Consider the following 72,089-nt stretch of genomic DNA (forward strand, 5'->3'; position numbering starts at 1 on the left):
GGATCAGGCCCAAAATGGGCTGCAAAATCGCTGCCCACGATTTCTCTTTAATGAACCACGTGCTCCATCAGCGCGGACGCATACATGGCATGTGCGCGCCCCTATACGTTAGGCAACTGTGAAAAATTTTATATCATTTCAAAACCACAGATGTTAGCTTTCCAACGCAACTGGAACCGCCTCATTTGGACCTCTGTAGCTCAAGTTATGGTCGATTGAGTGCCAGGAGGTCAGGCTTGACAGCTTTATGGTTCTTTCATTTCTTCATGAGTTATCCCACTTTGCATGCTTTTCTCCTCACTTCTTCCATTCAATACTTGCTTTATGAACCTGAAATCACTCAACAAACATATCAAGGCATCGAATGGAATTAAAGTGAGTTAAATTTAGCTATTTTAAGGCTTAAAAAGCATGTTTTCACACTTAAGCACAAATCTAGGGAGAATTACAAACCATGTTATTTCATTGAATAAATATGAGAAAAGTTGATAAAATCTCCCAAATTAAGCACAAGATAAACCACAAAATCGGGGTTTATCAATCCCACGAGAATTAACGGATTAAGGAAGTAATAGTCAATCGATTAATCTAGTCAGAAAATCAAAATTAGGTTTTTGAAAATCTTGAAGATAAATAGCAATGTAACAAAAGCAAACAGTGAGTATTAAAAGGTAACATGATTAAAAAATTTAAGGTTTTAGAGATGTTGAGACGTCGTAATCAATAATTTTCACTTTCCACCTTGATTATACAAAGATACATCCATGGTAAAACATTAGTAATTAAATCCCAATCTCTTGGTAATTCAATTTCTCTTTAACCTAATAATCGTTAATTCTTTGGTCAATTACTTAAAAAAAGAGTTAAGCATGTTCACTAATTCATAAGCCACACAATTCATAAGAATCTCTCCTAGTTGATTTGATGTGACTTATCAAGTCTAGCTTCAAAACTTAAGAGTTGTGAGAATTGATTTTTGATGAGCGGATAATTTATACGCTTTTTGGCATTGTTTTTAGGTAGTTTTTAGTAAGTTCAAGCTACTTTTAGGGATGTTTTCCTTAGTTTTTATGTTAAATTCACATTTCTGGACTTTACTATGAGTTTGTGTGTTTTTCTGTGATTTCAGGTAAATTCTGACTGAAATTGAGGGATTTGAGCAAAACTCTGAAAAAGGCTGACAAAAGGACTGCTGATGCTGTTGGATTCTGACCTCCCTGCACTCGAAATGGATTTTCTGGAGCTACAGAACTCTAAATGGCGCGCTCTCAACGGCGTTGGAAAGTAGACATCCAGGGCTTTCCAGCAATATATAATAGTCCATACTTTAATCAAAGAATGATGACGTAACTTGGCGTTAAACGCCAAGTTCATGCTGCTGTCTGGAGTAAAACGCCAGAAAAACGTCATGATTCGGAGTTAAACGCCCAAAACACGTCATAACCTGAAGTTTGACGCCAAGAAATGCCTCTACACGTAGATTGACAAAGCTCAGCCCAAACACACACCAAGTGGGCCCCGGAAGTGGATTTATGCATCAATTACTTACTCATGTAAACCCTAGTAGCTAGTCTAGTATATATAGGACATTTATCTATTGTATTAGACATCTTTGGTCTCAGACTTGTTTTATTCTTCATCTTAGGAGATCATTGATCACGTTTTAGGGGGCTGGCCATTCGGCCATGCCTGGACCTCTTGCTTATGTATTTTTAACGGTGGAGTTTCTGCACACCATAGATTAAGGGTGTGGAGCTCTGCTGTACCTCAGAGATTAATGAAGTTCTATTTTCTTTTATTCAATTCCTCTTTTATTCTTATTCCAAGATATTCATTCGTACCCAAGAACATGATGAATGTGATGAGTTAATAACCCTCATTATTATTCTCATTTATGAACGCGCGTGATTGACAACCACTTCCGTTCTACATGCAAAGAAGCTTGAATGTGTATCTCTTAGATTCCCCAACAGAATCTTCGTGGTATAAGCTAGATGGATGGCGGCATTTATCTGGATCCGGAAAGTCCAACCTTGTCTGTGGTGTTCCGAGTAGGATCCTGGGAATCCGGAAAGTCTCACCTTGTCTGTGGTATTCCGAGTAGGATTCCGTTCATGAATGACTGTGACGTGCTTCAAACTTTAACCTGCTGGGCGTTAGTGACAAACGCAAAAGAGGGATTCTATTCCAGTAGGAGCGGGAACCAACCGGTGATTGGCCGTGCTGTGACAGAGTGCGTGCGTAGCTTTCACTGCGAGGATGGGATGTAGCTATCAACCATGGGTGATGCCTCCAGACTGGTTAGCTGTGCGAGTGACAGCCGTACAGGTTATTTCCCCGAGAGGAATAAAAGTAGCCACAGCTGATAGTGAACCCCTATACAAAGCTTGCCATGGAAAGGAGTAAGAAGGATTGGGTAGAAGCAGTGGGAAAGCAGGCGTCCGAGAGCTCTACAGCATCTCCATTCCGCTTATCTGAAATTCCTACCAATGAATCTACATAAGTATTCTATCCTTTTTATTATTCCTTTTATGTTTAACAATCCAATTATCACTATTACCTTTTTAATCAGCCTAACTGAGATTTGCAAGGTGACCATAGCTTGCTTCATACCAACAATCTCTGTGGATTCGACCCTTACTCACGTAAGGTATTACTTGGATGACCCAGTACACTTGCTGGTTAGTTGAACGGAGTTGTGAATTCCAATAAAGAAAACCTCACACAGGTGCTGCCCCTTAGAAGCCTTCATCTCAAAATAAACAGTGTCCTAAGGGTATATTCATACTAAAGCTCAAAAGCTAGATTCCATACAAACTTAAGGATGTTGAATCACAATTTCGTCCACCAATTTTCAAGCTTAATTTAGTTAATCAACTCTTCCAAGAAGTTAAAAGAATTCAAGTCAGAGAGAAATTTTTTCCAACACATTTAATCCCTTTTTGATGAAGAACAAAAACCTTTTCTTAAGATGATATCAATGCATAAATCAAAATTAGAAAAAGCTAATGTATTAATCTATGGAATTAACTGAGCTCCTAATATTAACTAAGGAGAATTAGTTGCTCACGTTCTTAAGAGAAACCCTAGAATTATGAAAAGTAAAAGTGCCGAAGGGCCAAGGAGAGAAGATCAAAACGTCTGATTTCTCCCCTTAAATACTAACCCTAAAAGGAATTCAAATTCAAACTAAAATAGAATCAAATTTCAAATAAAATCAAATTAACTAATAATGTTTTCCACTAGCCGAGCATTCAATCTTTTCTTTTTGCAATCGTCAATTAATGTTGTGATTAGTGGGCTTTAGGATGAGCTTTGAGTAAATCAGATAATTGTTGAAAGATTGGAGGACATAGTGGGTAAATTGAGCCCCTGGAGAGTGATTAGAGTTTCACGTGGCATGTGAAGGATTCACGTCGCACTTTTTAAGACCCCGGATTTTCGAAAATTAAATAATAAGTTATTTTTTGATTTACTCTATTTAATCAAGATTATATTTTCGGAGATTTTTACATATAAATCGAGTAATTTCTTAATTATAATTTGAAGTTCTACTAATTGAGAAATAATGAAAATTTTATATACTATGTTTTGAATATTTAGTTTCAACCCTTATTTTATAAATAAAGAAAAATTAATTTAATTATTTCCAATTTTTATTTAATTAGTAGTTATTTGAATATAATTTGTATATTGATGAACAAATAGTGCTTTCTTTGAAGATAATTTTATTGTATTAAAAATTAGTTTTTAATGCTACTTTATACCCTAATTATATTATTAATTGTCCCAAAAAGAAACCCTAAATTTTTCAATCCTTCCACCGCCACACCGCTCCCCCTTTCTTCTAAATCACTAACACACAGCAAATAGAAATAAAAAAAAATTAAAAAGGAACAGAGAGAGGAAAAACAGAGAAGGAAGGAAATGGAGTTCTTGAGAGAATTAGAGAAACAGAGGAAGAGAGATCGAGGGAGAACGGGATGCAGCAGGAAGAGGAGAAGCGGAGATGGTGGCGGTGGGTATCCTTGACACCGTCACCGTCATTATCGCACGAGAGAAGGAGGGCCCGCATCCGAGAGAGAAAAGGAGATGCTGTCCGCGATGCCGCTTCCATCACGACTGATCCGCCGCCGCTACAGCTAGGGTTCGTTGCCGCCACTTCTGCCACCACCGACGAGCCCGAAGAGAGAGAGAGAGAGAGAGAGAGAGAGAGCGAGAGAGAGAGAGAGAGATAGGAGTTCGCAGAGAAGAGAGATGCGACTGGGAAGACAGGAGCTAGTATCGCTGCTACTGTTGCTGGAGACGGAGGTTCCCCTGGAGCTGCATGCTGCTGTTGCCATTGGAAACCATTGCTGAAGCCACGATGCCTTGGTGGGTGCTACTGCCATGATGAAATTTAATTAACCAAATGAGGTTCTATATATCTAGAATTTGTTTGTCCTAAAACTTGAGAATGTTAAGTGTATTTTCACTAAAATCTGGAAGTGTCAGATTAGAATTGGATTTATCATGAATTTATCAAAAACAGAGCTGCTTGCTGTATTTTTTCCTGAATTCTCTTTAGCGCGACAACAGATTTCATTAAGTTGGCTATCAGATTCAATTCTAATTCAAACGTGGTAAAAATTGATTTAGACCCAAATGATATGTCCAAATTTGGCAGAATGTAACAGCTTAATTAAATAAAGGTGTGTAGGTTATCCTTTAAACACATTTAAAGCTAAGCGGTGATGCAGAGGTACGCCTAGTTTCACGGTGATGCGGAGGTACTTTTAAGCTTCTTGGTGATGCAGAGGTATGCTTAGCTGTAAGGTGAAGTGGAGGCATAATGGAAAGAAAAGAAAGTGAGAATTAAAGAATGGACAGGGTACTTAAATGAAAAAAAAAAGGGAAGTGAAGAATGAAATAAATAATTGAGAATTGTATGTTAAATGGGCCTTGCGCCAAACTGCTAATACAAAAGTGCCCGCCTAACTGATAGCCTGAGATTGCTAATGCGGGAATGTTTGCCTAACTGATAACACTGTTTCTTAATGTGATGCACATTAAAATGCTATTATGATGATGCCTAACTGGCACGGGTAACCGTGATGCCAATGTGTCTAACTGACATAGTAAAGGAACAATATTTGGGGTCCACTCTGAGTAACGTCGGGTTGCGGGTTGACAATCGACGCATGAACTCACGGTCTACACTAGGAACAGGCATGCATCATCTTGTTTGCGCATTTACATTTGATTGTGTTTGTTTTATTTTGTTTATTTGTGATTGTGGTGTTGTTTTGGTGACTTACTTGTGTGCTTGATTTGATACGTTACTTGTGTTGTGGTCTTTATAATGTACTGAGGATTGATGTTTGTATATTGGATTTAGGTATATTGTTTGTGATGCTAGCTTATTTAGATATTGCAGTAACTTGAAGAATGTTGTTTACATATAAAGAGTTGTTAATGAGACTGAGATTTTGGCTAAGTAATGTAATTTAAAGAAAGGGAGTTAACACTGTTTCTAAGTAAAATTGTTTTTGCGATATGGATTAACTATTTGTATTTACTCTGTTTATTATGGTGTTCACGTTCTCTACTGAGAACGTATGGCTTTGTTCTCACTCCAAAGTTTTTCAAAAATCTTTTCAGAGGTACAGACAGGACGACTAATTGGAAAGCTACAGATGAATAGAAGACTTGTTTGGCTAGTTGTTTCTGGGTTTATTCCCCTCGCCCTTGATGTTTCTAGAGTGTTATATTTTCACAGAGGGGTAGGTTTGCAATTAAATCTTGCATGAACAATTATTATGCATTAATAGTAATTATGTGAATATATGTTTATTTGACATAGTTTAGCTTGAAATATATAACAAAACAAAAAGAAATTTCATTTTTCTTAAAAACTATCAACAAGTTAACGTGTAGAGGCTCAATATTAAATAATAAATCATGAAATTCAAGGAGTAAAGTTAGGTAATGTCCGGACCTTTAGTGCGATCTTGAGGTGCTAAAAGTTAGAGTGTTACACACGTGGAGATCAAACTGAATTTGTTTCACTCACTGGATAGATCATGTTGGATGTGGAAAGTCTCACGTGGTATGTGGCTTATTTTTTCCTTCAATTTTGACCTCTGTTTGCTCACAAGCATTGCACGTAGAAAAACACACGTCCCATGCGAACCAGGTGTTGTGCGTATGCATGCCTCATGCGTACGCATGACGCCTTAAAATCCTCTTCTTGTGCATACGCATTGTCCCATGTGAAAGTCTTCACGTCCCACGTCTATGCTTCTATGTCTGATGGTCGGGCAAATGACAGTTAAGAAAATTTTTTCTCACTAAGAGAAATCTCTTCGTTGCAAGTATAGTTCCAAACCAACAATTGACCTACATCAGAGTATAATTTTGTTTGTCACAAGTGCAAACCAATAAAAATACTGAGAGTATTATATCTCGGGTCGTCTCTCAAAGGAATTGTAGTGAGGTATAAATGCTATCGGTTATGAGGTTCAAGGAAGAAGACAAGAATTTAAATGACAATAAAATAAATCAAACAACTAAAGGTAACAATCACTAAAGAGGCATTCATGGCAAGGATTGAGAATCAAAGTTTTCTATCCTAGTCATTATTCATAACACAATAATTACCGAGAGCTAAGCCTTTTACGTTATCTCCACATTGAAAGAAGATCAATTAGGCCTAGCTAATCCCAATCCATAAGTAGCATCAACGGAAACAAGATTAACTAACAACTCTAGATCACCAACATAAGTTGGGTATTAATGACTCAAGATTACGAAACTTCTCTTTCCAATCCAAGAATGCTGGAATTCTACTCTAAAACTAAGTCATGCTTTTTATCAAACACTTGGTGTGCATAAAAAGAAAAACATACTAAATTGCAATAATGAAATCTAAAACTACCAAATACAAGAAAATAACAATAACAACTCAATTAAACACCAATAAACATAAAAACATCAAATTGCATTTAATGAAATTAAAAGTGACAAGGATTCATGAAACTAAAAGTGACACAAAATGAGAAATTAACAAGATAGACTGAGAAAATTAAGGCAATAGAATAAGGAAAGATAAAAGAAACTAAATCAAAGCAAGAATTAAAACCTAAATCTAAGAGGAAATTAAACAAAAAACCCTAAATTTTAGAGAGAAGAGGGAGCTTCTCTCTCTAGAAAACTACCTTAAGACATGTTTCTAACCTAACCTAATTGCTCCCTCCTTGTTTTTTCTTGAATTTAGCCTCAAATACTTCAGAAATGACTTGGATTTGGGTCTGAGTGAGCTCAGAAATCCACAGCCACGATTTCTTAAATGCATGCAACTACTTTGTCAAAATAAATTAATTTCCAAGAATACATATATGAATATAAGGTCTAAAGCAATCACAACTAAGTCAAATCCAACAATCAATTAGAGTTATTGAAAAGAATTTATAACTTGCAAGATAAGGAATAATAATAGGTGGAAACATATAATTGAGCAATCGAACCCCTCACTGGATGTGCATACGCTCTAATCACTTAAGTGTTTAAGGTTGATCCACTCAATTCTTTTCTAATCATGCTTTCTAAGATATTTTTTATCTAACAATCAATAATTATTCAATGCATGCATGCAATTATCATGAGGACTTATCCAAAGGTTGTAATGGGGCTAGGGTCAAAGTAAGGATGTATATGGTCAAGTAGACTAAAATTTGAATTTTTTTTACTAGCTTAAACTCTTACCTAACACATATAACAACGTATACAATTTAAATACAAATCTAACTACCCATAATTCTCACTTTTTCCACATACTCATGTATTCTCTTTTTAATCACATTTCATATACTATTCTTATTACTTTACTTTGGGGTTACCAGTTATCCCCTTTTTATTCTTTTCTTTCTTTATCTTTTTCTTTTTTTAATTTTTAATTTTTTTAATTTTTATATATTATTTTTTTTCATTTTTTTCAATAGCGTAATATATACAAAAAGATTAATGCATATGGTTCAACATTCAATGCATGAGTATGTACCTAACTTCCAAGATTTTTAATGAAAACTCAAAAATACACTTTCATCTCAACCAATGTTCCCAAACTTCCCACACTTAAATGATACACACTCTCACTAGCTGGTGCACGGAATTAAACTTCACACAACTGAACCAGCAAGTGCACTGGGTCGTCCAAGTAATACTTCAGTAAGTCAGGGTCGATCCCACGAGGATTGTGATTTGAATCAAACTGTAGTTATCTTGTAGATCTTACTTAGGTGGATAGAAAAGTAGTTTGTTATTTTAAAGTGCATAAAAGTAAAATAAAGATAACGCTACTCAATTGAAGGTGAATGCAATGATAGGAAGATGGTTAAGACCTCAGAGATGCTTTATTCTTCTGGATTAATCCGGTCTTACTGTCTACTCCAACTGTGAATAATTTCTTCTATGGCAGGCTGTATATGATCAACGCCTTTATTGAGAGGTCGTCGATTTTCTTCGAGTGCTGAACCCCAGGGTTAGTGCGGATCTAGTTTGATTGAGGGTGAAGTTCCTACATTTCTTTCCCCTTGATGATCCTACTCAAAACAACACAGACAAGATCGAATCTTCCAGATCAGAGAACGCTGCGTGGTGCACAAATTTGCAATCCGTACAACTAACCAGCAAGTGCACTGGGTCGTCCAAGTAATACCTTACGTGAGTAAGGGTCGATCCCACGGAGATTATTGGTTTGAAGCAAGCTATGTTTATTTTATTAATCTTAGTCAGGATACTAATAGAGTTCTTTAGCCTCGTATAAAGTAAAAAGGGCATAAAATAAATAGTTGTTACTTGTTGTGCAGTAATGGGGAATATGTTGGAGTTTTGGAGATGCTTTGTCCTCTGAATTTCTGCAATGTAATATTCAACTCAATTGTTTGTAAAGCCCGTCTACGGCAAGCTGTATGTAGGGTGTCACCATTGTCAGTGGCTACCTCCCATCCTCTCAGTGAAAACGGTCCAGATGCTCTGTCACAACACGGCTAATCAGCTGTTGGTTCTCGATCATGTTGGAATAGGATCCATTGATCCTTTTGCGTTTGTCATCATGCCCAGCAATCGCGAGTTTGAAGCTCGTCACAGCCATTCAATCCTTGAATCCTACTCGGAATACCACAGACAAGGTTTAGACCTTCCGGATTCTCAAGAGTGGCCGCCATCAATTCTAGCTTATACTGCGGAGATTCTGATTAAGGAATCTAAGAGAAGCTCATTCAGTCTGATGTAGAACGGAAGTGTTTGTCAGGCACACGTTGATGGATTGAGGGAGGTGATGAGTGTCACGGATCATCACCTCCTTCATAATTAAGCGCGAATAAACATCTTAGATCAGACACACACATGTTTTGAGTGAAATAGAAACAATTGCATTAATTCATCGAGATGTTGCAGAGCTCCTCACCCCCAACAATGGAGTTTAGAGACTCATGCCGTCAAAGTGTATAAAATTCAGATCTGAAAATGTCATGAGATGCAAAATAAGTCCCTAAAAGTTGTTTAAATAGTAAACTAGTAACCTAGGTTTACAGAAAATGAGAAAACTAAGATAATTGGTGCAGAAATCCACTTCTGGGGCCCACTTGGTGTGTGCTGGGGCTGAGACTAAAGCTATCCACGAGCTGAGGCTTTTCTTGGAGTTGAACTCCAAGTTATAACGTGTTTTGGGCGTTCAACTCCGGATCATGACGTGTTTCTGGCGTTTAACTCCAGACAGCAGCATGTACTTGGCGTTCAACGCCAAGTTACGTCGTCTATCTTCACGCAAAATATGGACTATTATATATTTCTGGAAAGCCCTGGATGTCTACTTTCCAACGCCGTTGAGAGCGCGCCAATTGGACTTCTGTAGCTCCAAAAAATCTATTTCGAGTGCAGGGAGATCAGAATCCAACAGCATCAGCAGTCCTTTTTCAGCCTAAATCAGATTTTTGCTCAGCTCCCTCAATTTCAGCCAGAAATTACCTGAAATCACAGAAAAATCACACAACTCATAGTAAAGTCCAGAAATATGATTTTTCCTTAAAAACTAATAAAATTCTATTAAAAACTAATTAAAACATACTAAAATCTACATGAAATTACCCCCAAAAAGCGTATAAAATATCCGCTCATCACAACACCAAACTTAAACTGTTGCTTGTCCTCAAGCAACTAGATAAATAAAATAGGATGAAAAGAAATTAAGAAACAATAATATCTCAGAGTTTCAAGTGAAGCTCAGATTCTAATTAGATGAGCGGGACTAGTAGCTTTTTGCTTCTGAACAGTTTTGGCATCTCACTTTATCCTTTGAAATTCAGAATGGTTGGCATCCATAGGAACTCAGAATTCAGATAGTATTATTGATTCTCCTAGTTTAGTATGTTGATTCTTGAACATAGCTACTTTATGAGTCTTGGCCGTGGCCCTAAGCACTTTGTTTTCCAGTATTACCACCAGATACATAAATGCCACAGACACATAATTGGGTGAACCTTTTCAGATTGTGACTCAGCTTTGCTAGAGTCCCCAGTTAGAGGTGTCCAGAGTTCTTAAGCACACTCTTTTGCTTTAGATCACGACTTTAACCACTCAGTCTCAAGCTTTTCACTTGGACCTGCATGCCACAAGCACATGGTTAGGGACAGCTTGATTTAGCCGCTTAGGCCTGGATTTATTTCCTTGGGCCCTCCTATCCATTGATGCTCAAAGTCTTGGATCCTTTTTTACCCTTGCCTTTTGGTTTTAAGGGCTATTGGCTTTTTCTGCTTTCTTTTTCTTTCTCTCTCTTTTTTTTCGCAAGATTTTTTTTTTCACTGCTTTTTCTTGCTTCAAGAATCCATTTCATGATTTTTCAGATCATCAATAACATTTCTCTTGTTCATCATTCTTTCAGGAGCCAACAATTTTAACATTCATAAAATTCAATATAAAAAATATGCACTGTTCAAGCATTCATTCAGAAGACAAAAAGTATTGCCACCACATATAAATAATTAGAATTTTCCTTATTAAGAACTCAAAAAAATTAAATTGCCTCTTTATTCTAAAAAATCTACTATTTTATTCATGTTTGATGATGATGAGAAAAATAAATTATAACTTAATTCAAAATAAAATCAAAATAGATATGCTAATTACTACTACTCCTATATAACTTCTAAGGTAAAATCCTATAATAATACTATCACAGAGTTAAAGCTAGAATTAGAACTTAACAACCTGTATTTTGGGAAGTGGATGTTCCTCTAGTCTGTGGGGTGCCTTCAAGAATTAATTTCTGACGCTTTAGCTCCCTTAAGTTCACATCCTTGCTCTTCCTGTTCCCTTATGTGCCATGATCTTAATGAGTTTTAGCTCAGTGATCATGGCAGATCACACCAAACTTAGAGGTTTGCTTGTCCTCAAGCAAAAGAAAGGAAAGGAGAGGAATAGAAGGAGAGGCAGTTTCGAAAAAAAGATCAGATGAGTTGAAAAAGATTTGAAAAAGATTTGGATTGGAAAAAGATTTGTGTTTATGAATTAAGATACATTTGACATCTTTGAAAAAGGGATTTTAGAAATTAGTGTTTTTAGAAATTAGGATTAAAATTTTTGGAATTGAAGGATGATATTTTAAAACATGTTTATGCAAGAAATTATGAATTGAAACACAAAAATTAGAAAATTTGTGAAGAAAAATGAATTTTACCTCCTCCCCACCATTCTGGCGTTAAACGCCCAAATGCTGCATGTTTTGGGCGTTTAACGCCCAATTGCTGCTTCTCCTGGGCGTTCAACGCCCAGCTGTTGCTTCTTTCTGGCGTTGAACGCCAAGAAGTCCTTTGTCACTGGGCGTTTTTCTAAACGCCCAGGACGCTATCAATCTGGCATTAAACGCCCAGAAGGTGCTTCTTTCTGGCGTTCAACGCCCAGAAGATGCTCCTTTCTGGAGTTTAACACCCAGATGGCTACCCTTACTGGCGTTGAACGCCCAGTGGGTGCTTCTTTTGGGCGTTCAACGCCCAAAACATTTCTTACTGGCTTTTTTCATGCCAGTGAGCTTCCAAATTTCCCTATAACTCTGTGAATTCAATCAATTGCTATTTTACCTTTGGAATATACTCTGACATATATATGTAAAAATCAATTAATTAGCAGAAACAAATAAAATTAAATTTTGTAAATGGCTGGGTTGCCTCCCAGTAAGCGCTTCTTTAATGTCGTTAGCTGGACTATTACTGAGCTTTTAATCAAGTCTCAGTTTTGAGCATTCTTGCTCAAAATTTCTTTCAAGATAATGTTTAACTCTCTGTCCATTAACAATGAACTTTTTGTTAGATTCATTATCTTGAAGCTCTACGTATCCATATGGTGATACACTTGTAATCACATATGGACCTCTCCACCGGGATTTTAATTTCCCAGGGAATAATTTGAGCCTAGAATTAAATAGCAGAACTTTCTGCCCCGGCTCAAAGACTCTGGATGACAATTTCTTATCATGCCATCTTTTCGCTTTCTCTTTGTAAATTTTTGCATTTTCGAAGGCATTGAGTCTAAATTCCTCTAGCTCATTTAGCTGGAGCAATCGTTTTTCTCCAGCTAACTTGGCATCAAGGTTTAGGAATTTGGTTGCCCAATAGGCCTTGTGTTCCAGTTCCACTGGCAAGTGACATGCCTTTCCATACACAAGCTGGTATGGAGAGGTCCCTATAGGGGTCTTGAATGCTGTTCTGTATGCCTACAGAGCATCATCCAAGCTTCTTGCCCAATCCCTTCTACAGTTAATTACAGTCCGTTCCAGGATTCTTTTGAGTTCTCTATTTGAGACTTCAGCTTGCCCATTAGTCTGTGGGTGATATGGAGTAGCTACCCTGTGGCTAACTCCATAACGAACCAAAGCAGAGTAAAGCTGTTTATTACAGAAATGAGTGCCCCCATCACTGATTAATACTCTAGGGGTACCAAATCTGCTGAAGATGTGTTTCTGGAGGAATTTTAACACTGTTTTAGTGTCATTAGTGGGTGTTGCAATAGCCTCCACCCATTTGGATACATAATCCACTGCCACCAGAATATAAGTGTTTGAGTATGATGGTGGGAAAGGTCCCATGAAGTCAATACCCCATACATCAAATAACTCAATCTCCAAGATCCCTTGTTGAGGCATGGCATAACTGTAAGGCAGATTGCCAGATCTTTGGCAACTGTCACAATTAAGTACAAACACTCGGGAATCTTTATAGAGAGTAGGCCAGTAGAAGCCACATTGGAGGACTCTTGTGGTTGTTCGCTCACTTCCAAAATGTCCTCCAAACTGTGATCCATGGCAGTGCCATAGGATCTTCTGTGCTTCTTCTTTAGGCACACATCTACGGATTACTCCGTCTGCACATCTCTTGAAGAGATATGGTTCATCCCAAAGATAGTACTTTGCATCTGTGATCAATTTCTTGGATTGCTGCCTACTGTACTCTTTGGGTATGAACCTCACTGCCTTGTAGTTTGCAATATCTGCAAACCATGGCACTTCCTGGATGGCAAAGAGTTGCTCATCCGGAAAGGTTTTAGAGATCTCAGTAAGAGGGAGGGACGCCCCTTCTATTGGTTCTATTCGGGACAGGTGATCTGCTACCTGATTCTCTGTCCCTTTTCTGTCTCTTATTTCTATATCAAACTCTTGCAGAAGCAACACCCATCTTATAAGTCTGGGTTTTGAATCCTGCTTTGTGAGTAGATATTTAAGAGCAGCATGATCAGTGTACACAATCACTTTTGATCCTACTAAATAGGATCTGAATTTGTCAATGGCGTAAACCAATGCAAGTATCTCTTTTTCTGTGGTTGTGTAGTTCTTCTGTGCGTCATTTAGAACACGGCTGGCATAGTAAATGACGTGCAGAAGCTTTTCATGCCTTTGTCCCAATACTGCACCAATGGCATGGTCACTGGCATCACACATTAGTTCAAATGGCAATGTCCAACTTGGTGCAGAAATGATTGGTGCTGTGACCAATTTAGCTTTCAGAGTCTCAAATGCTTGCAGACACACCTTATCAAAGACGAATGGCGTGTCAGCAGCTAGCAGGTTGCTCAGAGGTTTGGCGATTTTTGAAAAATCCTTTATAAACCTCCTATAGAATCCTGCATGCCCCAGAAAGCTTCTGATTGCCTTAACATTGGCAGGTGGTGGTAATTTTTCAATTACCTCTACCTTAGCTTGATCCACCTCTATTCCCTTGTTCGAAATTTTGTGCCCAAGGACAATTCCTTCAGTCACCATAAAGTGACATTTTTCCCAGTTTAAAACCAGGTTAGTCTCTTGGCATCTCTTTAGAACAAGTGCTAGATGGTCAAGACAGGAGCTGAATGAGTCTCCAAATACTGAAAAGTCATCCATGAAGACTTCCAGATGTTTTTCCACCATATCAGAGGAAATTGAGAGCATGCACCTCTGAAAGGTTGCAGGTGCATTGCACAGGCCAAATGGCATCCTTCTGTATGCAAATACTCCAGATGGACATGTGAATGCCGTTTTCTCTTGATCCTGGGGATCTACTACAATTTGATTATAACCTGAATATCCATCCAGGAAGCAGTAGTATTCATGACCTGCTAGTCTTTCTAGCATCTGGTCTATGAATGGTAAAGGAAAATGATCCTTTCTGGTGGCTGTATTGAGCCTTCTATAATCAATACACATACGCCACCCTGTAACTGTTCTTGTAGGAACCAGTTCATTTCTTTCATTGTGAACCACTGTCATGCCACCTTTTTTAGGGATAACTTGGACAGGGCTTACCCAGCGGCTGTCAGAAATAGGATAAATAATCCCAACCTCTAGTAATTTAGTGACCTCCTTCTGCACCACTTCCTTCATGGCTGGATTCAGTCGCCTTTGTGGTTGAACCACTGGCTTGGCGTCACCCTCCAATAGGATCTTGTGCATGCATCTGGCTGGGCTAATGCCCTTAAGATCACTGATGGACCATCCAAGAGCTGTCTTGTGTGTCCTTAGCACTTGAATTAGTGCTTCCTCTTCCTGCGGCTCGAGGGTAGAGCTTATAATTACAGGAAAGGTATCACCTTCTCCCAGAAATGCATATTTCAGGGATGGTGGTAATGGTTTGAGCTCGGGTTTGGGAGGTTTCTCCTCTTCTTGAGGGATTTTCAGAGGTTCTATTATTCTCTCTGATTCCTCCAAATCAGGCTGATCATCTTTAAAGATGTGCTCTAACTCTGATTCGAGACTCTCAGCCATATTGACCTCTCTTACCAGGGAGTCAATGATATCAACACTCATGCAGTCATTTGGGGTGTCTGGATGTTGCATGGCTTTGACAACATTTAACTTGAACTCCTCCTCATTGACTCTCAGGGTTACTTCCCTTTTTTGGACGTCAATGAGGGTTCGGCCAGTTGCTAGGAAAGGTCTTCCTAGAATGAGAGTTGCACTCTTGTGCTCCACCATTTCTAGCACCACAAAGTCAGTAGGAAAGGCAAATGGCCCAACCTTGACAATCATGTCTTCAATCACGCCTGATGGGTATTTAATTGAGCCATCAGCAAGTTGAAGACATATCCGGGTTGGTTTGACTTCTTCAGTCAAACCGAGCTTTGTGATAATAGATGCAGGTATTAGGTTGATACTTGCCCCAAGGTCACATAGAGCTTGCTTGGTACAATTACCCTCTAATGTGCATGGTATCATAAAGCTCCCGGGGTCTTTAAGCTTCTCAGGTAAGCTTTTCAGAATGACTGCACTGCATTCTTCAGTGAGGTAAACTTTTTCAGTTTCTCTCCAATCCTTCTTATGACTTAAGATCTCTTTCATGAACTTAGCATAAGAGGGTATTTGCTCAAGTGCTTCTGCAAACGGAATCTTTATTTCAAGAGTCCTGAGATAGTCTGCAAAGCGGGCAAATTGCTTATCCTGTTCTGCTTGGCGGAGTTTTGAGGATAAGGCATTTTGGCTTTATATTCCTCAACCTTAGTTGCTGCAGGTTTATTACTTACAGAAGTGGGTTGGGAAGCCTTTTTAGAAGGGTTGTTATCAGCACTTGTATGTGACTGATCCCCCACTGGCATTTGAATGTCAGGGGTGGAAGCTGGAGTGGCGTTAGACGCCAACTCTTTATCTATTACTGGCGTCTGAACGCCAGAACTGTGCTCCCTTTGGGCGTTCAACGCCGGATTCATGCTTGTTTCTGGCGTTGAACGCCAGGAATGAACATGGTCTGGGCGTTCAGCGCCAGCCTTATTCCTCTCTGGGCTCTGATTGTCCTTAGAGGGATTTTGAATAGCCATTTGTTCATTTCTTAGCTTCCTGCTGCTTTGAAGTGAGGTATTTAATGTTTTTCCACTTCTTAATTGAACTGCTTGGCATTCTTCTGCTATTTGTTTTGACAGTTGCTTTTCTATTTGCTTTAACTGTACTTCCATATTCCTGTTGGCCATTCTTGTTTCCTGTAGTATTTCTTTGAATTCGGCTAGCTGCTGAGTTAGAAAGTCTAATTGCTGATTGAATTCATTAGCCTGATCTACAGGACTGAGCTCAGCATTTACTGTTTTAGCTTCTTCTTTCATAGAAGATTCACTACTTAGGTACAGATGCTGATTTCTGGCAACTGTATCAATAAGCTCTTGAGCTTCTTCAATTGTTTTTCTCATATGTATAGATCCACCAGCTGAGTGGTCTAGAGAAATCTGAGCTTTTTCTATAAGCCCATAGTAGAAGATGTCTAATTGCACCCACTCTGAAAACATTTCAGAGGGGCATTTTCTTAGCATCTCTCTATATCTCTCCCAGGCATCATAAAGGGATTCATTATCTCCTTGTTTGAAGCCTTGGATGCTTAGCCTTAGCTGTGTCATCCATTTTGGAGGGAAATAGTGACTCAAGAATTTTTCTGACAGCTATTTCCATGTTTTTATGCTGTTCTTAGGCTGGTTATTTAACCACCTCTTAGCTTGATCTTTTACAGCAAAGTAATAATCTGTAGACATCCTGATCTACTTCCTTATCATGTACTGTGTCAGCAATTTGTAAAAATTGTGCCAGAAACTCTGTAGGTTCTTCCTGTGGAAGACCGGAATACTGGCAGTTTTGCTGCACCATGATAATGAGCTGAGGATTCAACTCAAAGCTACTAACTCCAATGGAGGGTATACAGATACTACTCCCATATGAAGCAGTAGTGGGGTTAGCATATGACCCCAGAGTCCTCTTGGACTGTTCATTTCCACTTAGTTCCATGATGGAATAAAAGAGATGGTATGGATGTTAATATTATTTATTTTATAAAAATTTATTTTATAAAATAAAGTAAAAATAGAACAAGTAAAAACGAAATAAAATAAAAAATGAAAATATTTTTTTTTTCGAAAAATTTGAGGAAAAGGAGAAAGTGGTTAGGATAAAATTTTTGAAAAAGATAATAAAATATATATTAAAAAGATAAGAATTGAAAAATTTTGAAATTGAAATCTGAATTTTTATATAAAATTTTCGAAAATGTAGTTTAAAATTAGTTAGAAAATATATTTTTTTTGAATTTTGAATTTTATGATGAAAGAGAAAAACACACAAAAGACACAAGACTTAAAATTTTTAGATCTAATGCTCCTTGTTTTCGAAAATTTTGGAGGGAAAACACCAAGGAACACCAAACTTAAAAATTTTAAGATCAAAACACAAGAAAGACTCAAGAACACCTTGAAGATTCACAAGAACACCAAGAACAAAAGAAAGAACACCAAACTTAAAATTTTTATAAAACCAAGATAAGTTTTCGAAAATTATATCAAACTTAACAAGAAAACACCAAACTTAAAGTTTGGCACAAGATTAAATCAAGAAAGATTATTTTTGAAAAAGATTTCCAAAAGAACTGGTGCCCAATCATCAAGAATATAAGCCAATGTTCTAGCCAATTGGGAGTAAATGTAACACTTGTTCTGAATAGGTATATTCCTTTTGGAAGATTAATGCTTTAAAAAGAACACAAGTGAAACAAGAAGAAACACAGAACAAGAAAAACCACATATCAAACAAGAAAAATTGACAAGAACAATTTGAAGATCAAGGAAAAACAAGAACATGCAATTCGAAAAGTTAAAGAAAAATATAAAATATGCAATTAACACCAAACTTAGAACAAGACACTAAACTCACGAAAAATTAACAATTAATAAAGAAAAATAATAATTTTTTTTTGAAAAGAAACTATCCTATCAGAATTTAATGACTCTATAACAATAAAAATAAATTATTCCTAATCTAAGAAATAAAATAAACCTTTAGTTGTTCAAACTCGAATAATCCCCGGCAATGGCGCCAAAAACTTGGTGCACGAATTTGCAATCCGTACAACTAACCAGCAAGTGCACTGGGTCGTCCAAGTAATACCTTACGTGAGTAAGGGTCGATCCCACGGAGATTATTGGTTTGAAGCAAGCTATATTTATTTTATTAATCTTAGTCAGGATACTAATATAGTTCTTTAGCCTCGTATAAAGTAAAAAGGGCATAAAATAAATAGTTGTTACTTGTTGTGCAGTAATGGGGAATATGTTGGAGTTTTGGAGATGCTTTGTCCTCTGAATTTCTGCAATGTAATATTCAACTCAATTGTTTGTAAAGCCCGTCGACGGCAAGCTGTATGTAGGGTGTCACCATTGTCAGTGGCTACCTCCCATCCTCTCAGTGAAAACGGTCCAGATGCTCTGTCACAGCACGGCTAATCAGTTGTTGGTTCTCGATCATGTTGGAATAGGATCCATTGATCCTTTTGCGTTTGTCATCATGCCCAGCAATCGCGAGTTTGAAGCTCGTCACAGCCATTCAATCCTTGAATCCTACTCGGAATACCACAGACAAGGTTTAGACCTTCCGGATTCTCAAGAGTGGCCGCCATCAATTCTAGCTTATACCTCGGAGATTCTGATTAAGGAATCTAAGAGAAGCTCATTCAGTCTGATGTAGAACGGAGGTGTTTGTCAAGCACACGTTCATGGATTGAGGGAGGTGATGAGTGTCACAGATCATCACCTCCTTCATAATTAAGCACGAATAAACATCTTAGATCGGACACACACACGTTTTGAGTGAAATAGAAACAAATGCATTAATTCATCGAGACGCTGCAGAGCTCCTCACCCCCAACAATGGAGTTTAGAGACTCATGCCGTCAAAGTGTATAAAATTCAGATCTGAAAATGTCATGAGATGCAAAATAAGTCTCTAAAAGTTGTTTAAATAGTAAACTAGTAACCTAGGTTTACAGAAAATGAGTAAACTAAGATAATTGGTGCAGAAATCCACTTCTGGGGCCCACTTGGTGTGTGCTGGGGCTGAGACTAAAGCTATCCACGAGCTTAGGCTTTTCTTGGAGTTGAACTCCAAGTTATAACGTGTTTTGGGCGTTCAACTCCGGATCATGACGTCTTTCTGGCGTTTAACTCCAGACAGCAGCATGTACTTGGCGTTCAACGCCAAGTTACGTCGTCTATATTCGCGCAAAGTATGGACTATTATATATTGCTGGAAAGCCCTGGATCTGTACCTTCCAACGCCGTTGAGAGCGCGCCAATTGGACTCCTGTAGCTCCAAAATATCCATTTCGAGTGCAGGAAGGTCAGAATCCAACAGCATCAGCAGTCCTTTTTTCAGCCTAAATCAGATTTTTGCTCAGCTCCCTCAATTTCAGCCAGAAATTACCTGAAATCACAGAAAAATCACACAACTCATAGTAAAGTCCAGAAATATGATTTTTGCTTAAAAACTAATAAAATTCTATTAAAAACTAATTAAAACATACTAAAATCTACATGAAATTACCCCCAAAAAGCGTATAAAATATCTGCTCATCACTGCGCCTTGTGGTTCTAGCATTTACCACAAAGACTCTAATCTCCTTGTGCCTTGGCTAAACTGGTGTCTCGAGAAGTACCCAACGAAGTCGTGGATTAGCCATCTAAGAGATGTATGATCAAGTAAGTGGTTCATTGTTGTCCGACAAAAGAGTCACTCCGAACCCATGTAGAATGATAAAACTTTGTGCCGGTGCAACACATTCATAAGGATGAAGAACAAAGATACATCTTTGAATAGAGAATCAAACACGAATTAAGATAGAACAGTAGTACTTTATTGATTCATAAAACTCAGTAGAGCTCCTAGCCTCAACTTAGGAGGTTTAGTGACTCATACTAATAGAAAAACACAATAGAATTCAAATATTATTCCAGAAGAGATCGAAGGTCCTTAAACAAGGGTGATCTTCTTCTTTAAATACTAATCTAATAACTAAAGATTACATAAGAAGGGTAAAACAGTCATTTAGTGTGAAAATCCACTTACGGGACCCACTTGGTGAGTGTTTGGGCCGAGCCTTGAGTGTTTCCATGAGCTAAGGTGGCTCCTTTGCATTGAACGCCTGCTTGAGGGGTCCTTCTTGGGCGTTGGAACGCTGGCTACTCCCTTGTGGGTGTTGAACGCCTGGACTAGAGCAGATGTTTGACGTTGAATGCCAATTTTGGGCCTTTAATTATGAAATAAAGTATAGACTATTATACAGTGATGGAAAGCTCTGGATGTCAGATTTCTATAGCCATTAAGAACACTCCATTTGGACTTTTGTAGCTCTAGAAAAGATCTTTCGAGTGCAAGGAGGTAAGATCCTGACAACATCTGCAGTACTTTTTCTGCCTCTAAGTTAGACTTTCGCTCCAGCTCCTCAATTTTAGCCAGAAAATACACAAAATTGCATGAAAACATAAAAACTCATAGTAGAATCCAAAAATGTGAATTTACACTAAAACCTATGAAAATATAATAAAACTTTAATAAAACATGCTAAAAACTATATGAAAGTAATGCCAAAAAGCGTATAAAATATCTATTCATCAGAACACCAAACTTAAACTGTTGCTTGTCCCCAAACTTAAAGGGTTATTGGCTTTTTCTACTTTTTATCTCTTTTTTTCGCATGAAATTGTTTTTCTTTTCATTACATCTTGCTTTTTTCTGCTTTTTCTTGCTTCAAGATTCAATTTCTTTTGATTTTTCATATTATCAATAATACTTATCCTTTTTCATCATTCTTTCAAGAGCCAACATTCTTAATTCCAATTTCAAATATGCACTGTTCATTCATACATTCAGAAAATAAAAGCAATGCCACCACATCAAAATAATTGACTATTCTTATTATATAACTTGAAATATAACTTGAAAATTATGTATCTCTCAATTTTTTTTCAATTAAAATTTTCTTTTAAGTACGGTGAGAGATATATGGAACATTTTATAGCCTTAAGACATAAATGAAAATGATCATGCAATAAGAACAAGAGAATAGACAGTAAAACATAATGGGAAACAGAAAAATTCAAATAAGTAAGGTGATGAATGGGACCACCTTAGTGATGATGGCTACCACTTCTTCTAGAGAACCCAATGGTGTACTTGATATCTTCAATGTCACACCCTTGTCTCTGTTGTTGTTCCCTCATAACTCTTTGTTCTTCCCTCATGGCTCTTTGATCTTTTCTTATTTCATGGAAGGTGGTGGAATGATCCTGATGTTCCATCCTCAACTGACCCATGTTAGTGTTTAGTTTTCCAAGAGAAGTGTGCCATTGATCCCAATAGCTTTGAGGAGGGAAATACATCCCTTGAGGCATCTCAGGGATCTCATGTTGAGGCGGCTCCACATGCTCATGTTGTGGTTCATGTGCTGGCTCTCTAGTGTGTTTCATCCTACTTTTAGTAATGGACTTGTCCTCCTCAATAGGAATGTCTCCTTCTATGACAATTTCAGCTGAATTACATAGGTGACATATAAGATGAGGGAAAGCTAACCTTGCCTTGGTAGAGGGCTTGTCTGCTACTTTGTACAGCTCTTGAGGTATTACCTCATGTACTTCCACCTCCTCTTTGAGCATGATGTAATGGATCATGATGGCTCGGTCTATGGTCACTTCGTACCGGTTGCTAGTAGGGATGATAGAGTGTTGGATAAACTCTAACCATCCTCTAGCTATGGGCTTGAGGTCAGGCCTTCTCAGTTGGATAGGCTTGCCTTGAGAATCTCTTTTCCACTGTGCTCCTTCCACACAGATGTCTGAGAACACTTGATCCAGCCTCTGAGCATGGTTAACTCTTCTAGTCTAAGGATGTGGGTCTCCTTGCATTAAAGGCAAGTTCAACGCCAACCTCACACTTTCCGGACCGAAGTCACAGATTCTCCCTCGGACCATGGTGCTACAATTCTTAGGATGAGGGTTCACACTAATGTCATGGTTTTTCGTTACCCATGCATTAGCATAGAACTCTTGGACCATTAAGATCCCAACCTTTTGGCTGGGATTGGTTAGGACTTTCCAACCTCTTCTCCGGATTTCTCTTCGGATCTCCAGGTACTCATTTTTCTTGAGCTTAAAGGGGGCTTCGAGAATTACCCTCTTTTGTGCCACTACTTCATAGAAGTGGTCTTGATGGAATTTGGTGATGAATCTCTCTATCTCCCAAGATTCGGAGGTGGCGGCTACGACCTTTCCTTTCCTCTTTCTAGAGGGTTCTCCGACCTTGGGTGCCATAAGTGATAATGCAAAGCAAAATGCAAGGTTTTTCCACACCAAACTTAAAACTTTGCTCGTCCTCGAGCAAACATAAATAGAAGAGAAGAATGGAGTAGAAGAAGAAGAGCATAGATGGAGATGGAGGAAGAGAGGTAATTCGGCCAAGGGGACTTTAGAGTGTATGAAGTGTGTGTATTAAGGTTTAGTAAGAGGGGGTATTTATAGGAGTGGGCTAGGTTAGGGTTTGGTCATGGGTGGGGTAAATGGGAGGGAAATTTGATTTTAAAGTGGGTGGGGATTGGTGGGAGTTATGATAGTTTTGGGAAAGTGATATGGATGTGATTGGGCTAGGGTTTATAAGGAAGAGTGTATGAGAAAGTGTGAAAAAAAAGAAGGAAGAGTGGGGTAGGTAAAGATGTTGTGGAATCCACTGGTTCTGAGAGGCTAGGGAATTTAAATTCTCTGCCTTTCTTTACGGGTGTTGAACGCCCAGCACTATTCTCTTTGCTGGCGTTCAACGCTAGCTATACTGCCAATTGGGGCGTTAAACTCCTAGCCAGTGCTCCCTAGCTAGCATTCAACGCCAGCAAGTCTGCTAGTTTGGGCATTGAACGCCCAGCCAGTGCTCCCTGGCTAGCGTTCAACACCAGCAAGTCTGCCAATATGGGCATTGAACGCCCAGCCAGTGCTCCCTGGCTGGCATTCAACGACAACAAGACACTCCATCCTGAGTGTTCTATTTTCATTGCTGAACCTTTCTGTCTCTGTTCTAACTGCTGCACATGATCATGGACCTATAGAAAATAACTAGGAAAAAAATTTAAAGAAAAACATAAGTAATAATAATTATGATTGGGTTACCTCCCAACAAGCGCTTCTTTAACGTCACTAGCTTGACGGTTAGCTCCTTACGAAGATTGATAAGGGCTCAGAATTTTGCCACTTACAGTGAACTTTTTTCCTGTCTTTTCATGAATGAGCTCCACATGCTCTAGAGACAAGATACGACTCATTGTATGTGGTATGACTGGTTTCTTGGTGAAGACAACCCTCATGTCGGGTGAGAGGCCTTCAGTGGGGACCTTCTTGTCCCTCCAGCATTTAGGTACTTTCTTCTTAGTACCTTTGTTCTTCGAGCTTGATGATGGCTGCCCAACACAAAACTTAGAACTGGAGTTTGGGGGCTCAGTAAAGCTCTGCACTGAAAGAGAGGGTTGGAACACTAGGTATTGCACAGTTATCTCTTTTTTCTCAAAGGGAGAGTTGGGCAGAGGCATCTTGAATAGGATGCGGTCTTCCCAAAACTGTAGATACATCTCTCCCTTTGCCACATCAATGATAGCATTGGCAGTGGCTAGGAAAGGTTTGCCAAGGATAACAGAGTCATCCTCTTCTTCCCTGGTGTCTAAAATGATTAAGTTTGCAAGGATGTAATGGTTATCAATCTTCACCAAGACATCCTCTACTAAGCCATATACTTTCTTCATTGATTTGTCTTCCATCTCTAATGAGATGTTTGTAGCTTGTACCTCAAAGATTTCTAACTTCTCCATTACAAAGAGGGGCATGAGGTTAATGCTTGAACCTAGATCACATAGGGCTTTTTCAAAAGTGACAGTGCTTATGGTACAAGGAATCAAGAAGCGTCTAGGATCCAGAAGCTTTTGAGGTAACCTCTGCTGAGCTAAGGCATTCAGCTCTTTGGTCAACACTCGAGGTTCTTGACGATCGGGATTTCCTGTGCGGTCTAGAAATTCACAAATTAGTTCTCGTGGAAAGTATAGCGTCTAAACCAACAAGGAATCCCTTTCGTGCAAAACAACGCATAGGAGAACTTTAAATTGCACGTTTCCTAAACTTTTCTTGTAACACCCTACCACACAGAGCTTTACGTTTATGTCGTAAAACAGAGGTGGTGTGGTATTACGACCTCTAAAAGTAAAATTATATAATATAATATAAGTGAAAAATTATTTTTATCTAGGAGCTTTTGAAGGAAAGTTTAAAATAAAAGCCATAATGCTCACGTAAATGTAAAACTTGTGTGCGAAGAAAAATAAGATTCATAAGTATAATAAACAGAAAGTAGGAATAGAGGATCGAAAGTACAAAATAACAAGCTCCTAACTTAGCCTGCGAAGCTAAGGTTGGCCGGAGAATATTTACATACTTATATACATAACCTAAAGCTGAAAATACATACATAGAATCCTAGTTCTCTGATGAGCGGATAATTTATACGCTTTTTGGCATTGTTTTTAGTATGTTTCTAGTAGGATTTAGTTAGTTTTTAGTATATTTTTATTAGTTTTTAGTTAAAATTCACTTTTCTGGACTTTACTATGAGTTTGTGTATTTTTCTGTGATTTCAGGTATTTTCTGGCTGAAATTGAGGGACCTGAGCAAAAATCTGATTCAGAGACTGAAAAGAACTGCAGATGCTGTTGGATTCTGACCTCCCTGCACTCGAAGTGGATTTTCTGGAGCTGCAGAAGCCCAATTGGCGCGCTCTCAACGGCGTTAGAAAGTAGACATCCTGGGCTTTCCAGCAATATATGATAGTCCATACTTTGCCCAAGATTTGATGGCCCAAACCTGCGTTCAAAGTCACCTTCAGATTTCCTAGCGTTAAACGCCGGAACTGGCACCAAAGTGGGAGTTAAACGCCCAAACTGGCACAAAAGCTGGCGTTTAACTCCAAGAAGAGTCTCTACACGAAAATGCTTCATTGCTCAGCCCAAGCACACACCAAGTGGGCCCAGAAGTGGATTTTTATGTCATTTACTCATTCTTAAGCTACTAGTTCTCTATAAATAGGACCTTTTACTATTGTATTTTCATCTTTCAATCTTAGAATCTTTTGATCATGTTTTGATGATTGAACCCTCTTTGGGAGGCTGGCCTCACGGCCATGCGTAGATCTTATTCTTATGTATTTTCAACGGTGGAGTTTCTACACACCATAGATTAAGGTGTGGAGCTTTGCTGTACCTCGAGTATTAATGCAATTACTATTGTTCTTCTATTCAATTCGCTTGTTCTTGTTCCAAGATATCACTTGTTCTTCAACTTGATGAATGTGATGATCCGTGACACTCATCATCATTCTCACCTATGAACGTGTGACTGACAACCACCTCCGTTCTACCTTAGATTGGGTGAATATCTCTTGGATTCCTGATACACGATGCATGGTTGATCGCCTGACAATCGAGCGCTCGCCTGACAACCGAGCCAGCCATTCCTTGACATCAGAGTCTTCGTGGTATAGGCAAGAACTGATGGCAGCATTCAAGAGAATCTGGAAGGTCTAACCTTGTTTGTGGTGTTCTGAGTAGGATTCAATGATTGAATGACTGTGACGTGCTTCAAACTTTTGAGGGCGGGGCGTTAGTGACAGACGCAAAAGAATCACTGGATTCTATTCCGGCCTGATTGAGAACCGACAGATGGATAGCCGTGCCGTGACAGGGTGCGTTGAACATTTCCACTAAGAGGATGGGAGGTAGCCACTGACAACGGTGAAACCCTTGCATAAGCTTGCCATGGAAAGGAGTAACAAGGATTGGATGAAGACAGTAGGAAAGCAGAGAGACGGAAGGGACCAAGCATCTCCATTCGCTTATCTGAAGTTCTCACCAATGAATTGCATAAGTATCTCTATCTTTATCTTTATGTTTTATTCATATATCACCCATACCCATTTGAGTCTGCCTGACTAAGATTTACAAGGTGACCATAGTTTGCTTCATACCAACAATCTCCGTGGGATCGACCCTTACTCGCGTAAGGTTTATTACTTGGACGACCCAGTGCACTTGCTGGTTAGTTGTGCGGAGTTGTGATAGAGAGTTGAGATTGCAATGAGCGTACCATGTTGATGGTGCCATTGATGATCACAATTTCGTGCACCAAGTTTTTGGCGCCGTTGCCGGGGATTGTTTCGTGTATGGACAACTGACGGTTCATCTTGTTGCTTAGATTAGGTATTTTTCAGAATTCTTAAGAATGAGTTCTAGAGTTTCATGATGATCTGTTGAAGTCTGGCTGGCTGTGAAGCCATGTCTAATCTTATTGGACCGAGGTTTCAACTGATCATCACAAGAGCTTGTTGATCTCTATCAATCTTGCTATTGGAGCAATGATCTACTAAGGCTTGGCTAGCCATTGGCCATGTCTAGTGTTTTGGACCGAAGCTTTCTTTGAAGGCTTGGCTGGCTGTGAAGCCATGTCTAATTCCTGGACCGGAGTCTTAGACTAGCATTGCAATGATTCCTGGAATCCAAATTAAGAATTCTGAAACCTTTATTTTCTATTTCCATATAATTTTTGAAAAATCCAAAAAACTTTCAAAATCATAAAAACCAAAAATATTTTATGTTTCTTGTTTGAGTCTAGTGTCTAATTTTAAGTTTGGTGTCTTGCATGCATTGTTTATTTGATCTTGGTTCTATTTTCAAGTCAATAGTATAGGGAATTGAAGATTCAGAACATGCAGCAGAGGAATTACACAGAAAAAGCTGGGCGTTCAAAACGCCCAGTGAAGAAGGACAGACTGGCGTTTAAACGCCAGCCAGGGTGCCTGGTTGGGCGTTTAACGCCCAAAAAGGTAGTGCATTGGGCGTTAAACGCCAGAATATGCACCATTCTGGGCGTTTAACGCCAGGATGGCACAAGAGGGAGGATTTTGTTTTCAAATCAATTTTTTTTCAAGTTTTCAAAGTTTTTCAAAATCAAATCTTTTTCAAAATCAATTTCTTTCCTTTTTCAAAGATACTTGCTAACAATTAATGATTTGATTGAACATTTCAAGTATGTTGCCTTTTTTGTTGAGAGAGGTTTAATGTTTGAATCATATCTTTTCTTGTTAGCCAAGTCATTAATTTTTAAAATCAAATCTTTTTAAAATTTGTTTTCAAATCATACCTTTTCAATCATATCTTTTTAAAAGCATAACTTTTCAATCAAATCTTTTTAATCACATCTTTTTCAAAATAGTTTTTAATCATATCTTTTTAAATTCTAATTTCAAAATCTTTCACTTAATTTTCGAAAATTTCTTCCTCTCTTCTCACATCCTTCTATTTATGGAGTACCACTCCTTCTCAATGCACAATTCGAACTCTATCTGATTAAGTTCGAATTCTTCTACCTCTTCCTTCTAATTTTCTTCTTCTCTGACACCTCAAGGAATCTCTATACTGTGACATAGAGGATTCCACATTTTCTTGTTCTCTTCTCTTTCATATGAGCAGGAACAAGGACAAAAGCATTCTTGTTGAAGCTGACCCTGAACCTGAAAGGACCTTGAAGCGATAGCTAAGAGAAGCTAAGGCACAACTCTCTGTAGAGGACCTAACAGAAATCTTCAAAGAAGAAGACATGGCAGCCGAAAACAACAACAATGCAAACAATGCAAGGAAGATGCTGGGTGACTTTACTGCACCTACTCCCGACTTCTATGGGAGAAGCATCTCTATCCCTACCATTGGAGCAAACAACTTTGAGCTTAAGCCTCAATTAGTTTCTCTAATGCAACAGAATTGCAAGTTCCATAGACTGCCATTGGAAGATCCTCATCAGTTCTTAGCTGAATTCTTGCAAATCTGTGACACTGTCAAGACTAATGGGGTTGACCCTGAGGTCTACAGACTTATGCTATTCCCTTTTGCTGTAAGAGACAGAGCTAGGACATGGTTGGACTCACAACCTAAAGAAAGCCTGGACTCGTGGGAAAAGCTAGTCAATGCCTTCTTGGCAAAGTTCTTTCCACCTCAAAAATTGAGTAAGCTTAGAGTGGAAGTCCAAACCTTCAGACAGAAGGATGGAGAATCCCTCTATGAAGCTTGGGAAAGATACAAACAATTGATCAAAAAATGTCCTTCTGACATGCTTTCTGAATGGAGCATCATAGGTATTTTCTATGATGGTCTCTCTGAACTGTCCAAGATGTCTTTGGATAGCTCTGCTGGAGGATCTCTTCATCTAAAGAAGACGCCTACAGAAGCTCAAGAACTAATTGAAATGGTTGCAAATAACCAATTCATGTACACTTCTGAAAGGAATCCTGTGAACAATGGGACAAATCAGAAGAAAGGAGTTCTTGAGATTGATACTCTGAATGCCATTCTGGCTCAGAACAAGATATTGACTCAACAAGTCAATTTGATTTCCCAAAGTCTGTCTGGAATGCAAAATGCACCAGGTTGTACTAAGGAGGCTTCATCTGAAGAAGAAGCCTATGATCCTGAGAACCCTTCAATGGAAGAGGTGAATTACATGGGAGAGCCCTATGGAAACACCTATAATTCTTCATGGAGAAATCATCCAAATTTCTCATGGAAGGATCAACAGAGACCTCAACAAGGTTTCAACAACAATAATGGTGGAAGAAACAGGTTTAGCAATGGCAAGCCTTTTCCATCATCTTCTCAGCAACAGACAGAGAATTCTAAGCAGAACCACTCTGACTTAGCAACCATGGTCTCTGATCTAATCAAAACCACTCAAAGTTTCATGACTGAAACAAGGTCCTCCATTAAGAATTTGGAGGCACAAGTGGGACAACTGAGCAAGAAAATTACTGAACTAACTCCCAGTACTCTTCCAAGTAATACAGAAGAAAATCCAAAAGGAGAGTGCAAGGCCATCAACATGGCCAAATTTGGAGAGGAAGGAGAGGCAGTGAACGCCACTGAGGAAGACCTCAGTGGACGTCCACTGGCCTCCACTGAGTTCCCCAATGAGGAACCATGGGAATCTGAGGCTCAAAATGAGACCATAGAGATTCCATTGGACTTGCTTCTGCCTTTCATAAGCTCTTATGAGTATTCCTCCTCTGAAGAGGATGAGTATGTCACTGAAGAGCAAGTTGCTAAATACCTTGGAGCAATCATGAAGCTAAATGACAAGTTATTTGGAAATGAGACTTAGGAGGATGAACCCCCTTTGCTCACCAAAGAATTGGATGACTTGTCTAGGCAGAAATTACCTCAAAAGAGGCAGGACCCTGGGAAGTTCTCCATACCTTGTACCATAGGCACCATGACCTTCAAGAAGGCTCTGTGTGACTTAGGGTCAAGTGTAAACCTCATGTCTCTCTCTGTAATGGAGAAGCTAGGGATCTTTGAGGTGCAAGCTGCAAGGATCTCACTAGAGATGGCAGACAATTCAAGAAAACAAGCTTATGAACTTGTAGAGGATGTTTTGGTGAAGATAGAAGACCATTACATCCCTACTGATTTCATAGTCCTAGAGACTGGGAAGTGCATGGATGAATCCATCATCCTTGGCAGACCCTTCCTAGCCACAGCTAAGGCTGTGATTGATGTTGATGGAGGTGAACTGATTATTCAAGTGAATGAAGAATTCTTTGTGTTTAAGGCTCAAGGATATCCCTCTGTCACCATGGAGAGGAAGCATGAAGAGCTTCTCTCAAATCAGAGTCAAACAGAGCCCCCACAGTCAAACTCTAAGTTTGGTGTTGGGAGGCCACAACCAAACTCTAAGTTTGGTGTTGAACCCCCACATTCAAACTCTAAGTTTGGTGTTGAGAGGTTCCAACATTGCTCTGAGAAAATGTGAGGCTCCATGAGAGCCCTCTGTCAAGCTACTGACATTAAAGAAGCGCTTGTTGGGAGGCAACCCAATGTCATATTTTATCTATTTTCCTTTGTTATTTTATGTTTTCTGTAGGTTGATGATCATGAGAAGTCACAAAATCAATAGAAAAAGCAAAAACAGAATGAAAAACAGGAAGAAAAATAGCACACCCTGGAGGAAGAACCTACTGGCGTTTAAACGCCAGTAAGACTAGCAGATGGGCGTTTAACGCCCAGTCTGGCACCATTCTGGGCGTTTAACGCCAGAAAGGGGCACCAGACTGGCGTTAAATGCCAGGAAAGGGCAAGAACCTGGCGTTAAACGCCAGAAATGGGCACCAGCCCGGCGTTTAACGCCAGAATTGGCTCAAAACGCATTTTTGCATGCCATTTGGTGCAGAGATGACTTTTCCTTGACACCTCAGGATCTGTGGACCCCACAGGATCCCCACCTACCCCACCACCCTCTCTCTTCTTCACCCATTCACCAATCACCTCAACACCAAAAACCCTTCACCTATCAAATCCCTTCTTTCTCTTCACCACTCACATCCATCCTTCATTTTCACACACCCTAAACACTACTTCTTCCCCCTTTTGGCCGAACCACACAACCTCCTCCATCTCCTCCATTTTCTTCTTCTTCTCCTCTATTCTTTCTTCTTTTGCTCGAGGACGAGCAAACCTTTTAAGTTTGGTGTGGTAAAAGCATTGCTTTTTGTTTTTCCATAACCATTTATGGCATCCAAGGCCGGAGAAACCTCTAGAAAGAGGAAAGGGAAGGCAAAAGCTTTCACCTCCGAGTCATGGGAGATGGAGAGATTCATCTCAAGGGTGCATCAAGACCACTTCTATGAAGTTGTGGCCATGAAGAAGGTGATCCATGAGGTCCCTTTCAAACTCAAAAAGGGTCAACTTTGATCAAAGGTTGGATCAAGTCCTCACAGACATTTGTGAAGAGGGCGCCCAATGGAAGAGAGATTCAAGAGGAAAGCCGGTTCAATTGAGAAGGCATGACCTCAAACCCGTGGCTAGAGGATGGTTGGAGTTTATCCAACGCTCAATCATTCCCACTAGCAACCGGTCCGAAGTTACTATAGACCGGGCTATCATGATTCATAGCATCATGATTGGAGAAGAAATAGAAGTTCATGAGGTTATAGCTCAAGAACTTTATAAGGTGGCGGACAAGTCCTCTACCTTGGCAAGGTTAGCCTTTTCTCATCTCATTTGTCACCTCTGTTATTCAGTAGGAGTTGACATAGAAGGAGACATCCTCATTGATGAGGATAAGCCCATCACTAAGAAAACGATGGAGCAAACAAGAGACCCCTCTCATCATGAAATCCCTGAGATGCCTCAAGAGATGCACTTTCCTCCACAAAACTATTGGGAGCAACTAAACACCTCCCTAGGAGAATTGAGTTCCAACATGGGACAACTAAGGGTGGAGTACCAAGAACATTCCATTCTCCTCCATGAAATCAGAGAAGATCAAAGAATCATGAGAGAGAAGCAACAAAGACAAGGAAGAGACATTGAGGAGCTCAAGCACTCCATAAGACCTTCAAGAGGAAGAACAAGCCGCCATCACTAAGGTGGACCCGTTCTTTAATCTCCTTGTTCTTTATTTTCCTGTTTTTCGAATTTTAGTGCTTATGTTTATCTATGTTTGTGTCTTGTGATCATTAGTGTCTATGCCTAAAAGTTATGAATGTCCTATGAATCCATCACCTCTCTTAAATGAAAAATGTTCTTAATTGAAAAAGATAAGAATTGCATGAATTTTGAATTTTATAACAGTTTAATTATTTTGATGTGGTGGCAACACTTTTGTTTTCTGAATGTATGCTTAAATAGTGCATATGTCTTTTGAATTTGTGGTTCATGAATGTTGGCTCTTGAAAGAATGATGAAAAAGGAGACATGTTACTGAGGATCTGAAAAATCATTAAAATGATTCTTGAAGCAAGAAAAAGTAGTGATTCAAAAAAAAACGAAAAACAAAAAAAAAGCAAAAAGAAAGAGAAAAAGAAAGAAAAAGAAAGAAATAAAGTTGTGATCCAAGGCAAAAAAAGAGTGTGCTTAAGAACCCTGGACACCTCTAGTTGGGGACTCTAGCAAAGCTGAGTCACAATCTGAAAAGGTTCACCCAATTATGTGTCTGTGGCATGTATGTATCCGGTGGTAATACTGGAAGACAGAGTGCTTTGGGCCACAGCCAAGACTCAATAAGTAGCTGTGTTCAAGAATCATCATACTTAACTAGGAGAATCAATAACACTATCCGGATTCTGAGTTCCTAAAGAAGCCAATCATTCTGAATTTCAAAGGATAGAGTGAGATGCCAAAACTATTCAGAGGCAAAAAGCTAAAAGCCCCGCTCATCTAATTAATACTGATCTTCATAGATGTTTTTGGAATTCATTGTATATTCTCTTCTTTTTATCTTATTTGATTTTTAGTTGCTTGAGGACAAGCAACAATTTAAGTTTGGTGTTGTGATGAGCGGATAATTTATACGCTTTTTGGCATTGTTTTTAGTATGTTTCTAGTAGGATTTAGTTAGTTTTTAGTATATTTTTATTAGTTTTTAGTTAAAATTCACTTTTCTGGACTTTACTATGAGTTTGTGTGTTTTTCTGTGATTTCAGGTATTTTCTGGCTGAAATTGAGGGACCTGAGCAAAAATCTGATTCAGAGACTGAAAAGAACTGCAGATGCTGTTGGATTCTGACCTTCCAGCACTCGAAGTGGATTTTCTGGAGCTACAGAAGCCCAATTGGCGCGCTCTCAACGGCGTTGGAAAGTAGACATCCTGGGCTTTCCAGCATATGATAGTCCATACTTTGCCCAAGATTTGATGGCCCAAACCGGCGTTCAAAGTCACCTTCAGATTTTCCAGCGTTAAACGCCGGAACTGGCACCAAAGTGGGAGTTAAACGCCCAAACTGGCACAAAAGCTGGCGTTTAACTCCAAGAAGAGTCTCTACACGAAAATGCTTCATTGCTCAGCCCAAGCACACACCAAGTGGGCCCAGAAGTGAATTTTTATGTCATTTACTCATTCTTAAGCTACTAGTTCTCTATAAATAGGACCTTTTACTATTGTATTTTCATCTTTCAATCTTAGAATCTTTTGATCATGTTTTGATGATTGAACCCTCTTTGGGAGGCTGGCCTCACGGCCATGCCTAGATCTTATTCTTATGTATTTTCAACGGTGGAGTTTCTACACACCAAAGATTAAGGTGTGGAGCTTTGCTGTACCTCGAGTATTAATGCAATTACTATTGTTCTTCTATTCAATTCGCTTGTTCTTGTTCCAAGATATCACTTGTTCTTCAACTTGATGAATGTGATGATCTGTGACACTCATCATCATTCTCACCTATGAACGTGTGACTGACAACCACCTCCGTTCTACCTTAGATTGGGTGAATATCTCTTGGATTCCTGATACACGATGTATGGTTGATCGCCTGACAACCGAGCGCTCGCCTGACAACTGAGCCAGCCATTCCGTGAGATCAGAGTCTTCGTGGTATAGGCAAGAACTGATGGCGGCATTCAAGAGAATCCGGAAGGTCTAACCTTGTCTGTGGTATTCTGAGTAGGATTCAATGATTGAATGACGGTGACGTGCTTCAAACTCCTGAGGGCAGGGCGTTAGTGACAGACGCAAAAGAATCATTGGATTCTATTCCGGCCTGATTGAGAACCGACAGATGGATAGCCGTGCCGTGACAGGGTGCGTTGAACATTTCCACTGAGAGGATGGGAGGTAGCCACTGACAACGGTGAAACCCTTGCATAAGCTTGCCATGGAAAGGAGTAAGAAGGATTGGATGAAGACAGTAGGAAAGCAGAGAAACGGAAGGGACCAAGCATCTCCATTCGCTTATCTGAAGTTCTCACCAATGAATTGCATAAGTATCTCTATCTTTATCTTTATGTTTTATTCATATATCACCCATACCCATTTGAGTCTGCCTGACTAAGATTTACAAGGTGACCATAGCTTGTTTCATACCAACAATCTCCGTGGGATCGACCCTTACTCGCGTAAGGTTTATTACTTGGACAACCCAGTGCACTTGCTGGTTAGTTGTGCGGAGTTGTGATAGAGAGTTGAGATTGCAATGAGCGTACCATGTTGATGGCGCCATTGATGATCACAATTTCGTGCACCATTCTCCAAAAACCTCTAAGAGATACAAAATTAAAGTACATTGTCGGAGAGTTAAATACATAAGATTATATAAAAATATACACCCAAATAACATCCCAGAAAACACTTCACTGCAGAACTCCAGACGCCTACCGAGGAGCCTCTCGACCTACATCTAAAAAACAACAACACAGTATAAGGTGAGAACCAGAGGTTCTTAGCATGGTAAAGGTGCCATGCACATATGATATAAGATCCTGGAAATGCCAGAGGAAATCCTAGGATGCCAACACTTAGATTATAAAACTTAATGGATTTAAAGACGAAAGCCATAATCAGGGTGGTCCACTAAGGTTCTTGATCTTAACCAAATTCTATCTAAAGCCCTTAACCATTTTCCCTTCCTCCACAATCCTCCAAAATCACCAGTAGAACAACACAGACAAACAAGCCAGACAAAGCAAGCACAAGTAAACTACAAGTAATACAAGTGGCAAGGATAGCAGGTAAGCATGATAATCACATAGGCATGCCCAATTAATTTACATTCAAATGAAGCAGACATATGCATATGATGTATGTCTATCCTACTGGCCGTGAGATCACGTGTCAGTTACTTTTTCAGAACCCGACACATCCAGTAGCTAACTCAGACATTGGTCTCTAGGTTGCACATCTCCAGGAGGATCATAAACAAAGGAGAGTGACTTTTCACATCGAAGGAGTGTGCCTTTCCACCTTGCAATCAAAGAAGAATGTGGGAAAAAATACGAAGGAGAGTGCCTTTTCACTTTCCCCACATCCCCATCACGACAAGAGAGGAAACTTTTGTCCTCAACTTGCCATCCGAACATATTTTCAAGTTAACACGCAAGCAGGATCGCACCCAGACCTTGCCATCTCGACCATTTCGGCCACACACACATTTCAACCTTTCCGACCACACACAGTCAACCCCAATATCATCATTAACATCTCAATTCAGTTACTTTAGACCTTTCTTTACTTCCAAGTAGCCTTCTTTTCTATAGCTTAATCTCATCACTACACTTAAAACAAATCTTTAGGGGCTAAAAAAAATGAAAATAGAGGTTTCGAGGTTTAAAATAATGTTTAAAACACAAAAATGCCATTTGTTAAAAACAGGGGTCACGCGTACGCGTGGGCCATGTGTACGTGTGGGAGTGCATTTCTGAAAGGTCATGCGTACATGTGGGCCACGCGTACATGTGGCCACGCGTACGCGTGGGCGTACAATTTTCTATGCTCGCGTACATGAGATACCCAACCCGAATAGGTTGGTCATGTCACATAAAGTGGTCGCGTACGCAAGTTATGCAGAACAACAAAAATGCTAAATGCTGCAGAATTTTTAGCTTTGCACTCCAAACTTTCGACGCGCATAACTTTTTCGTTTTAAAACATTTTTCATTCGTCCTTCGAACGGCATAAACTTCACGAACTCAATTTTCATATGAAACAAGTTTGAAATAATTTGAGAGTTTGGAAGCTAGGTTATGGCTCGTAGAAATTCGGCCAAAAGCCAACTTTAAACAAAAAGACTCAAACCTCAATTTTCATAAAAACCAACCTCAATTCCCACTTTCTTTACACATATCCAATACAACAATATAACAATTTAAATGAAAAACCTCCACAACCTACCTCAATAAATTAAGCCTCAACATAAACTTCACATCATCCTATATATACACCTTCAGGATCACCAATTCATCAAACATCATCACATCATCATTTATCATTCCATTTCCAACATAATCAATAAACACCAACACATGCTCAAACCATATTATCATTCAATATCACAAGCACTAAGCATTTAACACACTTAATGTTTCCAACCTATCCTATGGTCATTTAGCCTAAGTTTTTACAAGACATTATCATTCAATATCACAAGAATTTTATAAAAATATAGTCGCGTTGTGAGTATAGATTCTAAACCAACAGAAAATCCCTTCGTACAAACGTTTTGGTTGTCACAAGTAACAAACCCTTAAATAAATTAATAACCGAAGTATTTAAACCTCGGGTCATCTTCTCAAGGAATTGCAGGGAGGTATGTTCTTATTATTGGTTATCAAGATTGTAAATCGGGGTTTTTAAAGATGAGGAACAAGTAATTTAAATGGCAGGTAAAATAAATAAATAACTGTAAAATAAACTTTTGGCAAGGTATGAGAAATTGGAAGTCCTATCCTAGTTATCCTTATCAATGATGATGAAAATTGAATCTTAATTCCACTTAGTTAACCTTTGCTAGTGCAAGGGAAGGTCAAGTGACTAATTAGTTTGATCTCCAAATCCTAGTTAATTCCTAGAAAAAGATTGGGATTATAGAAGTTCAAGCTAATTAGCAAAGATAGCAATTATCGATCATGTTGAGTCTAATAATTCCTGAGTTACTGATTTCTTAACCAAGACCAAAAGGGGAAAAGTAAATCTACTGGAATAAAATTGTCTTCGGATTGGGAGCAACAGTAACATAAATAAAAGAGAGTAATAATAAACTGAAATACCTCAAAATCATGAATTAATAAAGATATCAAATGTAACATGGGCAGTTATAGCCAAATAAAGAAGTTGAGTTGAACATAGAAATCCATAACTAAATTGAGAAAACAAATAAAAGGAACATTGAACCTGTAATTGAAGAAGATGAAAATATTCCTAATTTCTAAAAATCCTAATCCTAATACCTAAGAGAGAGGAGAGAACCTCTCTCACTAAAAACTACATCTAAACTAAAAAAAGTTCTTCCTGAAATTCCCTCCCCATTGTTCACTTCATTCCTTCACTTTACAGCCCTTGGTCTGTGTTCTCTGGGCTTGGATCTGGGCCAAAAAGAGCCCATAAACTGCTGGGAACGAGATCTATAATTTCTTGTGCGTGGCCTCTGTCACGCGTCCGCGTGGGTCACGCGGTCGCATCATTTAGAGTTTTCCTTGTCACGTGGTCGCTTCAGTCATGCGTCCACATCATATGCATTTCGCTTATGGCGCGTGATCGCGTCAATCACGCGGTCGCGTCACTACCATTTCGCGCTGGCATGCAGCCACGTCGTCCATGCGTTCGCGTCGCTGCCAGTTTCTTCAAAAACTCCATTTTGTGCTTTCCTTCCATTTTTGTATGTCTCCTTTCCATCCTTTAAATCATTCATGCCTTAGAAGATCTGAAAATACTTATCACACAAGTCACGGCATCGAATGACAATAAAAGGTAATTAAAATTAATATTTTTAAAGCCTAGGAAGCATGTTTTTCACATACATCACATAATAAGGAAGGGAAAGTAAAACCATGCAATTTCACATGAATTAGTGGGTGAAGGATTGAATAATTCACTTGAATTCAGCACAAAATATATCATAAAATATGGGTTTATCAACCTCCCCACACTTAAACAATAGCATGTCCTCATGCTAAATCCAAGAGAAAGAATATGGCAAAAATGGTGGAATCTCATGCAATGCAATCTATCCTAGATGCAACTACCTAAATGAGTCATGCAAATCTAGTTATTATTCACCTATATATATAAAGCTTTACATGTAGTCAAATTAATTCACATTCTCAAGGAATCATATATGCATAGCCAACCTTAGATAATGTTAAAACACTTTTACAATTGAGACGGGTAAATAAAATGTTTTTCAAACTTGCAAGACAATTAACAATAGAGGTATAGATATATGGTGATGAGCTATTGAACCCTCACTAGATTTTGTGTTTATTCTCTAATCACTCAGTGTTTATTAGGTTAATCACTCTATTCTTCTTTCTATCCTTGTTTTCCATAACTTTGTTCTTCATCTAACTGATGAGCGGATAATTTGTATGCTTTTTGGCATTGTTTTTAGTATGTTTTTAGTAGATTTAGTTAGTTTTTAGTATACTTTTTATTAGTTTTTAGTTAAAATTCACTTTTCTGGACTTTACTATGAGTTTTTGTGTTTTTCTGTGATTTCAGGTATTTTCTGGCTGAAATTGAGGGACCTGAGCAGAAATCTGATTCAGAGACTGAAAAGGACTGCAGATGCTGTTGGACTCTGACCTCCCTGCACTCGAAGTGAATTTTCTGGAGCTACAGAAGCCCAATTTGCGCGTTCTCAACGGCGTTGGAAAGTAGACATCCTGGGCTTTCCAGCAATATATGATAGTTTATACTTTGCCCAATATTTGATGGCCCAAACCGGCGTTCAAAGTCACCTTCAGAATTCCCAGCGTTAAACACCGGAACTGGCACCAAAGTGGGAGTTAAACGCCCAAACTGGCACAAAAGCTGGCGTTTAACTCCAAGAGAAGTCTCTACACGAAAATGCTTCATTGCTCAGCCCAAGCACACACCAAGTGGGCCCGGAAGTGGATTTTTATGTCTTTTACTCATCTTTGTAATTCTTAAGCTACTAGTTCCCTATAAATAGGACCCTTTACTATTGTGTTTTTCATCTTCGGACATCTAGTTCTTAGATCAGACCTTGGTTCTTCTGGTTCCCTCTTTGGGACCGAAGCCAATGATCACTCTTATTCTTATGTATTTTCAACGGTGGAGTTTCTACACACCATAGATTAAGGTGTGGAGCTCTGCTGTACCTCGAGTATTAATGCAATTACTATTGTTCTTCTGTTCAATTCAGCTTGTTCTTATTCTAAGATATTCATTCACACTCAAGAACTTGATGAATGTGATGATTATGTGACGCTCATCATCATTCTCACTTATGAACAAGTGACTGACAACCACTTCTGTTCTACAAGCAAACAAGGCTCTAATGTTTATCTCTTGGGTTCTTTAACCGGAATCTTCGTGGTATAAGCTAGACCTGATGGCGGCATTCAAGAAAATCCGGAAGGTCTAAACCTTGTCTGTGGTATTCTGAGTAGGATTCAATGATTGAATGACTGTGACGAGCTTCAAACTCGCGATTGTGGGGCGTTAGTGACAGACACAAAAGAATCACTGGATTCTATTCCGACATGATCGAGAACCGACAGCTGGATAGCCATGCCGTGACAGGGTGCGTTGAACATTTCCACTGAGAGGATGGGAGGTAGCCACTGACAACGGTGAAACCCTTGCATACAGCTTGCCATGGAAAGGAGTAAGAAGGATTGGATGAAGACAGTAGGAAAGCAGAGAGACGGAAGGGACAAAGCATCTCCATTCGCTTATCTGAAGTTCTTACCAATGAATTGCATAAGTATCTCTATCTTTATCTTTTATTCATATTTCATCTATAACCATTTGAGTCTGCCTGACTAAGATTTACAAGGTGACCATAGCTTGCTTCATACCAACAATCTCCGTAGGATCGACCCTTACTCGCGTAAGGTTTATTACTTGGACGACCCAGTGCACTTGCTGGTTAGTTGTGCGGAGTTGTGATAATGAGTTGAGATTGCAATGAGCGTACCATGTTGATGGCGCCATTGATGATCACAATTTCATGCACCAAGTTTTTGGCGCCGTTGCCGGGGATTGTTTCGAGTATAGACAACTGACGGTTCATCTTGTTGCTTAGATTAGGTATTTTTCAGAGTTCTTAAGAATGAATTCTAGTGTTTCAAGGTGATGTTCTTATCATTGGTGCGCGAAATTGTGATCAATACTTTTCAAAACATAAACAATCCCTAGTAATGGCGCCAAAGACTTGGTGCTCACTACCATGGCATAAACTACAACTTCGCACAACTAACCAGCAAGTGCACTGGGTCGTCCAAGTAATAAACCTTACGCGAGTAAGGGTCGATCCCACGGAGATTGGTGGTATGAAGCAAGCTATGGTCATCTTGTAAATCTCAGTCAGGCAGACTCAAATGTATAATGGTGATGAACGAAAATAACATAAAGATAAAGATAGAGATACTTATGTATATCATTGGTGTAAGAGCTTCAGACAAGTGTATGAAGATGCCTTCCCTTCCGTCTCTCTGCTTTCCTACTGTCTTCATCCAATCCTTCTTACTCCTTTCCATGGCAAGCTCATGTAGGGTTTCACTGTTGTCAGCAGCTACCTCCCATCCGCGCAGTGAAAGCTAATGCACGTACTCTGTCACAGTACTGCCAATCACCGGTTTGGTTCCCTCCCCTACCGGAATAGAATCACTCTTTTGCGTCTGTCACTAACGCCCAGTAGGTTACAGGTTTGAAGCATATCACAGTCATTCAATCATTGAATCCTACTCAGAATACCACAGACAAGGTTTAGACCTTCCGAATTCTCTTGAATGCCGCCATCAGGTCCTGCCTATACCACGAAGACTCTGATCTCACGGAATGGCTGGCTCGTTTGTCAGGCGAGCACTCGGTTGTCAGGCGATCAACCATGCATCATGCAATCAGAAATCCAAGAGATATTCACTAAGCCTCAGATGCTTGTAGAACAAGAATGGTTGTCAGTCACCTTGTTCATGGGTGAGAATGGTGATGGGCGTCAATCATCACCTTCATCATGTTGAAGAACAAGTGATATCTTGGTAAAAGAACAAGCGAAATTGAATGGAAGAACAATAGTAATTGCATTAATACTCGAGGTACAGCAGAGCTCCACACCTTAATCTATGGTGTGTAGAAACTCCACCGTTGAAAATACATAAGAACAAGGTCTAGGCATGGCCGTGAGGCCAGCCTCCCAATGATCTAAGAACTAGATGTCCGAAGATGAAAATACAATAGTAAAAGGTTCTATATATAGAAAAACTAGTAGCCTAGGGTGTACAAAGGTGAGTAAATGACATAAAAATCCACTTCCGGGCCCACTTGGTGTGTGCTTGGGCTGAGCAATGAAGGAATTTCGTGTAGAGACTCTTCTTGGAGTTAAACGCCAGCTTTTAATCCAGTTTGGGCGTTTAACTCCCATTTAGGTGCCAGTTCCGGCGTTTAACGCTGGAATTTCTGTAGGTGACTTTGAGCGCCGGTTTGGGCCATCAAATCTTGGGCAAAGTATGGACTATTATATATTGCTGGAAAGCCCAGGATGTCTACTTTCCAACGCCGTTGAGAGCGCGCCAATTGGGCTTCTGTAGCTCCAGAAAATCCACTTCGAATGCAGGGAGGTCAGAATCCAACAGCATCTGCAGTCCTTTTCAGTCTCTGAATCAGATTTTTGCTCAGGTCCCTCAATTTCAGCCAGAAAATACCTGAAATCACAGAAAAACACACAAACTCATAGTAAAGTCCAGAAAAGTGAATTTTAACTAAAAACTAATAAAAATATAATAAAAACTAAACTAAAACTACCAAAATCATACTAAAAACAATGCCAAAAAGCGTACAAATTATCCGCTCATCACAACACCAAACTTAAATTGTTGCTTGTCCCCAAGCAACTGAAAATCAAATAAGATAAAAAGAAGAGAATATACTATAGACTCCAAATTATCAATGAAACATAGCTCCAAATTAGATGAGCGGGACTAGTAGCTTTTTGCCTCCAAACAGTTTTGGCATCTCACTTTATCCTTTGAAATTCAGAATGATTGGCTTCTTTAGGAACTCAGAATCCAGATAGTGTTATTGATTCTCCTAGTTAAGTATGATGATTCTTGAACACAGCTACTTTATGAGTCTTGGCTGTGGCCCAAAGCACTCTGTCTTCCAGTATTACCACAGGATACATACATGCCACAGACACATAATTGGGTGAACCTTTTTAGATTGTGACTCAGCTTTGCTAAAGTCCCCAATTAGAGGTGTCCAGGGTTCTTAAGCACACTCTTATTGCCTTGGATCACAACTTTATTTCTTTCTTTTTCTTTTCTTTTTCTCTTTCTTTTTCGTTTTTTTTTTTCTTTTTTTTTTCTTTTTTGTATTCACTGCTTTTTCTTGCTTCAAGAATCATTTTTATGATTTTTCAGATCCTCAGTAACATGTCTCCTTTTTCATCATTCTTTCAAGAGCCAACAATTTTAACATTCATGAACCACAAATTCAAAAGACATATGCACTGTTCAAGCATACATTCAGAAAACAAAAAGTATTGTCACCACATCAAACTAATTAAGCTAGTTTTAAAGATGAATTTGAAATCCTGTACTTCTTGTTCTTTTGTGATAAAAACAGTTTTCATTTAAGAAAGGTGATGGATTCATATTCATAGCTTTAAGGCATAGACACTAAGACTCTAATGATCATAAGACACAAACATGGATAAACATAAGCACTAAAATTCGAAAAACAGAAGAATAAAGAACAAGGAAATCAAGGAACGGGTCCACCTTAGTGATGGCGGCTTGTTCTTCCTCTTGAAGGTCTTATGGAGTGCTTGAGCTCCTCAATGTCTCTTCCTTGTCTTTGTTGCTCCTCTCTCATGATTCTTTGATCTTCTCTAATTTCATGGAGGAGGATGGCATGTGCTTCACCCTTAGTTGTCCCATGTTGGAACTTAATTCTCCTAGGGAGGTGTTTACTTGCTCCCAATAGTCTTGTGGAGGAAAGTGCATCCCTTGAGGTATCTCAGGGATCTCATGATGAGAGGGGTCTCTTGTTTGCTCCATCTTCTTCTTAGTGATGGGCTTGAGGTCATGCCTTCTCAGTTGAACCGGCTTTGGATGCCATAAATGGTTATGGAAAAGCAAAAAGCAATGCTTTTACCACACCAAACTTAAAAGGTTTGCTCGTCCTCGAGCAAAAGAAGAAAGAAGAGAGTAGAAGAAGAAATGGAGGAGAGGTAGATGGCTTTGTGGTTCGGCCATAAGGGGAAGAAGTGGTGTTAGATGAAGGATGGATGTGAGTGGTGAAGAGAAAGAGATGTCGAGGTGAATGGGTGAAGAAGAAGAGAGAGTGGTGGGGTTGTTTTGGGATCCTGTGGGGTCCACAGATCCTGAGGTGTCAAGGAAAAGTCATCCCTGCACCAAATGGCATCAAAATCCACGTTTTGAGCCATTTCTGGCGTTAAACGCCGGGCTGGTGCCCATTCCTGGCGTTTAACGCCAGGTTGTTGCCCTTTACTGGCGTTTAACGCCAGTCTGGTGCCCCTTTCTGGCGTTAAACGCCCAGAATGGTGCCAGACTGGGCGTTAAACGCCCAACAGCTAGCATTACTGGCGTTTGAACGCCAGCTTCTTCTCCTCCAGGGTGTGCTGTTTTTCTTCCTGTTTTTCATTCTGTTTTGGCTTTTTCAATGGATTTTGTGACTTCTTATGATCATCAACCTACAAAATAACATAAAATAACAAAAGAAACTATAAAATATAATCATTGGGTTGCCTCCCAACAAGCGCTTCTTTAATGTCAGTAGCTTGACAGAGGGCTCTCATGGAGCCTCACAGATACTCAGAGCAATGTTGGAACCTCCCAACACCAAACTTAGAGTTTGAATGTGGGGGTTCAACACCAAACTTAGAGTTTGGTTGTGGCCTCCCAACACCAAACTTAGAGTTTGACTTTGGGGGCTCTATTTGTCTCTGATTTGAGGGAAGCTCTTCAAGCTTCATCTCCATGGTGACAGAGGGATATCCTTGAGCCTTAAACACAAAGGATTCTTCATTCACTTGAATGATCAGTTCACCTCTATCAACATCAATCACAGCCTTTGCTGTGGCTAGGAAGGGTCTGCCAAGGATGATGGATTCATCCATGCACTTCCCAGTCTCTAGGACTATGAAATCAGTAGGGATGTAATGGTCTTCAATCTTCACCAAACATTCTCTACAAGTCCATGAGCTTGTTTTCTTGAATTGTCTGCCATCTCTAATGAGATTTTTGCAGCTTGCACCTCAAAGATCCCTAATTTCTCCATTACAGAGAGGGGCATGAGGTTTACACTTGACCCTAAGTCACACAAGGCCTTCTTGAAGGTCATGGTGCCTATGGTACAAGGTATAGAAAACTTCCCAGGATCCTGCCTCTTTTGAGGTAATTTCTGCCTAGACAAGTCATCCAGTTCTTTGGTGAGCAAGGGGGGTTCATCTTCCCAAGTCTCATTTCCAAATAACTTGTCATTTAGCTTCATGATTGCTCCAAGATATTTAGCAACTTGCTCTTTAGTGACATACTCATCCTCTTCAGAGGAAGAATACTCATCAGAGCTCATGAAAGGCAGAAGTAAATCCAATGGAATCTCTATGGTCTCATTTTGAGCCTCAGATTCCCATTGTTCCTCATTGAGGAACTCAGAGGAGATTGGTACACGCCCACTGAGGTCCTCCTCAGTGGCGTCCTCCTCTTCTCTTTCCTCTCCATATTCGGCCATGTCTATGGCTTTGCACTCTCCTTTTGGATTTTCTTCTGTATTACTTGGGAGAGTGCTAGGAGGGAGTTCAGTAACTTTCTTGCTCAGCTGACCCACTTGTCCTTCCAAATTTCTGATGGAGGACCTTGTTTCATTCATGAAACTTTGAGTGGTCTTTATTAGATCAGAGACCATTGTTGTTAAGTCAGAAGTATTCTGCTTAGAACTCTCTGTCTGTTGCTGAGAAGATGATGGAAAAGGCTTGCCATTGCTAAACCTGTTTCTTCCACCATTACTATTGAAACCTTGTTGAGGTCTCTCTTGATTCTTCCATGAGAGATTTGGGTGATTTCTCCATGAAGAATTATAGGTGTTACCATAGGGTTCTCCTAGGTAATTCACCTCTTCCATTGAAGGGTTCTCAGGATCATAAGCTTCTTCCTCAGATGAAGCATCCTTAGTACTGTTTGGTGCATTTTGCATTCCAGACAGACTTTGAGAAATCAAATTGACTTGTTGAGTCAATATTTTATTCTGAGCCAAAATGGCATTCAGAGTATCAATTTCAAGAACTCCTTTCTTCTGACTTGTCCCATTGTTCACAGGATTTCTCTCAGAAGTGTACATGAATTGGTTATTTGCAACCATTTCAATGAGCTCTTGAGCCTCTGTAGGCGTCTTCTTCAGATGAAGAGATCCTCCAGCAGAGCTATCCAAAGACATCTTGGATAGTTCAGAGAGACCATCATAGACAATACCTTATGATGCTCCATTCAGAAAGCATGTCAGAAGGACATTTTCTGATTAATTGTTTGTATCTTTCCCAAGCTTCATAGAGGGATTCCCCATCCTTCTGTCTGAAGGTTTGGACTTCCACTCTAAGCTTACTCCATCTTTGTGGTGGAAAGAACTTTGCCAAAAAGGCATTGACTAGCTTTTCCCAAGAGTCCAGGCTTTCTTTAGGTTGAGAGTCCAACCATATTCTAGCTCTGTCTCTTACAGCAAAAGGGAATAGCATCAGTCTATAGACCTCAGGGTCAACCCCATTAGTCTTGACTGTGTCACAGATTTGCAAGAATTCAGCTAAGAACTGATGAGGATCTTCCATTGGAAGTCCATGGAACTTGCAATTCTGTTGCATTAGAGAAACTAATTGAGGCTTAAGCTCAAAGTTGTTTGCTCCAATGGCAGGGATAGAGATGCTTCTCCCATAAAAATCAGGAGTAGGTGCAGTAAAGTCACCCAGCACCTTCCTTGCATTGTTTGCATTATTATTGTTTTCGGCTGCCATGTCTTCTTCTTCTTTGAAGAATTCGGTCAGGTCCTCTAAAGAGAGTTGTGCTTTGGCTTCTCTTAGCTTTCTCTTCAAGGTCCTTTCGGGTTCAGGGTCAGCTTCAACAAGAATGCCTTTGTCTCTGCTCCTGCTCATATGAAAGAGAAGAGAACAAGAAAATGTGGAATCCTCTATGTCACAGTATAGAGATTCCTTGAGGTGTCAGAGGAAAAGAGAAATAGAAAGAAGAAGGAGAAGAATTCGAACTTTAATTAGATAAGGTTCGAATAGCAGGATGTGAGAAGGAGGGAAGAAGATTTTCGAAAATTAATTAAAATATTTTGAAAACATTTTTGAAAAACACTAATTGATTTTCGAAAATAAAAATGGAAAAGAAATCAAGTGATTTTTGAAAAAGATTTTTAAATTAGAAATCAAAAAGATTTGATTGAAAACTATTTTGAAAAAGATGTGATTAAAAAGATTTGATTGAAAAGTTATGGTTTTAAAAAGATGTGATTGAGAAGATATGATTTGAAAACAATTTTAAAAGATATGATTTGAAAACAATTTGAAAAGATATGATTTTAAGAATTAATGACTTGCCTAACAAGAAAAGATATGAATCAAACATAAAACCTTCCTTAACAGAAAAGGCAAAAAATGTTCAATCAAATCATTAATTGTTAGTAAGTATCTTTGAAAAAGGAAAGAAATTGATTTTGAAAAACTTTGAAAACTTGAAAAAAATTGATTTTGAGAACAAAATCTTCCCCCTAGCACCATCCTGGCGTTAAACGCCCAGAATGGTATCCATTCTGGCGTTTAACGCCCAAAATGCACCCTTTTTGGGCGTTAAACGCCCAACCAGGTACCCTGGCTGGCGTTTAAACGCCAGTCTGCCTTCTTCACTGGGCATTTTTGACTGCTCAGCTTTTTCTGTGTAATTCCTCTGCAGTATGTTCTGAATCTTCAATTCTTAGTATTATTGACTTGAAAAGACACAAATTAAAAATATTTTTGGATTTTTAATAATGAGGAATAATCAAAATGCAACTAAAATCAAATAACAATGCATGCAAGACACCAAACTTAGCAGTTTGTATACTATTGACACTAACAAAATAAGAATGCATATGAGAAACAACAAAACACTCAAGTCAATAGAATTCAAAGATCAAAACAAGGAAATCATCAAGAACAGCTTGAAGATTAATAAAGACACATGCAAAAATTCGAAAAATGCAAGAAGAACAGAAACATGCAATTGACACCAAACTTAAGATGAGACTCTAGACTCAAACAAGAAATATTTTTGGATTTTATGATTTTGTAAATTTTTTTTTTCGAAAATTAAGTGAAAAGGAAAATAAAGGTATCAAAGTTCTTAATGAGAATTCCAGGAATCATGCAATGTTAGTCTAAAGCTTTAGTCTAAAGGAATTAGACATAGCTAGCTGAGCTTCAGCAAGACATTGCATTCAAGAGCTAAATTGATGATGATCAATCAGCTTTGGTGATGATAAGAACATCACCTTGAAACACTAGAATTCATTCTTAAGAACTCTGAAGAAAAATAATACCTAATCTAAGCAACAAGATGAACCGTCAGTTGTCCATACTCAAGAACAATCCCCGGCAACGGCGCCAAAAACTTGGTGCGCGAAATTGTGATCAATACTTTTCAAAACATAAACAATCCCTAGTAATGGCGCCAAAGACTTGGTGCTCACTACCATGGCATAAACTACAACTTCGCACAACTAACCAGCAAGTGCACTGGGTCGTCCAAGTAATAAACCTTACGCGAGTAAGGGTCGATCCCACGGAGATTGGTGGTATGAAGCAAGCTATGGTCATCTTGTAAATCTCAGTCAGGCAGACTCAAATGTATAATGGTGATGAACGAAAATAACATAAAGATAAAGATAGAGATACTTATGTATATCATTGGTGTAAGAGCTTCAGACAAGTGTATGAAGATGCCTTCCCTTCCGTCTCTCTGCTTTCCTACTATCTTCATCCAATCCTTCTTACTCCTTTCCATGGCAAGCTCATGTAGGGTTTCACTGTTGTCAGCAGCTACCTCCCATCCGCGCAGTGAAAGCTAATGCACGTACTCTGTCACAGTACTGCCAATCACCGGTTTGGTTCCCTCCCCTACCGGAATAGAATCACTCTTTTGCGTCTGTCACTAACGCCCAGTAGGTTACAGGTTTGAAGCATATCACAGTCATTCAATCATTGAATCCTACTCAGAATACCACAGACAAGGTTTAGACCTTCCGGATTCTCTTGAATGCCGCCATCAGGTCCTGCCTATACCACGAAGACTCTGATCTCACGGAATGGCTGGCTCGTTTGTCAGGCGAGCACTCGGTTGTCAGGCGATCAACCATGCATCATGCAATCAGAAATCCAAGAGATATTCACTAAGCCTCAGATGCTTGTAGAACAAGAATGGTTGTCAGTCACCTTGTTCATGGGTGAGAATGGTGATGGGCGTCAATCATCACCTTCATCATGTTGAAGAACAAGTGATATCTTGGTAAAAGAACAAGCGAAATTGAATGGAAGAACAATAGTAATTGCATTAATACTCGAGGTACAGCAGAGCTCCACACCTTAATCTATGGTGTGTAGAAACTCCACCGTTGAAAATACATAAGAACAAGGTCTAGGCATGGCCGTGAGGCCAGCCTCCCAATGATCTAAGAACTAGATGTCCGAAGATGAAAATACAATAGTAAAAGGTTCTATATATAGAAAAACTAGTAGCCTAGGGTGTACAAAGGTGAGTAAATGACATAAAAATCCACTTCCGGGCCCACTTAATGTGTGCTTGGGCTGAGCAATGAAGGAATTTCGTGTAGAGACTCTTCTTGGAGTTAAACGCCAGCTTTTAATCCAGTTTGGGCGTTTAACTCCCATTTAGGTGCCAGTTCCGGCGTTTAACGCTGGAATTTCTGTAGGTGACTTTGAGCGCCGGTTTGGGCCATCAAATCTTGGGCAAAGTATGGACTATTATATATTGCTGGAAAGCCCAGGATGTCTACTTTCCAACACCGTTGAGAGCGCGCCAATTGGGCTTCTGTAGCTCCCGAAAATCCACTTCGAGTGCAGGGAGGTCAGAATCCAACAGCATCTGCAGTCCTTTTCAGTCTCTGAATCAGATTTTTGCTCAGGTCCCTCAATTTCAGCCAGAAAATACCTGAAATCACAGAAAAACACACAAACTCATAGTCAAGTCCAGAAAAGTGAATTTTAACTAAAAACTAATAAAAATATAATAAAAACTAAACTAAAACTACCAAAAACATACTAAAAACAATGCCAAAAAGCGTACAAATTATCCGCTCATCAATCATCACCAAAGCTGATTGATTATCATCAATTTAGCTCTTGAATGCAATGTCCTGCTGAAGCTTGGCTATTCATGTCTAATTCCTTTAGACTGAAGCTTTAGACTAACATTGCATGATCCTTGGAATTCTCATTAAGAATTTTGATACCTTTATTTTCTTCTTCCACTTAATTTTTGAAAAATCCAAAAAAAATTACAAAATCATAAAAACCAAAAATATTTTATGTTTCTTGTTTGAGTCTAGTGTCTTATTTTAAGTTTGGTGTCTTGCATGCATTGTTTATTTGATCTTGGTTCTATTTTCAAGTCAATAATACAGGGAACTGAAGATTCAGTACATGCAGCAGAGGAATTATACAGAAAAAGCTGGCCGTTCAAAACGCCCAGTAAAGAAGGAAAAACTGGCGTTTAAACGCCAGCCAGGGTACCTGGCTGGGCGTTTAACACCCAAAAGGGTAGAGCTTTGGGCGTTAAACGCCAGAATGTGCACCATTCTGAGCGTTTAACGCCAGGATGGCACAAGAGGGAAGATTTTGTTTTCAAATCAATTTTTTTCCAAGTTTTCAAAGTTTTTCAAAATCAAATCTTTTTCAAATCAAATCTTTTCAATCAAATCTTTTTCAAAATCAATTTCTTTCCCTTTGCAAAGATACTTGCTAACAATTAATGATTTGATTCAACATTTCAAGTATGTTGCCTTTTCTGTTGAGGAAGGTTTAATGTTTGAATCATATCTTTTCTTGTTAGGCAAGTCATTAATTTTTAAAATCAAATCTTTTTAAATTGTTTTTCAAATCATATTTTTTTTAAATCATATTTTTTAAAACATAACTTTAAAATCATATCTTTTTTATTTCTAATTTCAAAATCTTTTTCAAAAATCACTTAATTTCTTTCCCACTCTTAGTTTTCGAAAATAAATTAAAGTTTTTCAAAATGTTTTTAAAATCTTTTTAATTTAATTTTCGAAATTTCTTCCCCTCTTCTTACATCCTTCTATTTATGGAGTACCACTCCTCCTCAATGCACAATTCGAACTCTATCTGACTAAGTTCGAATTCTTCTACCTCTTCCTTCTAATTTTCTTTTTCTCTGACACCTCAAGGAATCTCTATACTGTGACATAGAGGATTCCATATTTTCTTGTTCTCTTCTCTTTCATATGAGCAGGAACAAAGACAAAGGCATTCTTGTTGAAGCTGACCCTGAACCTGAAAGGACCTTGAAGCGAAAGCTAAGAGACGCTAAGGCACAACTCTCTGTAGAGGACCTAACAGAATTCCTCAAAGAAGAAGAAACCATGGCAGCCAAAAATAACAACAATGCCAACAATGCAAGGAAGGTGCTGCGTGACTTTACTGCACCTACCCCCGACTTCTATGGGAGAAGCATCTCTATTCCTGCCATTGGAGCAAACAACTTTGAGCTTAAGCCTCAATTAGTTTCTCTAATGCAACAGAATTGCAAGTTCCATGGACTTCCATTGGAAGATCCTCATCAGTTCTTAGCTGAATTCTTGCAAATCTGTGACACTGTCAAGACTAATGGGGTTGACCCTGAGGTCTACAGACTTATGCTATTCCCTTTTGCTGTAAGAGACAGAGCTAGGACTTGGTTGGACTCACAACCTAAAGAAAGCCTGAACTCTTGGGAAAAGCTAGTCAATGCCTTCTTGGCAAAGTTTTTTCCACCTCAAAAATTGAGTAAGCTTAGAGTGGAAGTCCAAACCTTCAAACAGAAGGAAGGAGAATCCCTCTATGAAGCTTGGGAAAGATACAAACAATTGATCAGAAAGTGTCCCTCTGACATGCTTTCTGAATGGAGCATCATAGGTATTTTCTATGATGGTCTCTCTGAACTATCCAAGATGTCATTGGATAGCTCTGCTGGAGGATCTCTTCATATGAAGAAGACGCCTACAGAAGCTCAAGAGCTAATTGAAATGGTTGCAAATAACCAATTCATGTACACTTCTGAAAGGAATCCTGTGAACAATGGGACAAATCAGAAGAAAGGAGTTCTTGAGATTGATACTCTGAATGCCATATTGGCTCAGAACAAAATATTGACTCAACAAGTCAATTTGATTTCTCAAAGTCTGTCTGGAATGCAAAATGCACCAAGCAGTACTAAGGATGCTTCATCTGAAGAAGAAGCTTATGATCCTGAGAACCCTTCAATGGAAGAGGTGAATTACCTAGGAGAACTCTATGGAAACACCTATAATTCTTCATGGAGAAATCATCCAAATCTCTCATGGAAGGATAACAGAGACCTCAACAAAGTTTCAACAACAATAATGGTGGAAGAAACAGGTTTAGCAATGGCAAGCCTTTTCCATCATCTTCTCAGCAACAGACAGAGAATCCTAAGCAGAACCACTCTGACTTAGCAACCATGGTCTCTGATCTGATCAAAACCACTCAAAGTTTCATGAATGAAACAAGGTCCTCCATTAGAAACCTGGAGGCACAAGTGGGACAGCTGACCAAGAAAGTTACTGAACTCCCTCCTAGTACTCTTCCAAGCAATACAGAAGAAAATCCAAAAGGAGAGCGCAAGGCCATCAATATGGCCGAATTTGGAGAGGAGGAAGAGGAAGTGAACGCCACTGAGGAAGACCTCAGTGGACGTCCATTGGCCTCCAATGAGTTGCTCAATGAGGAACCATGGGAATCTGAGGCTCAAAATGAGACCATAGAGATTCCATTGGATTTACTTCTGCCATTCATGAGCTCTGATGAGTATTCTTCCTCTGAAGAGGATGAATATGTCACTGAAGAGCAAGTTGCTAAATACCTTGGAGCAATCATGAAGCTAAATGACAAGTTATTTGGAAATGAGACTTGGGAGGATGAATCCCCTTTGCTCACCAAAGAACTGGATGACTTGTCTAGGCAGAAATTACCTCAAAAGAGACAAGATCCTGGGAAGTTTTCAATACCTTGTACCATAGGCACCATGACCTTCAAGAAGGCTCTGTGTGACTTAGGGTCAAGTGTAAACCTCATGCCTCTCTCTGTAATGGAGAAGCTAGGGATCTTTGAGGTACAAGCTGCAAGAATCTCACTAGAGATGGCAGACAATTCAAAAAAACAAGCTTATGGACTTGTAGAGGATGTTCTGGTAAAGGTTGAAGACCATTACATCCCCGCTGATTTCATGGTCCTAGAGACTGGGAAGTGCATGGATGAATCCATCATCCTTGGCAGACCCTTCCTAGCCACAGCAAAGGCTGTGATTGATGTGGATAGAGGTGAATTGATCATTCAAGTGAATGAAGGATCCTTTGTGTTTAAGGCTCAAGGATATCCCTCTGTCACCATGGAGAGGAAGCATGAAGAGCTTCTCTCAAAGCAGAGTCAAACAGAGCCCCTACAGTCAAACTCTAAGTTTGGTGTTGGGAGGCCACAACCAAACTCTAAGTTTGGTGTTGAACCTCCACATTCAAACTCTAAGTTTGGTGTTGGGTGGTTCCAACATTGCTCTGAGTATCTGTGAGGCTCCATGAGAGCCCTCTATCAAGCTACTGACATTAAAGAAGCGCTTGTTGGGAAGCAAACTAATGTTATATTTAATCTATTTTCCTTTGTTATTTTATGTTTTCTGTAGGTTGATGATCATGAGAAGTCACAAAATCAATTGAAAAAGCAAAAACAGAATGAAAAACAGGAAGAAAAACAGCACACCCTGGAGGAAGATCCTGCTGGCGTTTAAACGCCAGTAAGGGTAGCAGTTGGGCGTTTAACGCCCAGTCTGGCACCATTCTGGGCGTTTAACACCAGAAAGGGGCACCAGACTGGCGTTAAACGCCAGAAATGGGCAAGCACTTGGCGTTAAACACCAGAAATGGGCACCAGCCCGGCGTTTAACGCCAGAATTGGCTCAAAACGCATTTTTGCATGCCATTTGGTGCAGGGATGACTTTTCCTTGACACCTCAGGATCTGTGGACCCCACAGGATCCCCACCAACCCTACCACCCTCTTTTTTCTTCACCCATTCACCAATCACCTCAATACCTCTTCCCCAAAAACCCTTCACCTATCAAATCCCATCTTTCTCTTCACCACTCACATCCATCCTTCATAAAACCCCACCTACCTCACCATTCAAATTCAAACCACTTTCCCTCCCAAACCCACCCATAATGGCCGAACCCTACCCCTCCCCTCACCCCTATATAAACACATCTTCACTCCTTCATTTTCACACACCCTAAACACTACTTCTTCCCCCTTTGGCCGAAACACAAAACCATCTCCATCTCCTCCATTTTCTTCTTCTTCTACTATATTCTTTCTTTTTTTGCTCGAGGACGAGCAAACCTTTTAAGTTTGGTGTGGTAAAAGCGTTGCTTTTTGTTTTTCCATAACCATTTATGGCATCCAAGGCCGGAGAAACCTCTAGAAAGAGGAAAGGGAAGGCAAAAGCTTCTACCTCCGAGTCATGGGAGATGGAGAGATTCATCTCAAGGGTGCATCAAGACCACTTCTATGAAGTTGTGGCCTTGAAGAAGGTGATCCCCGAGGTCCCTTTCAAACTCAAAAAGAGTGAATATCCGGAGATCCGACATGAGATTCGAAGAAGAGGTTGGGAAGTTCTTACCAACCCCATTCAACAAGTCGGAATCTTGATGGTTCAAGAGTTCTATGCCAATGCATGGATCACCAAGAGCCAGGATCAAAGTGTGAACCCGAACCCAAAGAATTGGCTTACAATGGTTCGGGGGAAATACTTAGATTTTAGTCCGAAAAATGTAAGGTTGGCATTCAACTTGCCCATGATGCAAGGAGATGAACATCCTTACACTAGAAGGGTCAACTTTGATCAAAGGTTGGACCAAGTCCTCACTGACATTTGTGAAGAGGGCGCCCAATGGAAGAGAGATTCAAGAGGGAAGCCGGTTCAACTGAGAAGGCATGACCTCAAGCCCGTGGCTAGAGGATGGTTGGAGTTTATCCAACGCTCAATCATTCCTACTAGCAACCGGTCTGAAGTTACTCTAGACCGGGCCATCATGATCCATAGCATCATGATTGGAGAAGAAGTAGAAGTTCATGAGGTTATAGCCCAAGAACTCTATAAGGTGGCGGACAAGTCCTCTACCTTGGCAAGGTTAGCCTTTCCTCATCTCATTTGTCACCTCTGTTATTCAGTAGGAGTTGACATAGAAGAAGACATTCTCATTGATGAGGACAAGCCCATCACTAAGAAAAGGATGGAGCAAACAAGAGACCCCTCTCATCATGAAATCCCAGAGATACCTCAAGGGATGCACTTTCCTCCACAAAACTATTGGGAGCAACTAAATACCTCCCTAGGAGAATTGAGTTCCAACATGGGACAACTAAGGGTGGAGCACCAAGAACATTCCATCCTCCTCCATGAAATTAGAGAAGATCAAAGAATCATGAGAGAGGAGCAACAAAGACAAGGAAGAGACATTGAGGAGCTCAAGCACTCCATAAGACCTTCAAGAGGAAGAACAAGCCGCCATCACTAAGGTGGACCCGTTCTTTAATCTCCTTGTTCTTTATTTTCTTGTTTTTCGAATTTCATGCTTATGTTTATCCATGTTTGTGTCTTATGATCATTAGTATCTTAGTGTCTATGCCTTAAAGTTATGAATGTCCTATGAATCCATCACCTTTCTTAAAATGAAAAATGTTCTTAATTGAAAAAGAGAAGAATTGCATGAATTTCAGATTTTATAACAGATTAATTATATTGATGTGGTGGCAATACTTTTGTTTTCTGAATGTATGCTTGAACAGTGCATATGTCTTTTGAATTTGTGGTTCATGAATGTTAAAGTTGTTGGCTCTTGAAAGAATGATGAAAAAGGAAACATGTTACTGAGGATCTGAAAAATCATAAAAATGATTCTTGAAGCAAGAAAAAGCAGTGAAAAAAAAAAGAAGGAGAAAAACGAAAAAAAAAATAGAAGAGAAAAAGAAAAAGTAAGCAGAAAAAGCCAAAAGCCCTTTAAACCAAAAGGCAAGGGTAATAAAAGGGATCCAAGACTTTGAGCATCAGTGGATAGGAGGGCCTACAGGAATAACATCCTGGCCTAAGCGGCTAAACCAAGCTGTCCCTAACCATGTGCTTGTGGCGTGAAGGTGTCAAGTGAAAACTTGACACTGAGCGGTTAAAGTCGTGATCCAAGGTAAAAAGAGTGTGCTTAAGAACCCTGGACACCTCTAATTGGGGACTCTAGCAAAGCTGAGTCACAATCTGAAAAGGTTCACCCAATTATGTGTCTGTGGCATGTATGTATCCGGTGGTAATACTGGAAGACAGAGTGCTTTGGGCCACGGCCAAGACTCATAAAGTAGTTGTGTTCAAGAATCATCATACTTAACTAGGAGAATCAATAACACTATCTGGATTCTGAGTTCCTAAAGAAGCCAATCATTCTGAATTTCAAAGGATAAAGTGAGATGCCAAAACTGTTCAGAGGCAAAAAGCTAAAAGCCCCGCTCATCTAATTAATACTGATCTTCATAGATGTTTTTGGAGTTCATTGCATATTCTCTTCTTTTTATCTTATTTGATTTTCAGTTGCTTGGGGACAAGCAACAATTTAAGTTTGGTGTTGTGATGAGCGGATAATTTGTACGCTTTTTGGCATTATTTTTAGTATGTTTTTAGTAGATTTAGTTAGTTTTTAGTATACTTTTTATTAGTTTTTAGTTAAAATTCACTTTTCTGGACTTTACTATGAGTTTGTGTGTTTTTCTGTGATTTCAGATATTTTCTGGCTGAAATTGAGGGACCTGAGCAGAAATCTGATTCAGAGACTGAAAAGGACTGCAGATGCTGTTGGACTCTGACCTCCCTGCACTCGAAGTGGATTTTCTGGAGCTACAGAAGCCCAATTGGCGCGCTCTTAACGGCGTTGGAAAGTAGACATCCTGGGCTTTCCAGAAATATATGATAGTCCATACTTTGCCTAAGATTTGATGGCCCAAACCGGCGTTCAAAATCACCTTCAGAATTCCCAGCGTTAAACGCCGGAACTGGCACCAAAGTGGGAGTTAAACGCCCAAACTGGCACAAAAGCTGGCGTTTAACTCCAAGAGAAGTCTCTACACGAAAATGCTTCATTGCTCAGCCCAAGCACACACCAAGTGGGCCCGGAAGTGGATTTTTATGTCTTTTACTCATCTTTGTAATTCTTAAGCTACTAGTTCCCTATAAATAGGACCCTTTACTATTGTATTTTTCATCTTCGGACATCTAGTTCTTAGATCAGACCTTGGTTCTTCTGGTTCCCTCTTTGGGACCGAAGCCAATGATCACTCTTATTCTTATGTATTTTCAACGGTGGAGTTTCTACACACCATAGATTAAGGTGTGGAGCTCTGCTGTACCTCGAGTATTAATGCAATTACTATTGTTCTTCTATTCAATTCAGCTTGTTCTTATTCTAAGATATTCATTCACACTCAAGAACTTGATGAATGTGATGATTATGTGACGCTCATCATCATTCTCACTTATGAACAAGTGACTGGCAACCACTTCTGTTCTACAAGCAAACAAGGCTCTAATGTTTATCTCTTGGGTTCTTTAACCGGAATCTTCGTGGTATAAGCTAGAACTGATGGCGGCATTCAAGAGAATCCGGAAGTTCTAAACCTTGTCTGTGGTATTCTGAGTAGGATTCAATGATTGAATGACTGTGACGAGCTTCAAACACGCGATTGTGGGGCGTTAGTGACAGACACAAAAGAATCACTGGATTCTATTCCGACATGATCGAGAACCGACAGCTGGATAGCCGTGCCGTGACAGGGTGCGTTAAACATTTCCACTGAGAGGATGGGAGGTAGCCACTGACAACGGTGAAACCCTTGCATACAGCTTGCCATGGAAAAGAGTAAGAAGGATTGGATGAAGACAGTAGGAAAGCAGAGAGACGGAAGGGACAAAGCATCTCCATTCGCTTATCTGAAGTTCTTACCAATGAATTGCATAAGTATCTCTATCTTTATCTTTTATTCATATTTCATCTATAACCATTTGAGTCTGCCTGACTAATATTTACAAGGTGACCATAGCTTGCTTCATACCAACAATCTCCGTAGGATCGACCCTTACTCGCGTAAGGTTTATTACTTGGACGACCCAGTGCACTTGCTGGTTAGTTGTGCGGAGTTGTGATAAAGAGTTGAGATTGCAATGAGCGTACCATGTTGATGGCGCCATTGATGATCACAATTTCGTGCACCACTAACCAATCAACAATTATAGAATATAGGCATACAAAAATCATGAGGTCTTTAATTAAGGTTGTAATGGGGCCTAGGTAAAGGTAAGGGTATATGTATAAGGCTAAGTGAGCTAATTAAGTGAATCTTTTATTAGTCTAAGATCTCACCTAACATACATATTTTGTAAAGCAAAGCTTCTTTACCTATTTTCCTATATTTTTCCCACCTTTTATATTACATGCTCATATCTTAAAATTTTTTTTATTTTTGTTTATCCCATGTGCGTCGCTTTTTGCGTTTGGGGAATTCTTTTTGTATCCCCTTTATTCAAATACTGAAAAATAAATTTTTTTTTGTTACACATGGTAATTAAATTATTTTGACTTCACATGAGCATGCTTCCCAAAACTTTTAAAAATAAATTTTTTTTTCTTTTTAACTTTCTACCATTTTGTTTCTATCATCCATGTTCCCATAAGGTTCCCACACTTACACAATACACAATTTCTATCTTAAGCTAACCAAGGATTCAACTTGAGATTTTTATTTTATTTCTCTGCTTAAGGCTAGTAATGTGGTTATAAAACAAGAGGGGATTTAAAGGCTCAAGAGGGCTAACAAGGGTGATGTAGAAGGTAGGCTAATTTAGGAATGGTGAGCTAGAATCAAACAATGGCCTCAATCACTTTCTTGGTATGTATCTATATTCTATAATCGGACATATAGATTAAAACAAAGTAAAGAACACCAGAATAAATAAGAAGGGCGGAACACACAGGAATAAAATATTATCATTTAAATGTAACCATGCAATTAAGCTCAAAACTCACAGGCTATGTGTTTTCTAACTCAAAAATCATATATCACTTAAGTATGTCATGCAAGTAGAAATTAAGAGTTCCCATTATTCTCAATGTAAAATATATTGGATGGCTTTAAAGTTTTAGTGTTCCTTCTTGATAAAATGTTGTTACTAACTAACATGTAATGCTATATATACAGGGTGTGTGGATTGATTCTGTTAAAGTCTCTAGCTTACTTCCTTTTTTTTCAATCAAATCAACTATCATATGCTAAAAGGGTAAACTATACTAATTAATCCACTTAATAAATAACTAGTAAACTAAGGTGCAAATCAAGCTAAAATATCCAAGATGTATACATATAGCGCAAAGTGCATAATGCAAAAAGAACAATAAAAAAGCAAAAGAGAGAAATGTGCAAAAATATAGAAAATAGACAAAATAAGAAGAGAGTTTGTAGTGGTTCACCAAAATAAATAGATGCCAGAGATGGCAGCCTCCCCACACTTAAATAATAGCATCGTCCTCGATGCTCACTCAAGTTGGGTGTGAAGGAGTGTCATCTCCGGAAGGATGGGCTGCTGGTGTCTCGATGGTAGGCCAAGGGTCTGTCTGCGGTAGGGGAGGCTCTGACTGGATAGGAATCTCGATATCGATGGCCTGAAGCTGCTGCGGCTCCTTCTGCTGTGGCGCAGCCTGCTGTGGTCCGGTCTGCTCTGCCAGGGCTAGTGTCACCTCCTCATGAGTGCTCGCCTCTGCCTCAGATGTGTCAGAAGGGGTGTCAGGCTCAGAGGGGATGTCGCCGTCGGATCGGATCATCAACTTGAGGTGCTCATAGCATCGCTTATTGTGACACTCCATACAATCCAATCGGCCGAAAAGGCGATGCACCAAATGGTAGATGGACTCAGGAGTAGGTGGGGGTGCAGTGGGTGGGGCAGGTGCAGCAGTGGAAGAAAAGGGGGCAGCTGAAGGTGTGGCTCTCTCATCGGAAGCGGGAAGGAATGGAGGTCTGTAGCCTAAAGCCAGAAAGTTTCTGCTGTGAGGGATGATCTTCCTACACTCTACAGCAGGTGGCCTCTCATCAGCATCCTCCCAAGGCACGTCAGCTCGACGGCCTAGCTGGGTGACCAAATAAGGGAAGGGGAGGGTGCCTCGGACATGGACCCTGGCCATATAGTGCCGGATGAATCGTGGCATGTACAGGTCCTTACCCTCCATCACACACCAGAGGAGGGTGATCATAGCAGCAGGCAGCTCTGTCTCATGAGTGCTCAGCATAATAAAGTTACTCGGGATCTGGTGCCAGAGTCGAGCCTCATCATTCAAGTATATTCACTTGATTTCTTTAGGCATGGTGGTGTTTTTACCCATGACCCAAGGGACAGTAGGGTCAAGGGCTATCCTCTCCTTGACAGTGTCCCAGTCAAATCTCAGAAAGCGCATGTCCTCTTCAGCCTTTTGGTAACCGTCAGGCTGATCTGACTTAGGCTGAAGGCGCAAAATATCCTCAATGGCTTCTTCAGTGACTAGTATCTATTTCCCTCTGAGGTGCACTGCATCCAGGGAAGTCTTGAAATAATTGCAATAAAACTCTCTTACCCAGGAAGCATTTACCTCAGTCAAGTTTCTCTCCAAGAAGAACTAGCCTCGTTGTTTGATCTGGTCGGAGGTGTACTGCCGTAGTTCTTCGGGAATTTTCAAGGTCCGCTCCAGATACAGATTTCTGGAGGTAGCAAACACGGGAAACTTTAGCTCACAGTATCAGTTTGCAAACTTAATTGGATCATTGGTAGGGAGGAGCATGTCAGCCTTCTCTTGCGTGGTAAAGTATTTTTCCTGCCAGGAGTCATCATGCAGAAGCTCTAGGAGAGACATAGAGGATTTACCTCGTTTCTGTTTGCCAGTGGTCACCTTTCCTTTTCCCTTTCCTTGTGGCTCAAACATCCTGAAAGAAAACAGAAATCCAGGATATAATAAAAATGGGAAAACAAGTAGGCAGATAACAAGATAAGCACAAAGTGGCAAAGGAGCAGTAGAAGAATGAAATGATTTGAATAATGGTGCATTTTGGATTGCTTAGGAGTTAAAAAGCGGAGATGGGAAATTTCAAACCAAAATGTAATATAAATGGAATTCATGTTGATTAGGAGCAATAATAATCATGCCATGAGTTAAGAAGTGGAAGGAGTTAGTCAGAAAGTCAAGAGTGGTTAAAGTTGAAAAAGGGGTGAGAAGGCGAAAATCAGTGAGTTAGTAAAAAGAAAGTCAGAGTAAGTGGCATGATGATTGGTTCCTAAGTAACAAGAATTTCACAATTTGAAGCAACAGTCAACTCATATTCAAGCAGGAAAAACAAGGTATTGATGATGATTCAGATAGATATAGAAGTAGTAAAAAGTAAAATCAAACCATCAATAAATCAATTTATTAACCAGGAGATCAAAAGTAATAAGAATGCTGGCCCGTGCACTCAAGAATAGGTTTGGTATGCGTGGAGCAGTTCAAAAATGAGAATTGCCAAAACCAATACTTGAATGTAGAAGGAAAAGTAATTTGCAGAAAATTGGGCAGCATTCCGACTAAAATTGGAAGTTCCCGGAAAATAAATAACAAGAATAGTTCATATGTAGGGAAATAAGGCTGCACAAATAGCAAGAATATGAAAGAGCAGTGTAACAGCAGCATGTAACAGTTAAGAGCAACATATGAATAGGATCAACATCATAGCTAGAATAAATTGCAGAATAGAAAAATAGATAACAGGAACGGTGCAATTATCAGGCCTAAATCCACTATCCAGATCCTAGCTACCTAACCACCTAAAATCCACTACAACATGCATATCTAACTAGCCTAATGATGAACATAAACAGAAAAATATGGAATTAACTAGGAATTGAAAGAAGAATGGCGTTCGGCGGAACCTGGTAGGCATGGGAAAGAAAGTGGGGCAGAGAGATGGCTGGGGGATAGTGGTGGTGGCTGATGCGGCGGTTGAGGGCGGCGCGGTGGGCGTGGTGGTCGCGGAGGGGGGTTAAGAGTGGTGGAGGGGAGAAGAAGAAAGAGAGGGAAAAGAGAGAAGGGGGGTGTTGCGGTGGGGTCTGGGTGGTCGTCGGAGGTGCGGCGGCAAAGGGCAGAGAGAGGGGGTGGTTGCAGGGAAGAGGAAGAAGAAAGGGGTTGGGGGCGCGCGATGGGTAGGGTTCGCGTCACAGGAGGTTAATAGTTTGCAATCCATGCGATCGCGTGGAGCACGCGGTCGCGTGGCTTGTGTGGAATGGGGTTGGTGCAATCACGTGGGGCACGCGGTCGCATGGAATGGGTAGATAATGAAGGATGCGATCGCGTGAAGCATGCGATCACGTCGCTAGAAATCGTGTGAAACGCACAATTCTAGCGTCAGTTCAGCGCAACTCACTGTCTCCTTTGGGGTGGTGTGCAATCCATACGACGCGATCGCGTTGCTCACACTGTCGCGTGGGATTGGTGTTGTGCAAGTGACGCGGCCGCGTCAAAGACGCGACTGCGTGGGTCGTGTTGTGCGAAACGCGCAACAGCCGCACGATTCCAGCCCAACTTTCTGGACGTTGGATCTTTACGCCGATTCCTAGGTCACGCGGCCGCGTGAATGATGCAAATGCGCGGGGAGTGTTTTTCGCAAATGACGCGAACGCCCGAGCGATGCGGTCGTGTCACACGCCTTCTTCTTTTTTTTATGCAGATATGCAAGGCTAAATGCAATGTTATGAATAGCATCCAGGTTCAATAAAAAATACGAAATCATAAAAAAATCAAACAGTACGAAATAAATAAATTGAGAAAGAAACGACCATACCATGGTGGGTTGCCTCCCACCTAGTACTTTTAGTTAAAGTCCTTAAGTTGGACATTGGATGAGCTTCCTGTTATGGCGGCTTATGTTTAAATTCATCCAGAAATCTCCACCAATGCTTGGAATGCCAATAGCCTCCGGGGTCCCAAACAAGGTACGTAAAGCTTTTGAGCAGCTTCAAGCATATTCTCAAGCTCCCGGGGTGACGACTGTCGGAATAGATTCCAGGATCCCAAATTCTACTTGTACACCCGTTTTTATCTTGATCTGCATTTCTCCAGCCGGGCAGTTTAGAAAGTACATTCTCACCATGGTGACCAAACGTTTTTCGAGATCTATTCGATTGATCATGATGCCAATCCGTGCACTTTGAGTTGAAGCGTGGAACTTTATTGAACCTTGTGCACCAGCTCTGAGTACGAGCCATTTCCTTCTTACTCTTAAAGCCACAGAGAGCTCTAAGCTAGCCATCTGTTTCAAGCAAACCATATTCAAGTGGAAATTTGAAGATAAAGGTCAAGGATTTTACCCACTTGAAGTTTGTGTTGGGTGGTAGGGGCCTTGGGATAGGTGTTTCCAGCGGTTCTGTAAGTTCTGCTCCCTTGTAATCTTCTGTGAATTCGTCCACTTCTTGGCAAATTTCTTCCGTTTCAACCATGTCTTGATCAAAGTCTTCGATATCTTCCTCGTCACTCAAGTCATAATTAGGAGGTTGAGAGAAATCGACCTCTGCATCATCTACGTATTCACTTGGGGAAGATTCTTCTATCTCAAAGGATTCTCTTGCGGATGCAAGTTCATCACTAAGAGAACTTGACTCGTGATCATCATCATCAATGAAACATGCGTCTTGAGTTATTCCGTCTAGGTCTTCATAAGATATCTGCAATGGAAGCGGTGTAACATCTTCTTTAGCATTAATTGTAATGTCTTTGACGGAATTCTCTACAACTCTGTATTCCTGCGGAGGTTCAGCATCTCCTAAATCGTCAAACAACTCTTCTTCTTCTATAATGACAGTGTTCTCTACTTATTCCAGTACGAAGTTGTGCTCTATGCTGTCCACTGGAGCTTCTTGTGTCATCTTCTTTGTGCTGCGTTCTTCATTGGATTCTCCACATGAAGCCATGGGAGTTTGTTGAGGGGCTGAACGTCTGAAAGATAATTGATTTATTGCTTGCTCCAGTTGATGAAGGGTTGCATTAAATTGGTTTACTGACTCTTCGAAGCGAACCTGTGATTCTTGGCTCGATGAATGTGAACATGGTGTATAGGGGAGTGGTGGTTCTTGGGAGTAATTGGATTGGCATTGGGGTGGATAAGGATCATGTGGTAGTGAATGGTGAAAAGAAGCTTGTGAGTATGGTGGTGCGAAGCTATGTTGAGAGGATGGTCTCTGAGCATAGGGTGGGGCTTGTTGGTAGCTACAAGGCGGTCCACCATATCTATCAGCTGGGTATGCATTGTAGAATGGTCTCCGTCCATGGTATCTAGGAGGGTGTTGTTGCCTAAAGGGTTGATCAGATCCTCTTGGCTCCATCCATCTTTGATTGCTTAGACCGTGATGCATAGTCCTGTTATAGCTTCCATTCCTTGCAACAAAATTAGAACCAAACTCAAAGCGAGAGGGGTGAGAATTCATAGTAGTTATCAGAAATAAGAAGGGAAAACAAAAACAAATGAACAAGTAAAAGAAAAATATTTACAATAACCAATAATCAGGCACACGTTTGCAATTCCCCGGCAACGGCGCCATTTTGATGTTAGGATTTTTCCTAGTAAAGAATTTTATAAAAATATAGTCGCATTGTGAGTATAGATTCTAAACCAACAGAAAATCCCTTCGTACAAACGTTTTGGTTGTCACAAGTAACAAACCCTTAAATAAATTGATAACCGAAGTATTTAAACCTCGGGTCGTCTTCACAAGGAATTGCAGGGAGGTATGTTCTTATTATTGGTTATCAAGATTGTAAATCGGGGTTTTTAAAGATGAGGAACAAGTAATTTAAATGGCAGGTAAAATAAATAAATAACTATAAAATAAACTTTTGGCAAGCTATGAGAAATTGGAAGTCCTATCCTAGTTATCCTTATCAATGATGATGAAAATTGAATCTTAATTCCACTTAGTTAACCTTTGCTAGTGCAAGGGAAGGTCAAGTGACTAATTAGTTTAATCTTCAAATCCTAGTTAATTCCTAGAAAAAGATTGGGATTATAGAAGTTCAAGCTAATTAGCAAAGATAGCGATTATCGATCACGTTGAGTCTAATAACTCCTGAGTTACTGATTTCTTAACCAAGACCAAAAGGGGAAAAGTAAATCTACTGGAAATAATTACCTTCGGATTGGGAGCAACAGTAACATAAATAAAAGAGAGTAATAATAAACTGAAATACCTCAAAATCATGAATTGATAAAGATATCAAATGTAACATGGGCAGTTATAGTCAAATAAAGAAGTTGAGTTGAACATAGAAATCCATAACTAAATTGAGAAAACAAATAAAAAGAACATTGAACCTGTAATTGAAGAAGATGAAAATATTCCTAATTTCTAAAAATCCTAATCCTAATACCTAAGAGAGAGGAGAGAACCTCCCTCACTAAAAACTACATCTAAACTAAAAAAAAGTGCTTCCTGAAATTCCCTCCCCATTGTTCACTTCATTCCTTCACTTTACAGCCCTTAGTCTGTGTTCTCTGGGCTTGGATCTGGGCCAAAAAGAGCCCATAAACTTCTCGGAACGAGATTTGTAATTTCTGGTGCGTGGCCTCTGTCACGCGTCCGCGTGGGTCACGCGGTCGCGTCATTTGGAGTTTTCCTTGTCACGCGGTCGCTTCAGTAATGCATCCGCATCATATGCATTTCGCTTATGGCACGCGATCGCATCAATCACGTGGTCGCATCACTGCCATTTCGCGCTGGCATGCGGCCGCGTCGTCCATGCGTTCGCGTCGCTGCCAGTTTCTTCAAAAACTCCATTTTGCGCTTTCCTTCCATTTTTGTATGTCTCCTTTCCATCTTTTAAATCATTCCTGCCTTAGAAGATCTGAAAATACTTATCACACAAGTCACGACATCGAATGGCAATAAAAGGTAATTAAAATTAATATTTTTAAAGCCTATGAAACATGTTTTTCACATACATCACATAATAAGGAAGGGAAAGAAAAACCATGCAATTTCACATGAATAAGTGGGTGAAGGATTGAATAATTCACTTGAATTCAGCACAAAATATATCATAAAATATGGGTTTATCAGTCCTATAACATCAAAAGAGCAAAATCTCACCACCACTCTTAATAATTCTCGAAAATTAAAGGGGGTAGAGAAACTAAAGCAAGAGTGAAGCTTACCTATGAACTTGTTCTGATAGATACAAAGAGCTTGACGCGGTGACCGCGTGGCCATAAACGGTACGGCGATTAGAGCTTGGAGCGAGAAGTTGTGGTGGTTTGAATTTTGGTGTTAGGGTTTATCTTTTTTCTCCCTCACCTTGCATTGCTTCAGCGTTCTTGGCTGAAGGGAAGAAGAGAATTCACTTTTATTATATGTGGTCGGGCTGACGGGTTGGGCCTTGGGCCCAGTTCGGCCCGTTTGGCCCAATCTTAGGCCAAATTCTCTGAAATTAGTGTCAAAATTCTCGTTTTAATTTTCTCTATCATGTTAAACTTCAAAATTTCATTGTATAATTTTCTTGATTAATAATTAATTTATTCGATAATTATTTACTAATCTCTCGGGTTTTACATTTCTCCTCCTTTTTACCCTTCTCTAATCAAATAATCGACTTACATCAGATTATGGCGTGCATCGATCAGCATGATGTGGACATCAATAGGCTGAACGCACATGGTACGTTGTCGGGGCAGCTGACTTTGAGGTTAGTCTTGTTCTTCATTTAATGTTTATGTTAAACATGAAATGTGTTGCCATTGTATCAATACTTTTATAGAAGTAGTGTGAAGTAGATATTAGGAGTAGGAATATATTGTTCAGAATTATTTGAATAATCCGGTTTTATGTTAGGCTTACTTTGACATTGATTTGGTAGTTAAATATTTATTTCGGTTTGTTTTCCTTTTATGTAGATTACTAAGATTTTTTTAACGACTTTAGTTATGAAAAATGGGTTATAAAAAATTATTGGTAAACTTAACTACGTTCGAATATGTAAAGGTTTGTATTTAGTCAGTATAAAAATCCGTGAATTTCTAATTTTAAGTTGTTATAACTTAGATTAAGTTACTAAGTTGATGGTGTAATCGTTGTTCCTTATTTTAGTAAATGTTTTTACATAAACTACGTTATGAATTAGATGAAAAATGAAGGTTATTGTTATTTGTTTAATTGATTATGTTTATTTACTTTTGATTACATAGACGTTTGCTAATTTAGTTACGATTTTTTATTTAGATATTTTTATTTAAATGTAATTATATATATGTTTATTAATTTAGTTATTCATTCAATAAGTAACCGGTTGTATTTAAATGATTTTACAATGTAGATGTATTTCTAGTTATTTGTTAACTTAATTTTATAATTCAATTTAAGTTGTTATGTAAACGTCTGTTGGTAGGATTATGTAAACTGAAATTTTTATAGCTTTATAGGTTGACACACTCTTGATTTGGGTTTTTTATTGTTTACCAAATGGTCGCCTACTTCTGCTCAAGAGAGTTAGTCATAGACTCCCACCATCGGACGCCATTCTCCCCTACCTGAGGGAGGCTGGATTTGGCAATGCTATGGCATTGAGGGACTTCATCTTCGATAACTCCATGATCACAACATTTGTAGAGTGCTATCGTCCAAAGACCTACACCTTCCTCATGTTGTGGGATGAGTGCACGATTACACTGCATGACGTCGCCTACCACCTCGGGCTATGCGTTAACAAAGAGCCCATTGGTGGGTGCTTTTGTGACTTCCATACTTGGTACGACACCGGGGTTTAGGAGTCGGTTGAGTGCTTACTCGGTGTCAGGCCTCCTGCAGTACAGCAACAGGGAGCGCAGAGGAGAAAGGCTTTCTTGCTGAAGCTTACATGGCTTCAGGAGCGTGTCCGAAAAATGCTGCCAGGTACTGACGATCCGAAGACCCTCCAATAGTATGCGAGGTGTTATATCATGTTGATGATCGGGGGTTACCTACTAACTAATAAGTCCAACAATACGGTCCATCTCTGGTGGCTCTCGCTGCTAGATGACTTTGGAAGGATACATCTTTCCACCACAGACATCACATGATGCACTCCTCTGCTGGTGTCTTGGATCTAATAGAGATTCCCTATGTGGTATCCACCTGAGCAACAGGTTTACATGTACCCGATAGTTGCGAGGTAACTGTCACATTATCTGCTTTACCATTATTATATGTTATCACAATTCAATTACGTTGGCAACTAAGTTAAGTCTGGTTTTGCATGCATGTGTCAACAGGTTGATCGGCATGGAGCAACAGAGCAGGGACCACCACCAGTAGAGGTCCTATAATGGTGTCGGAATTTGGATAAGTTACTGTGGGATGAGGTAAGCGAGTTAAACCTTTATTTTGTTAACATTTTTTTAGTTTGCTTAACTTAAATAAATGTAGACGGGTATTGATAACTATTTCATTTTCTTCATTTATAGTTCGTGTCGACCCCGTACGACGATCCTGCATTACAGGATATCTGTCCATTATGGCTGAAGGAGGAGGCGGACCGGGGGACCTGGATGTTTGTTATCCCCTTCGTCTGCTTCAACAAAGTTGAGTTCTATTAGGCCATCTGGGTCATGTTCCAGTTCCACGACGAGCAGCCAGTGCCAGGGAATCCGGTCAACGTCGACAGGTTTCTGACTACCAAAGGCAGAGGTGAGGATGTATGGTGGCCTAGCAAGCATGAGGAGTGGTACGACCAATGGAGGGCTCGGTTTGAGGAGGGACACCAGATATCCATTAAGCTCTGTCTCGACTACCGTCTGACCTAGGAGTACGGGGATTGGTATAGGCTGTATTGTCATGTCAAACACTTATCGGGGCCAAATGTGCTTGATGACCCCCGGTTGCTGGACTTACCGGGAGACATGCAAACTTCTACTAGCCAGTCGAGGGATGTTCTTGACCTTCCCTGAGACATCCCTGGTCGTCGAAAGTAGCCCAGGGAGGTCTTGCCAGACATATAGATGCATGCCATCGACGGACATGAACAGCTTGCAGTGCTTGAAAGCTTTCACACAGGTAGGAAAGGCCCAAAATACCTTATCAAACATAATGCAATCACGCACCATAACGTGACCATCATAGTCGGTACAACACTATTATCACATATTGTTCCGGGATAACAACTTTGCAGTGCTTGCAATAACCTCAGCACCTTATTGTATGACTCCTCCTAATCGTCGTATATTTGCGCAATTGTCTTTTGCTTCGCCATCTAGACCTTTCTGTATGAGGGTTTGAAGTGATAACTTTGCCTAACTGTACCTTGTAGGGTAGATATCCTGACAGATGGGGTGGATTGTATCAATGGGAGGATGACACGAAAGATGAGACTATTGTCTAACTATCGGTAGTCTTGAGACACGGTGGGTGCTAAACATATGTCTGCGCCTCCCACCCTACAGACCTCCCTAACAAAGTAGAACAACCATGTTTCACATGTACACAACCATAAAATAATAACTGACAATATAAATCACGATTAAACTTGAACTTACCAATATCCGAGATTCTGTCAAAAAGTAACTTAGAGATACCAAGGGCATCCTGTTTCGTGTTGTCGGCAATGTACATGGTACTTTAATCGATCCGTCTCCACAATTCGATACTCTGCACTTCTGTGGATTCTATAACTCTTTACCCCCTGTAATACTGCATCTCTGCTTTTGAATCTGTGACCAAGCCTGAACTCTAGACCAGATCGTCTTCACCCGTGTTGGAAAATGGTTTTTTCTCTTGCATCACGTCGATGTCTAATGTATGATAGTGACTGGGTACCAACGACAAGGCTAGAATTGGGTGCTGAGCAGGAAGAAGATACCGACGTGATGGCTCGACTGGGGTATCCGGCACAATCTCCTCCTCATCATCATCTTCTGAAGAACCGCTTTCGTTGCTATCCATAACATACTCCTTGTCTAAGTCCTCAACATCAACGTCCATGCCATCCACTGAACTAGCAACATGTGTCGGTGGTGGTGCGAGAGGTGGATCATCCTGCACAAAGTCCAACTATCCAGTTCCACCGCCATTGATATCACCAACCTCTGCAGAAAGCTCCATCACTTGTTCGGCCATGATTCTCCCATGGATGTCAAACATCAACCGCACATGCTCCTCGCCATGCAGCTAAAATAGACGAAACTGAAAAACTCTATTTTCAATCAGTGCTAGTAGCCTATACCCTACCTATCCGATCTCTTTTCTCTCAATACCAGCAAAGCTATTTAATATCAGACTCTTCAGCTCCGACAATGAAGTAACTCGCTGGGTACGCAACAAAACGGGATTTTCACACTAAAAAATGACCCTATTATCACCATTTCTCATAAGACAATTGGAATACATACATATAACCAAATATCCACTACTACTAGACATTATGGCTAATTTGTGAAAGAAAAAGGTATATAAGAAGTAGCGAAATATTTGTGAAGAATACAAAGGGTTGCACATCCTTTTATAACTGCCAAAAATTTGTCGTAACGTATCTCGTTTACACTGTAAACGTCATAATTTTTCACGTATTTCGTTTACAGTGTAAACAAAATAATATTACACGTATTTTGTTTACATTGTAAACGAAGTATACACGTCTGTGCATGTCAGTCTTATTTTATTTACATTTGTAAACGAAATACATGTAATATTATTTTGTTTACACTGTAAACGAAATAAGACATAGAGTGTATTTTCGTAAAATAGCTTAAAAATATTTATTTATTTATTTAAAAAAATCCAAATTCTAATCCACCCACCAACAGGCTTCAACCATTGTTTCTAATTCATTTATTACTTTAATATCCATTTTCATTTAACCAATTCTATTTCTCCAAAATAGTCTAACATAATTCATAAGACTCACACAATCACTAAAAATATTTTTTTTCACATTGATATCGTTCTATAACAATTTTTTGAAATAAAATGAGTTTAAGAAAAAGCCCCTACCTCAAAGTAACTCAACTACACGATTGAACCAACGACAATTTTCCAATTATAGTCACAACAGGGGTAGTACTAGTAGCTCCGATGTCCTTCCGCAACTGCGACAGCCTCAATCACAACATGCGATCATGGTAACTCAACCTTGCAACATCAACACCTCAAAATTCTTAATAAACTATTAACAAGACACTAGCAGTAAGGGTTTCGGAATAAGAATACTTACTATAACTAAGGAGAAAAAACGGAACAAAGCAGTATTAGCTTCGGCGGTGGGTTCCGACGACATCAACATCGTCTCCTGGCTACAGATAGCTCCCTATTCTCTCTCCCATTCCCATTCCTCTCCAAGGCGGACCCAACGGTGGCAAACCCTAGTAACGACGACGAAGCAGTTTAGATTCGCGAGAAGCGGTGGCGACAGTAGTGGTTCCAACATCTTTCACCACCATCACATCTTTTCTTCTCCCTCTGCGAGCTCCTTCTCTCTCTTTGGGCTCCTCGGCGGTGGCTTCAATCCACAGTGACAACAACGACGATGTTTCCTGCACCAAGCCCTAGCAATGACGCTGGTGATGCTCCCTCGACAGTGAGCTATGTTGATGCCAACAGCAGATGCGACGATGGTGAGCAGTTCTTCCATTGCAACTCTCTCTCTCTCTCTCTCTCTCTCTCTCGGCGACTGAGTGAGAGGAGTGAAGTGAATGTCTTTTTGTCAATTAGGATTAGGGTAACTAGTGGAAAAGTTAGAAATTTTGGGTTAGGGTTAGGAAAGGAAACAAGGTTAGAATAGGTATTTTGATAAAATTAGAAGGTAGAGTAGTAATTTAAAAATCAAATTTAACCCAATAAAATTATCTTAAAAATATTATTTATTTATCAACTTATTAATTGGTTCTCAAATGAGTACTCTAATTTAAAATTAAAAATATTCTAATTTTTTTAGTTCATAAAACAAACCAAAAATTTCAATTATTCAAATTAAATTAATAAATTTTTGTTATTTTTTAATTACTAAAATTTTAAATAAAAAAATATTTAGTTATTATAAAAATTATGAGTCCTAATTAATTTAAAACTCAATTTATCAAAATTTGATATAATTACTTTTAATAAAATAATTTTTAAAATAAAATCTAGAACAAATAAAATAAATCAAAACTAGCCCATAATATAATCCTAAAAAATTCCAGATCTTACAAGTGAGATTAGAAATAGACGCGTTGAGAATTCTTGGATGCTAGTACATGAAAATCATCTATCACTTTTGAAATAGACTATGAGATCATTTACACTATGGGATATCAAATTTCATTCGAATGATATCAAATTTCTATGGGTTGCCATTTTAGAAAGTTGTTGATCTCATAGTCTAACCTTTCGATGTCAAGACATATTGTGAACCTGCTCATCCCATACCCAAATATAACATGCCATTTGAAAAAGTTGTGGATCTCCATTTAGACCTCCTTCATAGATAGCGAAGCCTCTTCCACACCTCCTTATGGTCTTATCCATCCTGTCACAACTCCTTCCTCACCCTCCAAGACCATGGCTCTCGCTCATCGTCCTTTACTCTCCGTTGTTAAAGCTTCAACTTAGAAACTTTAGATGCCCCAGGAATTACCTTCTTAAAACCTTTGAAATATATGGAACCAAAACCTGAACCTCAGAGTCGAACTCCTAAGTTGCACCTTCTAATGAATAATCAATACAACTTAGCTGCAGAGTTTGACGGTTTCAGAAGCAACAATCTTGGTAAGACGAATTAGGAAAAATATCCTTCAACTATTTTCCATTTCGATCACGTGTTCCCATTTATCGATTCCGCAGAAAAGGCGAACACCAAACACATAAGATTCTTCATGTATTATTGTCAATTAACACT

The 72,089-nt window shown here is 39.6% G+C and overlaps 2 non-coding genes across 2 annotated transcripts; one reads left to right on the forward strand and one right to left on the reverse strand.

Moving 5' to 3' along the window:
- Positions 1 to 28,374: 28,374 nt before the first annotated feature.
- LOC130953145 (small nucleolar RNA R71) lies at positions 28,375 to 28,482 on the reverse strand. Its single transcript, XR_009075317.1, has one exon. It is a non-coding gene; the product is annotated as a small nucleolar RNA R71 (small nucleolar RNA).
- A 16,846-nt stretch (positions 28,483 to 45,328) lies between these two features.
- LOC130953922 (small nucleolar RNA R71) lies at positions 45,329 to 45,436 on the forward strand. The gene has a single exon (XR_009076083.1). It is a non-coding gene; the product is annotated as a small nucleolar RNA R71 (small nucleolar RNA).
- Positions 45,437 to 72,089: the final 26,653 nt, after the last annotated feature.

This window comes from Arachis stenosperma, chromosome 9 (genome assembly GCF_014773155.1).
Source record: "Arachis stenosperma cultivar V10309 chromosome 9, arast.V10309.gnm1.PFL2, whole genome shotgun sequence".
Classification (NCBI taxonomy): Eukaryota; Viridiplantae; Streptophyta; class Magnoliopsida; order Fabales; family Fabaceae; genus Arachis; species Arachis stenosperma.